The sequence below is a fragment of the Cucumis melo genome, chromosome 1, assembly GCF_025177605.1.
Source record: "Cucumis melo cultivar AY chromosome 1, USDA_Cmelo_AY_1.0, whole genome shotgun sequence".
Lineage (NCBI taxonomy): Eukaryota > Viridiplantae > Streptophyta > Magnoliopsida > Cucurbitales > Cucurbitaceae > Cucumis > Cucumis melo.
Genome location: NC_066857.1, coordinates 846,468 through 916,968, shown reverse-complemented (window position 1 = coordinate 916,968; position 70,501 = coordinate 846,468). Strand labels below are relative to the sequence as shown.

General features: G+C 31.7%; 7 protein-coding genes and 2 non-coding genes across 12 annotated transcripts in view; 4 read left to right on the top strand and 5 right to left on the bottom strand.

Moving 5' to 3' along the window:
• LOC103495308 (uncharacterized) overlaps positions 1-4,610 on the bottom strand; it is a 5,109-nt gene extending 499 nt beyond the window's left edge. Inside the window, exons 1-8 of the mRNA XM_008456814.3 lie at positions 4,291-4,610; positions 3,580-3,690; positions 3,346-3,480; positions 2,238-2,342; positions 1,050-1,219; positions 863-962; positions 395-657; positions 1-53 (exon numbers count right to left, since the gene is read on the bottom strand). The exon at positions 1-53 is cut by the window's left edge and continues 499 nt beyond it. Coding sequence (XP_008455036.2) covers positions 415-657; positions 863-962; positions 1,050-1,219; positions 2,238-2,342; positions 3,346-3,480; positions 3,580-3,690; positions 4,291-4,581 — 1,155 coding nt within the window. The 5' untranslated portion in view covers positions 4,582-4,610 and the 3' untranslated portion in view covers positions 1-53; positions 395-414. The remainder of the gene's footprint in view (positions 54-394; positions 658-862; positions 963-1,049; positions 1,220-2,237; positions 2,343-3,345; positions 3,481-3,579; positions 3,691-4,290) is intronic.
• Positions 4,611-4,751: 141 nt separating this feature from the next.
• LOC103495307 (RINT1-like protein MAG2) lies at positions 4,752-10,318 on the top strand. Of its 3 annotated transcripts, none has more exons than XM_051083527.1 (5): positions 5,208-5,247; positions 5,408-5,497; positions 6,887-7,230; positions 7,444-7,535; positions 8,260-10,318. In XM_051083527.1, the coding sequence occupies exons 4-5, from the start codon at positions 7,452-7,454 to the stop codon at positions 10,123-10,125; spliced, it is 1,950 nt and encodes a 649-aa protein (XP_050939484.1). In that variant the 5' UTR covers positions 5,208-5,247; positions 5,408-5,497; positions 6,887-7,230; positions 7,444-7,451; the 3' UTR covers positions 10,126-10,318. The 3 variants fall into 3 exon arrangements, with proteins under 3 accessions (XP_008455034.2, XP_050939484.1, XP_008455035.2); XM_008456813.3 differs by having other exon boundaries at positions 6,887-7,352; XM_008456812.3 differs by lacking the exon at positions 6,887-7,230 and having other exon boundaries at positions 4,752-5,247.
• A 2,102-nt stretch (positions 10,319-12,420) lies between these two features.
• On the top strand, positions 12,421-12,494 carry TRNAN-GUU (transfer RNA asparagine (anticodon GUU)). The gene has a single exon. It is a non-coding gene; the product is annotated as a tRNA-Asn (tRNA).
• Positions 12,495-12,678: 184 nt separating this feature from the next.
• Positions 12,679-22,071, top strand: LOC103495306 (vacuolar-sorting receptor 3-like). Of its 2 annotated transcripts, none has more exons than XM_051083534.1 (12): positions 12,679-13,345; positions 14,466-15,158; positions 15,249-15,337; positions 15,510-15,579; positions 15,650-15,733; positions 15,845-15,921; positions 16,038-16,125; positions 17,055-17,137; positions 17,233-17,299; positions 20,654-20,782; positions 21,274-21,380; positions 21,599-22,071. In XM_051083534.1, exons 1-12 carry the CDS (start codon positions 13,033-13,035, stop codon positions 21,695-21,697), a joined length of 1,899 nt encoding a protein of 632 aa, XP_050939491.1. In that variant the 5' UTR covers positions 12,679-13,032; the 3' UTR covers positions 21,698-22,071. The 2 variants fall into 2 exon arrangements, with proteins under 2 accessions (XP_050939491.1, XP_008455032.1); XM_008456810.3 differs by having other exon boundaries at positions 12,681-13,345; positions 16,038-16,119.
• Positions 22,072-26,109: 4,038 nt separating this feature from the next.
• Positions 26,110-28,302, bottom strand: LOC103495305 (uncharacterized). The gene is made up of 4 exons (XR_007820184.1): positions 28,026-28,302; positions 26,821-27,256; positions 26,647-26,712; positions 26,110-26,407 (listed from the first exon to the last, which is right to left on the bottom strand). It is a non-coding gene; the product is annotated as an uncharacterized LOC103495305 (transcript).
• A 14,597-nt stretch (positions 28,303-42,899) lies between these two features.
• LOC103495304 (uncharacterized) lies at positions 42,900-49,668 on the bottom strand. The gene is made up of 9 exons (XM_008456808.3): positions 49,363-49,668; positions 48,888-48,968; positions 48,313-48,433; positions 48,108-48,202; positions 47,816-47,887; positions 44,430-44,717; positions 44,201-44,309; positions 43,398-43,581; positions 42,900-43,270 (listed from the first exon to the last, which is right to left on the bottom strand). The coding sequence occupies exons 1-9, from the start codon at positions 49,384-49,386 to the stop codon at positions 43,168-43,170; spliced, it is 1,077 nt and encodes a 358-aa protein (XP_008455030.1). The 5' UTR covers positions 49,387-49,668; the 3' UTR covers positions 42,900-43,167.
• Positions 49,669-50,825: 1,157 nt separating this feature from the next.
• LOC103495302 (ATP-dependent Clp protease proteolytic subunit-related protein 1, chloroplastic) lies at positions 50,826-55,038 on the bottom strand. Its single transcript, XM_008456807.3, has 9 exons — positions 54,741-55,038; positions 53,763-53,878; positions 53,348-53,551; positions 53,125-53,229; positions 52,903-52,965; positions 51,826-51,937; positions 51,493-51,554; positions 51,236-51,418; positions 50,826-51,146 (listed from the first exon to the last, which is right to left on the bottom strand). Exons 1-9 carry the CDS (start codon positions 54,946-54,948, stop codon positions 51,060-51,062), a joined length of 1,140 nt encoding a protein of 379 aa, XP_008455029.1. The 5' UTR covers positions 54,949-55,038; the 3' UTR covers positions 50,826-51,059.
• A 4,254-nt stretch (positions 55,039-59,292) lies between these two features.
• LOC103504520 (zinc finger protein ZAT10-like) lies at positions 59,293-60,477 on the top strand. Its single transcript, XM_008468860.3, has one exon. The coding sequence runs from the start codon at positions 59,529-59,531 to the stop codon at positions 60,321-60,323; it is 795 nt and encodes a 264-aa protein (XP_008467082.1). The 5' UTR covers positions 59,293-59,528; the 3' UTR covers positions 60,324-60,477.
• Positions 60,478-67,124: 6,647 nt separating this feature from the next.
• Positions 67,125-70,501, bottom strand: part of LOC103495301 (QWRF motif-containing protein 2) — a 10,545-nt gene continuing 7,168 nt past the window's right edge. The window contains exons 3-6 of the mRNA XM_008456806.3: positions 68,543-68,659; positions 68,360-68,449; positions 67,747-67,854; positions 67,125-67,654 (exon numbers count right to left, since the gene is read on the bottom strand). Of these exons, the coding sequence (XP_008455028.1) occupies positions 67,574-67,654; positions 67,747-67,854; positions 68,360-68,449; positions 68,543-68,659 (396 nt within the window). The 3' untranslated portion in view covers positions 67,125-67,573. The remainder of the gene's footprint in view (positions 67,655-67,746; positions 67,855-68,359; positions 68,450-68,542; positions 68,660-70,501) is intronic.

Here is a 70,501-nt window from a genome sequence, read left to right as displayed (position 1 = left end):
TTTTCATAACAGTTGAAACAACCGCCTCCGACATTACATTACTCTCTTAGACACTGGGGGCAAAGCATAAAAGAATCAAAAGTAAAACAAATGTCATGTACATCATTAATTTGAAGTTGTTTTCCTACTAGATTTGATGAGACGTGAAAGTTAATCAAACCGGCTATATAACATAGTTAGAAAAATTAGTAAGAGGGAAAGAAATAAAAACAGTAGACTGGCATCCAATTTTGGCCTAGAAGACAATCTAGTAAACACGTGAAGAAAATGTCGACCTGAATTATATAAATGTTCTCTTACAATTATAATAATGGATTCTCAAGATATAAATTTTTTTGACAAGAATATGTACTAACATACTAATACCCACGAAGACGAGGAGCGTCTCACTTACCTGGTGGTATCTTGTGTACATCAGAGGTGAAGATCTTCAATGTCAGGTAGAACGCTAGATTGTTTACTAGAGCTTCTATTAGGCAGGCTGACCACCAGTTGACCACATGCACCACTAATATCTTGACCCATCTGCTTACGAACTGTTGTGCGTATGTTATACGTACCGCGGAGAATTTTCTGGAAGACTGAAACTTTCTCATCGCCACTGGTTTTGAATTGGCTTGAACTACCAATAGGATTGAATGGTATTAAGTTTACTATCTGCTTTGCCATGAATGAAGATATAATTTAGTCGCATCACTGTTGCTAAGCAAAGAAAGGAACTAGAATTGATATGGCGAATCGAATGAAATCTCCAAGAAACTTCCTAACACATAATATTTACTTGCAACACAATGCAACATTCAAAATTCCAATTAACGTTGGGATTTAAACAAAAGTAAAAATGATCAATTTGAGAGCTAACCACTTGGAATGTCTCTAACAATTTCCCGAGTTGGTGGGCATGTTGCTCCTCATCATTCACTCCATCAAGCATTATGTACTCAATTAATATCTTTTGCTGACTGAAATCATAGATACAGGATGCTTTTAAATTGGAGAAGGATCGAAGTATTGCAACATCTTCAGCAGAAGCAAACAAAATATTTTACCTCTTTTTTTGATATTCTTGGAGAGCATCCATAAGCTTTTGTAAAGGAAAAGCTCGAGCTGCTGGCATTATCTGACAACGAATGTCTTGCACAGGTGCATGCAAGGAAACAGCCAAGTTCAATCCTGGAAGATCACTGTGCAGTTTGTTTATAGCATGAATAATTCCAACCTACATGTTAAGAGAGAATACAAAGTTTGCCTAGTCACCTTCTTTTAACTGTTAAACAGAACTCAAAGGAAGAGAAAAAGGGTAAAAGACAATAGAAACTGACTTTCTGAACTCCCATTTCTTTAGTTTCAAACAAAGATTCGGGATCAGATTTGAGGAAAAAGAAAAATCTCAGACAAAGACTCGTCTTTACAACACTCTTCTCTGATAATAAGATCAGTGCTGTTGAAACCATTTTTTAACAAGAAACAGAATTTTTAACAATTGATGAACATTGTTCTTGCAATAAATGCATAAATTTTCCAAAAGTCTGTTGACTTTAAATAATGAAGTATATCTGGATGTTGTCAAAAAGGATGAAGAAGAAGAATCTTGGTAATTCTAAACATTCAAGCAGAAATTACTAGGTGAGTGCACACCTCAGGTTTCTTGTAAGGTCACTGACAACTATATATCTCAATTTGTAATTAATCCTTAAAGATTTGAGCACCAGACCTTGTGAAACAGAGAGGGAAAGAATTTATCACATTGTCATCTCCACTGTAGGTTTTAATTTTCACGGAGAAACTTACAAGAATTTTGTGGGTCCTCTGGCAAGACTGGTAGAGATAAGTGAACCTGAACCCCATCATAGGTCATTGCCAGGAGACACGGACAAACATAATCAAACTAAGCTAATGGAATCATGAATAATTTGATATTTCTAGTTGGGTCATTACTAACTCCCTATTCTATAATTGTTATAATTATTGCAAATCTGAATGACTTTCTATCCTACACCACTGCATCGATGGGAAGATGTAGGGTTACCAATCTCATTTTCAATCTTCTAATGGTAAATTTAATGTTCCTTTTTTTTCTTTTTCGAATCAGAAGTAAATTCAATTTTCTTGAAGGAAAAAGGAAGATCCCGTACTAAGATGAGAGCTATGGGAAAAATGTGAAAGCTTATAAATCCCTACAAAAATAAACTATAGAGTAAAGACTAAAGAGCTAGCAAAAAGATGGAAGTACATACAGTTGAGATAGTAATTCTCTTGGGTGATAGTAAGAATGGTGGGCCCATCATTGCACGGACAGCTTCCACTAAAGAAGAATAGTTATTCAATGGTTCACCCATTCCCTGTAATAAAATTAACGTGAAAAAGGTATATCCTGACTTTTGAGTACAGAATAAGAAATGTAAGAAATTATATGAAAGTGCGAGGCAAACATGGGGCCATGATCTGCTAAAGAAAATAAGAAAGTAAAAATCTTTTTAGGAAAGTTTTACATGGTCATGTGAACACTAAGGATCGGCTTTCAAGAAGAGAAGGATGGCACTGTTAGTAGGACCATTTTGTCGCATTCTCTGCCGGAAGTCAGATGAAGAAATTGATCACCTTTTGGATATGTGATTATGCATATTCTGTTTGGAATATTTTCTTCACACGACCATTTTTTCATTGTAGTGGTACTAAACTCCCCATCCTCCCTTTTGTGAGAAAGGTCATTTCTTATGGGTGGCTAGACTGTGTGCTATCGTGCGGAATGTTTGGGACAAAAGGAACAATATAGTGTTTCAAGGGTTGGAAAGGGAGTCTGGTGATGTTTGGCCTCTTATTCAGTTTCGTGTTTCTCTTCAGGCTTCAAATTCAAAGTTTTTTTACCTAAAAAATGGTCCCATTTTTTTCTAGAGGGGTCCCTCTTTTGTGGGCTTGATTTTTGTACACTCCTGTATTCTTTCATTATTTCTCAATGAGAGTAGTTCTTTTCATCTAAATTGATATGCTAAAGAAAATAAGGAGAGAGCTTGTGAAGTTTAGTGTTTGAAGTAAACCAAGATGTTTAGTTCCTATCAAGCACACTTTCTCTATAATCACTTCATATGACAATAACGTCGTAATTTTCTGGCACATAATTCAAATTTTGAAATAAACCTTACATTCTATAATTTTCGAACAAGAATGATTCACCATGTCAGCTAAGAAATGATTCTGGACAGATGCCTATAACATGCTGAGTAGAAGAAATTAACAATGTTTAGAATGAAATCTCATAAGAGTGCATCAAACAAGTCTACCTCAAAATGGAAACCTTTTCAACTACACTGACAATTCAGACCAACAAGAGGGTGGAAGAATCACCATGAAAACAATATTGCGTATTTGGGAAAAACGGGAGGCATGAACCAACTGCTCTACTATCTCCCCTGAAGTCAGATTGCTTTTAAACCCCATCGTTCCAGTTGCACAGAATCTGCATCCCATTTTGCAACCAACCTGAAAACAGATGCATAGTATGAGACTTATAATGAAATATCCATTCTAGCAAAATCAAAGGATGCTAACAAATAACAATGCGGATAAAGAAATTAAAACCTGGGAAGAAATACAAAGAGTAGACCGCAGACCACCTGGACGAGGTTTGCCGCCATATTTTCCTAGACGAGTATCATACCTCATTATGACAGCCTCCACAAAAGCTCCACTCTAGCAAAATTAAAGATATATTTTGAAGAACTACTATAACCGAAGAATACTGCAGTAATCAATAGAAACTCGCTACTTGACTTGAACTATCATTACTAAATTGTCAAAATCCCCAAACCCTTTAACAGAAAAAGAAGTTGAATTTCATCCATAAACTTAAGTCTTAAGTGGGTGAGTCGATTTTTATTTCATCTATTAAAACTTTGAACTTCAATATGTGTTTCAAATTCGAAAATTGCCAACAATCCTACCAAAAAATTATACAAAATTAATCTAACAGAAAAAAAAAGAAGAAGAAGAAGAAAAAGTTGAGCCCAAATTCTATCAAGAAAATACTTGAACTTCCACACAGTTAAGCAGATAAGAAACGCTCACCTTAGCAACAAATTGTTCAAACCCAACTAATTGAAAATACACAAACACGATAATAAAAATAACATCTAGCTGTCTGCATACATTTACATTTCCATAAATTTATGAGGGTTGAGTAATTTGATCGATGAAATTGACGTTAAAGTTGATTCATTCCGGTAAGTTTAGGGTACAAATCGAACTTTTCCCAAAAGAGAAAGAGAGGGGGAGAGAGGAAGAGAAGGGCACCTGAAGCTTAATAAGGAGTTTGGTGGTGACCTGATCGGAGGAATCAACGACAGAGTGGACGGTGGAAGTAAGAGGCTTGAATTTCAACCGGAGCAAGCAATAGGCCGCCGACGGCAGCGAAGGCACAGCTTGCTCCCATTGGAATTCGGATGCCAGATTATGGTTGAATAGGTTGTTTTGATCGTGAAGCAAATGCTTCCAAATGAAGGGGATGAAGGTGGTTTTGATGCCGGCCTTCTCGAACTCGGTTCTCAACTCTCCGGCATCGAATGCAGACCGAAACACCGCCATCGCTCCGCCGCTTTGTAAGTTATTAATTACATATATTTAAGCTTATGTTATAAAGAATACATTTTGACTATTCCCAATCTACCCCTCATTGTAGGTTACCGTCTATAGACGAATTTACTAAAATAGCCTTCAAAATGTTGATTTCTTTTATGGGCATTTTTTCCGTTTGTTCATTTCATCTACTCGTCTCTCTCGTTGGGAAGAAACGGATCACAATACAACAGAATGTGATCATCTTCTTAGTCAAATTCGATTCATCTTCATTTTCTCAATCTACGGAAGAGAAATTGATTTGTAAATCTTAGAATCCACATTGACTCATACAGAATTTGGCTCTCACAATCCTCACTCCATTGCCCTCAATCATGAGCGAGCTCAAGCTCAAAGCTCTTCCTCCTCCTTCAAATCTTTCGCCCTCAGTCCTTTCGTTCCTCGATCATCAGCTATACAACAAAGAAACCCTAGCGCAAGCCCCGACCCTCGTCATCGACCTTCAAAGTCAGTGCCACGAGTTGAGTCACTCTCTAATCGACCTCAATCGGAGTCTTAAACATACCCTTCTTTCTCAGTCTACGTTTTCGGATCGTCTTCATGGCCTCCTTGGAGATGTCAATGGAAAATTGATGGGTCTTGACTCGCTTACTCGCTCTCGGAGTTCCACGCAAGGTTTGTGCAGCTTGCTTTCTTGTCGAATTATACGCATTATTATAGTTAGTTGTATGGTGTTTATGAAATGGGAAATCATTGTGTATACTCATGCCCTGTTATGTAACTTTTTCTTTTTTTGCAATTGAGTACGAGATCTCTGCTTGTTGATCTGTTACAGGAGTGGGGATAGCTGATGGGGTGTTGGGGAAGGAGCTGTCGTCGTTGGCAAAAGAAGTGGCGAGAATGGAGACCGTGCGGATGTATGCCGGTGAGTTGCTGTTGCTATTCTCCCTCGTTTTCTTCTCGGAGTATAATTAATGTAGTCGGGGGAAGGCGTTGAAATGTTGGGTTGGGGATATGATTCGATGCCGACCATGAATGACCATTTTTGTATCTTCGATTGAAAATGTTATAATTTGAAAAGATTTTTATGGGTTTATTTGAAACTATGTGTGCTTTGTTGTGTTACCTTTTTATTATTGATCTTTTCTAGACATATCAATGAAAATTAAATTCTAGAAGAGAAACTCATTCTTAGTGCTTCCTGGGTGCATTCTCGCTCAAAGATTGCGGGAGAATGGCAACCATCTTTTCTGTTCTAGTCCCATGGTGATCGATATGTGGGATAAGTTTCTGAGGGGTTTTTAATGTGACCAAGGTTCTACGTTCTTTGCTAAAGTTGGCCTTTAAAATCCTTTTGGACTTTCATTTTAATATTCAGTATAAAAACCTTGATCAATGTTGGAAGATGCTCTTAGGGTTCGTTTGGTTGAAGTGAAGTAGAAGAATTTGTAGTGAAGAGAGGTCTTTCCCTTGCAATTAGCTTAGGAAGGATGCAATTTATCTTATGACTCTTTGAGCTCTGAAATCAAGTTTTGTCTCTTCTTATTGTTGTCATTCCTTTTTTTTTGTTTTGTTGACCAATTGGAGAGCCTTTTTTAAATGCCTTGGTGTTTATTCTTGTGAAGCCTTATTCTTCAAGAATATAATAACTAGACTTATTGTTTTACCTTATATGTGTGTGGCTAGAAGGAAATTTTATTTGACAACATAGTTCTAAAGACAACAAGAAACAAGATGTAGTGATTTGTTCTTTTAGCCTAATGTGCAACTGAATTGCACGCCCTACATATATATTTTTTTGGATAGAAAACAAGTTCATTGATTAGATGGAACAATACAAAAGAGAGATTTCCCAAGTGATTTTAGAGAGCTTGTCCAATTTCATAGGAGACTATTTAAGCTGTAATTGTTGAGAGGGACTAAAATTTTACCCTATAAAATAGCCATATATTGAGCCAACATGAGCTCAGCTCAATTGGAACCTGTTTATACCCGAGGACAAAAAGTCTCGGGTTCAAATCCCCCCACCACAAGTTGTATTACAATACCTTTTCAAAAAAAAAAAAAAAAAAAGAAAAGAGCCATAAATAGAGCTGCGTCAAGGCTTTCTTGTGGAGAGTTTTGGGTCTTGAAAGCTGTGAGGTTACCTTTTTCATATTTTCCATAAGACTGCCCTGATGATGTGATGCCAAAAAATACTACTCTTTGTCCATTTAAATGAATGATCTTTTAAAAGAAAATTAAGCCAATCCATAATCTATGGGGAGACATTGTTTCATCCAAAAAGACTTCAGCCCAAAATTTTGTTGTGTAGGGGCAGTGATGAAGATGTGCCTTTGAGATTCACCAGCTTCTTTACAAAGCACCAATTTTGGGAGATGACAGTCCCAGGGCATCTTCACTGGAACCGATTGTAAGTTAATTGTTGAGGCAAGAATGGTTGAGTTCCCATTCCCACAAAAAAGAAAAAAAAAACTTTATCTTCTTAGGATAATGCCCCTTCCAAATGTTCTTGTACTGCTCCATGGAGAGAGCATGATTTCCCATCAGTAAGATTGGAGACTAATGATTTCATAGAGAAAGTGCCCTGATGTGTCTCCAAACTCGTTGATCTTTCCCATGCAAGAGATAAACTGAGTCACTGAAGAAATAAGCTGAGTAAGGCATGCCCATTCTGAAATTCATCTTGTTTGAGATCTCCATAAATTTTGAACCTAAGAATTGTTCTCCTTGTTCCAAACATCATCAATGGCAGACCTCTATCAGTAACAGATTTATATGTATATTCCTGAATCATCAAATTACATCTCTAATTTCTCGTTTTCACTCTCTAACATATTTCAAATTTTGTTTTCCTTTCAAATATTTCAGAAACAACAATGAAGCTTGATAGCATGGTAGGAGACATCGAAGATGCTGTATCTTCTGCAATAAACAAAAACTTGAGGAAGCAGAGTTTAGAGGTGAGGACTTCCCCAAATTTTTGTGTAATAGACGGGATGGAAACCCCACTGTTGGCTGGTTTGCAAGATGCCCTCGCCAAATATTAATTTTCTTCTTTCACGACCTTTTCTTCTAATGAGCAAATTATAATTTGATCTTAAACTTTTACTATCAACCATGTAACCAAAGACTTGATTGGGAAGATGTAATTCTTTAAGGCTATTCTTTTCCTGACATTTTCAAACTGGATGGTTTCTTATAGGATCTTTTTTCAACTGTTTTTTTCTTCGCTTTTTTCCTTTTACTTTGCTGTCACCGTCTGCAAATTGTAGGCTGGGCACTTTTGTACTCTTTCTAACTTTGCAATCATTTATAAATTTTGAAAGTTTTGTTTCTAGTCTAATAGCATATAGGTTGTTTACCTTAATGAGCAGGTGTTATCCCGTATTTTGTAATATGATTGAACGAAAATCTTTTGGGTGTTGATAGGATTGGAGGAGGTTTGGGGATAGGTTTTCTCTTCAAAACTATTGTTTATAGCGTGCCAATTTTACCTGTAGCTTGGGTCCTTTAAGTATTTTTCTCTCAGTTTTGTATTTTGTTGTTCCCTAGAAGGGATGGAAACCTTCTCTGTACTACCGTGCATCCTAATGAAACATAGATTTCCCATTTACCCCTTGAATTTCTGTTCTTTTAACATCCTTATAACTGACCTTTTGAGTCATTCTTGTCTACTGCATGCAGGATGCAAGGCTGCTTGCTATAAAAACCTTTAAACTTACAGAAGACATCTTAGTATCGGTTTCAAAAACACGGCCCCAGTGGACACATCTTGTGTCAGCAGTTGACCATAGAGTTGATCGGGCATTAGCTATTTTAAGACCTCAGGCAATCGCAGATCATCGCTCTCTTCTTTCTTCCCTTGGATGGCCTCCACCTCTCTCCACTGTAACAGTTACAGGTGATGCAACAAAATCGACTGAATCCCAAAATCCTCTCTTTACAATGCAAGGAAAGCTCAAACAGCAATACTGTGAAAATTTTCTTGCCCTATGCAGCCTACAAGAGATTCAAAGACGAAGGAAATCTCGACAACTTGAAGGTTACAGTAAAGAGGTTTCTTTGCCACAGCCCCTTTGGGCAATTGAAGAGCTTGTAAATCCTATATCATTAGCAGCTCAAGAACATTTTTCAAAGTGGATTGATAAGCCAGAATTTATTTTTATTCTCACTTACAAGATTACAAGGGATTATGTCGACTCTATAGACGAAGTTTTGCAACCTCTTGTTGATGAAGCCAGGTTGGTGGGGTATAGTTGCAGAGAAGAATGGATATCATCAATGGTAACCTCCTTGTCAACTTACTTGGCAAAGGAGATATTCCCAAGTTACATCAGTCAACTCGATGAAGACTCCAACTTTGGTGTTCAATCACAGACTAGAATATCGTGGCTTCATCTAGTCGACCTGATGATATCTTTTGATAAAAGAATTAAATCACTTGTTGAGCAGTCTGGACTTTTGCTTTCTTTTGATGAAAACGGGAACTTGCAAAGACTTTCTTCATTAGCTGTCTTTTGTGATAGACCTGATTGGCTTGATTTATGGGCAGAAATGGAGCTAAGTGATGCGATGGTTAAACTACAAACTGAGGTAGATAATGAGAGGAATTGGTCTGATAAGATTCCAGCTGCAGCTCTTCCTTCTTCCTCTGAGCATTCTAAATCTCCTGCAATTTCCACCATCTTTATTAAGCACCTCTCGTCTTTGGTTTATCGCTGTCAATCACTGCCTAGTATCTCATTGAGGTCAAGATTTTTCAAGCTAGCTGGTTCTCCTATCATAGCCAATTTTTTTAACTGTGTACTGATCAGGTGCCAGGAAGCTGAAGGTTTAACTGCCTTGACAGACGATGATGCATTGGTTAAAGTTGCAAACTCGATTAATGCCGCACGATATTTTGAATCTATTCTAAAAGAATGGTGTGAAGACATGTTTTTCCTCGAGATGGGATCAGCTTCTGATGAGCTGTTAGAGAGTCCATCAACTGGTATAATTGACTCAGAGATTAGAAAGTTTGAGGAGTTTAGACGAGAATGGGTTGAGAAAATATCCATGGTTATTCTGAGGGGTTTTGACGCTCAAAGTAGAGATTACATAAAGAACAAAAAACAATGGAAGGAAAAATGTGAAGATGGCTGGACAGTGTCCAGGCTTTTAATTGGAGCTTTAGATTATTTGCAAGGAAAAATGTCTACTTTAGAAAAGAATTTGAACGGGATCGACTTCGTTTCACTCTGGAGAACATTGGCTGCCGGTGTCGATCGATTTCTTTTCAATTGCATACTGATGAGCAATGTGCAGTTTAATGATGATGGAGTAAAGAGGTTTGGTGATGATATGGAAGTTTTGTTTGGGATATTTAGGTCTTGGTGTTTGAGGCCTGAAGGTTTTTTCCCAAAAATAAGTGAGAGCATGAAATTGTTGAAGATGAAGGAAGAGCAACTAAAAAGTAGTTTGGTGGGAGAACAGAGTTGGATGAAGGAAAATGGAGTCAAACATTTGAGTACTGCTGAAGTAGACAGAATTGTGAAGAGTAGGATGCTATAGAAACAGAAAGTTCGATAATACATGTTTGGGAGTCATATTTAAAATTTTTAATGTATACTTTTCATCCCTCAAAATCAATTTTGATGAAATGAAAGTAGTGTTTTTAAGTGTAAAATCAAACAAGTTGATTTTAAATGATTTTCGATGTTTTAGAGTGAATTTGAGTATGGTAAAAGTAATTCTTATTGGTTTATCTATTCTCGTTCGAAGCATAATTCGACTATTCTCAAGAGATAAGCTATCTAGTTTTACTCTAAGTTTCAATCTACTATTCTCGACAAATGTCCATGATTGGTCCGATATTATTTTCAAATTAATCATGTATTAAGTTTATTGTTGATCATTTTCAGAAAAAGGAGAAGAAAAGTCTCATCAACATTTTCTTTATAGGATGTGAAAGTATATTAATATATTGTCTTTTGTGGTACAACTTCGATACAATCTTTTTTGAAGCACTAAATTAAAGTTTTATCGAAGGTTTAGGCTTTGGGGATTGAAATTGGTATAATTGAAATTAAATTATCTAAAATAAAGTATAATTCAAATTATACAGTGTTGAATATTGTGAAAAAAGAAAGTTGCAGTCCAATAAACCAAAAGTTTCAAATTATCCACTTACATTTTGTACAACTCTAAGGAAAAAAAATCAATATGAAATTTATTTGGTTACGTTTATCTATCTTTTTACTATTTTTGGTTTTCAATAAAAAATAGGATATGTAACATTTTGGTTTAAACTTTTTACGTATTATTCGATACAACTCATTCATATTTGCATTGAATTGAGATTTGGACATGTTTATGTGTTGATATCACGACATGTAATACATGATATCTTAATTAAGGGAAAGAAATATTGTGATGACACATGCACCTTCGTACTTGAGGGTAGTACTCAATGTTATTATTCTCAACAAAGTCCACATGGGACCTCACAGATACTTGAACAAGCTTGCAAGGTTTGCGTTTGTTGCACTTTGAATCACAATCTCCTGGAAATGATCCCTTCCTTTTATGCCTCTTTTTATACACACCTTCTTGGTGGCTTCCAACACCCTCTCCTTCCTTTTCAAAAAATTCATTACAAAAACGATACGAGAGTTATCGAAAACAGAAAACATGAGCATAGTGTAAGACTATGAACATATTTGAGAGTGATTTTAGAAATTTTTAAAATCACTTTTTTTTTTTTATAATGTAAAAAGCATAACGATATATTTACTAAAGCTATATGTTTTATTTTATTAAAAAGGATGCATACATTCGAAGGAAAACATCAAACAAACACTCCAAAATTACATATAAAAATGGTGGTGATGGAGGCATTCAGAGAGTTGTAGAGTGGAGAAGACAAGAAAAAGTAAGCAATATTATTGTAAGTATGAAAATTAGTGCAACAAGCTTTGGCTCCATCTCTCTTTTTTTTTTTTCTTTCTCTACCATTTGGGTTTATCAGATTTTCTTTCAACTTTAATTTACTTTATAAGAATTTCTATGGAGTAGAAATGAAGTTGAAGTGGTCTGAAATGTGAAGTCTTTTTGAAGGGTAGTTATGAAACTTTAGGTTATCGAAAGGTTCAAAGTTGCTCTTTTATGTATCTAATATAATGTGGCATCATCCCTTCGTAGATTTCCATCTAACTGTGGTAAGGTGATGAATTCTTCCCGGACCGACATCTTCAGATTCTCCCCTTATCTTCAATTGATATCGATAGAGCCTCTTCTTATTTTCAACCGACTACCTTCTGTTCGGTCGATTTTAGTCGATCAACTCGATTTTCGATTTATCATATGCTCACCCATAGTGAAGATTTAATTTATTGTTAAATTCGAGATAGCTTGAGTCGGTAAAAATTTGAAATACTTTACATTGACTCACTAAATCAAAACGTTGTATGGAATTGAGTTTATTTTAAACAACTCTCTCAAACTCAACTCAAAACCCAAACTAGTACACGGACTCTAATCAGGTAACAATTTAGTTCATGAATTAACTTTGACAAAAGTAACAATTTAATCATTGAATTTCAAAAGATATCGATTTAGTTCCTATACTTTATAATATTTTGTATCATTTTTATACTTGGATCCTAATAAAGCAACGATTCGACATTTATACTTTAAAATATGCAATGATTTTAGTCAATCGTAATTAGCACAGCTTTTCTTTTGGGTTAGAGTTCTGATACCTAATTCTGTAATTGTTGTACTAAAGTAAAGCTTTGTAATTCAAACTGTTCAATTTCACTTTTTTTCAAAAGTCTATACTAAAATATTTGGCATTTTTAACATGGAGCTGGAATAGCTCAGTTGGTTAGAGCGTGTGGCTGTTAACCACAAGGTCGAAGGTTCAAGCCCTTCTTCTAGCGTTTTTATACTTTTATACATTTTCTAGATAGCTTTTACTTTTTTTTTACAATTTTTTCTAAGGACACTCTAGATAGCTTACTGAGAGATGTTCCATTCCGTGGGGTTCTTATGCTAATTTTGTAATTCCGGGAGTTAGAGTTGAAAATCTTAGTTAATATTTGTGATATTAAAAGCAAGTGGGGACACCGCGTAATTAAACTCCCTTCGCTCTCTTTCTCCAAAGATCTCTCATTTCACAATAGATCATTTCTCGTTTTTCTCTTCGGTCATCGAGTCGCGAAGACTAACAAAGGCGCTGCCTTCTTTAACACGAATCCGACCTCCATTAAAGCAAACCAACAACCCCTTTTTGTCTTTTCTCATTCAGAGAAGAAGACCGGCATCGCCGACGGAGGATTTCTTTTTATAGCAATTTGTTTGATTTTGATCCCTTTTTCAAGAATTTAGTTTCGTTCTGATTTGATTGATCTTAGAAGTGGAAGACCCACTTGCGAAAATTGGTAATTTGTTAAATTTAATCATCTGGGATTGCCTTATATGGAACTTCAAAAATCGGGTTTCAGTTTGTTTTTAGGGTTTCTTCTTATTTTGCTGTCGTTGGTGCCACTGTCTGTGGCCAGGTTCGTGGTTGAAAAGAATAGCTTGAGGGTTACATCGCCCGATGGTTTGAAAGGTACCTACGATAGTGCCATTGGGAATTTTGGGATTCCTCAATATGGAGGTAGCATGTCGGGGACTGTGGTCTTTCCGAAGGAGAATCAGAAGGGTTGCAGAGAGTTCAGCGATGCTGGGATTTCGTTCCAATCGAAACCAGGAGCTCTCCCTACGTTTGTTCTGGTTGATCGGGGAGGTAAATGTCGCTTTTATATATAATTTCGTTCTTGGAAATTCATCAGTTGGTGCTTCTTTGATGCTGATTTGGCTAATTGAAGAGATTATAATCTCTTTATCAAATAAGTTTTGGATGCCGATTGAGTTTGCTCTAATGATTCATCTCCTTGGCGAGCAAATGCAGGAGTTCGAGTTTTGATATTTGAAACTTGAGAGACCATCTAGTTTTTCTTTTTTTCATTTCGTCTTAGATAGGGCACTGTTATCTGTATGTAGGAAAAGGTAGATTGAAATTAGTATGAAAGGGAGAGGTGAGAAATCGTATTAAGCTAAACTGAGCGACTACAATGTTCCAAAAGGATTACTAATTTACAGTGATGAGAAAGTGGACCAGTTTCAAGAAGTCCGAGGAAGGTGAAATAGTTACATGAGAACGCCTGGAAGAAGAAACGAAATGCACATCCATAATCTTCACAACCTCTGTATCTCTAACCTGAAAAAGTATCCTATTTTTTTAATCCGCAGATACCACAATTGAGCCTTTCCATGCATTCTACCATATGACCTTGGCCTTTTACTTGGGATGCAACCCACAAAAGACTTCAGAACATTATCATTCTGTTATATCCTGAAGAAAAATGAAGCTTTTGAAATATATTGCCCACAACTGATGCAATTGAATTCGTTAAAAACAAGTGGTAATGTCACTATAATTGGAGATCCTTTTGTAGAGGGAGCTTCCTTTTTTTGTGGGCTTTTTTTATGTTTGCCCGTATATTCTTTCATTATTTCTCCAAAAAAAAAATAAAATAAAAAAATCACTGTCTTATTTATCTATTGTGAACGGGTTGGGGGGTGTGGATTTGGAATTTCTTTTCAGATATCCTTTTTTTTAATAAGATAAATTTCAAAACAATTATTAGGCCACTTCTTAATCTCAGCACCTATAACTTTGACAAGCAGTATTTGACTTTCTGCACTAATATCGAGAAGTAGAGAATGGGTTGATCCCTCCAATTTTGTTGAAGTTTGAATTTTGGATGAACTTTGCCTTGTGGTTATATTTATCTGTAGTTTTCTTCATGAGGAACAATATTGTTTGGGGTATTGATTTTTTTGCTCTTCATGCTGGCTTCCAGATTGTTTCTTTGCCTTGAAAGTCTGGAATGCGCAGAAGGCTGGTGCTTCTGCAGTTCTTGTTGCAGACAACATAGAGGAAAGATTAATAACCATGGACTCCCCTGAAGAGGATGGTTCTACCGCAAAATATATTGAAAACATAACAATACCCTCTGCACTTATTGAAAAAAGTTTTGGTGAAAAACTGAAAAAAGAGATCAGTTCTGGTGAGATGGTCAGTGTGAGTCTTGATTGGAGGGAAGCTGTACCTCACCCTGATGATCGTGTGGAATATGAATTGTGGACTAACAGTAATGATGAATGTGGTGTTAAGTGTGACATGCTGATGGAATTCTTGAAGGATTTTAAAGGTGCAGCCCAGTTACTCGAAAAGGGTGGCTACTCGCAGTTCACACCACATTATATAACTTGGTATTGTCCACAAGCATTCATTCTAAGCAAGCAGTGCAAGTCCCAATGTATCAATCAGGGGAGGTATTGTGCTCCTGATCCTGAACAAGATTTCAGTTCTGGATATGAAGGGAAAGATGTGGTGATTGAAAACTTGAGGCAGCTATGTGTTTTCAAGGTGGCTAATGAAACTCAAAAGCCTTGGATGTGGTGGGACTATGTGACAGATTTTCAGATCAGATGTCCAATGAAGGATAAAAAGTACAACAAGGAATGTGCTGATGACGTTATTAAGTCTCTTGGTATGTTGGTTTACTATTATATATTGTATTGTGGAGGATACATGTCCAAGACAGTAATGGTTTTTATTTTTGTTTTTGACTTATGTATAGGGCTTGATGGTAAAAAGATAGAGAAGTGCATGGGGGATCCAAATGCAGATACTGAAAATCCAGTTTTGAAAGAAGAGCAAGATGCCCAAGTCTGTGTTTCCTACAGATATTCCCTCCCTTGATCTCCATATGATAAACTTTTAATTATTCCAGTGATATTCTTAATTGAAAGTATAAGAGGATTCTTATATTTATTTCATATTTGGTACATAAATATAGTTAACTATTATCTAGACTTGCCTGATGTAAATTTTTTAGTAGGTAGGGAAAGGATCCAGAGGGGATGTTACCATATTGCCTACACTTGTTGTCAATAATCGACAATATCGAGGTCTGTTGTGCTCATGTTTCATTATTACCTTTGTTCTGGACATTTCCTTTTCTTACCTAAGTGCTTGCAGGAAAATTGGAGAAGGGTGCAGTTCTGAAGGCCATATGTTCAGGTTTTGAGGAAACAACTGAACCTGCCATTTGTTTGAGTAGTGGTACGTCGTTTGTGGTTTCTCAACTGTTTATTCATCCTCACTATGGTTGTTATTTGCTTATCTACTTTACCTTGATTTGACATTAGTTGCTTTGGTTACTGATCTTGGCAGATGTTGAGACCAACGAATGCTTAGATAATAATGGTGGTTGCTGGCAAGATAAAGCAGCTAATCTAACAGCTTGCAAGGTATGAATCAAAGACTATATGGCAAACTTGGTGTCAAGTTTTAGTAAATTAAACTAAGGATAGATTACTTCAGAAGTGTGTGTTATTTTTTTTATTGACAATTTCAATTTACATAGGATACTTTTCGTGGGAGGGTGTGTGAATGCCCACTTGTTGATGGTGTGCAGTTCAAAGGAGATGGTTACACAACTTGTGCCGGTACTAGTTATTCATCTTCTTGTCTATGGGGATGCATTAATATTTAATAGAATATTGATATTGAAAAATTCTAATTTCTAATTAAATTTTAGTAGTGTACTTAAATTTGAAAGCTAGTTATGACCTTTGTGTTTAAATATTTTTGGCCTTTTGCTTTCCTATTTTAGTGTCTTATCTTTTTTCTTAATTTTTTTGCACAATATTAATCTTCAATTGGACTATTTGATGTTCTTATTTTTTGGCATCCACGTTTTGTCAGTTTTAATCTTTAATCAGAGTGCTTCAATTTCTTAATATTTCTGATGCCAGATCCCTGTACTAACCAGTAAATCAAATATATTTTTTTGCTTACTAGAGTGTGTAGATTATCTTTCAAAGAACTTCATAAGGTTCTGCTAATCAGAGAGTTTTGCAACTAACTCTTGTATCCCTCTGCAAATTCCATGGAACAATTTGTACTTTTTAGTAGCATTTTGCATTAGGAAACTCCTTTAATATAAACATGCAGATTATTTAGTGGTTATTTGAAATGGTCTCAAAATAATCATCATAATGGCATGGCAAGCTAACTTTTTAAATTTTAAATTTTTAGTTATTTGAGAATTAATGAATCAAGGCTTAGTCTTAGATGTGGAACTTCCTCTAGTTCAAGGTTTTCTCTCCCTTTTTTGTGTATTTCATCAAATCAGTGAAATATCTTTCTCCCATTAAAAAAAGGAATAAAAAGCTTAGTCTCAAATGCAAGTTAACTTGCCAAATTAAATAGCCTTGGGCCCTTGTTGAAGATCCTATGGTTCCTCTCAAGACAAAGAACTTCATTTTCATTTGAGAAGGCACCTTCAAAAGTGCCTTTTCTGATGAAGCTTGACCCATTTGGTCATCTAATATTTTGATGTTGAGCTACACTAAAAAATATTGATTATTTTTGCTTTCAGCCAGCGGGGCTGCAAGGTGCAAAATTAATAATGGAGGATGTTGGCATGAGACCCGGAATGGACATACATTCTCTGCTTGTACGGTTAGTGGTTTTCACATTTCTCTCTAAATATCCTCATTCCATTCCTTTAGTAGTTGATTCAGGGTTTCGGATTTTGACTTATCATTTTTAAGCAGGACGACGGCAATGTGAAATGCTCATGTCCTCCCGGGTTTAAAGGTGATGGTGTCAAAAGCTGCGAAGGTAAGGACATCGAGATTTTCATCATTCTTTGGTTTTACACATTTAAATTTAAGATATGGGGAAATGAAAAATCTTACATGCACGAGCTCAATTGTTTACTATTGTTAATCAAGAACCCCTATGAACACACATTTTATTAAAACTACCATTTTTGTAGAGTACTTATTTCTTCTAGGTGAATATTTAATCGAATTATATGAGAGAAGTTTGGCTATGCATAAATTTCTTAGGGTGCTTATTACTGCAATACAACCAATAAGACAATTGTGGATCCATCTTGACAAATTATTATTATTATTATTATTATTATTATTATTATTATTATTATTATTATTTTATAAGAAACTCTAGGGTGTTTCAAGATCAGTTTGTTGGGGATTCTTCATCTTAAAAGTATGTTAACAGAAAAGGGAAGGGAATAAAAATGTGTAGCGTGTAGCTATAGTGCATTGCATATGTTAATTGGTTGAGTAAAAGATTCAAGATGAAACAACTTCAAGCTAGCAGCCTAGAGATGTACCACTTTTTAACCAGACCAGAATGAATTGCTGAAGTTTTTTTTGGGAATACCGCCATTATAGAAGTTATTTGTTTTGAGTGTAATGGTGACCTTTTTCTCTGTAGGTTTCTTTTACCTTTTTTTTTTTTTTGGGGGGGGGGGGGATTGAAGTATCCTGCTATTTATTATTATTTTTTTCATTTTTATTTTTAAGTATCCTGCTATCGAGATAACTGTTATAAAGAATACAAGTGTTGCTTTTTATTGGCATAAAATTGAAGCTTCTAGAGCTAAAACTGGTGTGGAAACATTGGCCGGATTTGGTTGAGAGAATTTGTTGATGTGGACGATACTCGAAAGATAGTGCCGAAAAGTTGAACCCTTTGTTAACTTTTGAACAAGATGCTTCATGCGGTAAATAGAAATGATTTTTTTTCAAGGAATATGAAGTCCTCCTAAATAGAGTGTGAGAGGGAAAAGAAAAGAAAAGAGAGAAAAAAAAAAAAGAACCGCTGGGGGAATATCATTAATCAAGTTGGAAATATAATATAGATGGAACAATAGAGGAGCTAAAGAAAAAACCGTCCTTGAATTAATCAAACCTGACAAGACCTCAAAAGTCCAAGGATTCAAGGATCTTTGACTTCAAATTCAGCATCAAGAAGGCATGACATTGAGTTTCAGGAGAATTCTAACACGACCACATACTTCTTCTCGCAATCAACTTAAAGCTATTGCCTTTAGAAAGAGCTACCAAACAAAGGACCAAATCCAACCACATCAAACCAGTGTATGATAATTTCGAAGGAGACTGCTAAAAGCATGACATAGATCTCATTGCTGAACCAGACGAGGAAAATGGAAATCAAATGAAAAGACATCACTTCAAAACTCCCTGGAAGCATTCCATAACCACGCTATAAAAGGGACTCCCAATGAGTTCAGAAGATTACGACATTAAAAATTTAACTTCCTTGGACTTCGAAGAGGCATGTGAAATCCAGACTCATTCACCCTTATCGTTGGAATTTCTATTATTTATGAATATTTTTCATGTCCATTATGAAAAATATTTCTAATCAGCGACTAGAGAAGTGAGATTGTAGCTTCTAAAAATGGGAGAGAATTTACACCAAGAGAGCACTATAAAAGGTGAGTGATCAAAGAAAGACTCATAACTCATTGCCTTATCTTCAAAGATATGATGATTCCTCACACTAAGGGAACACTCGGGTGAGATTTAAACAAACAATTTCCTTTTCCTTACCAAAAGGATGACCAAGGACATCTTTCAAACACAATTTTCCTTAATGAGGAAAGTCTTGTTTCTTCTCTTTGTTGTTGTATTTGTCCTTAATGGTTATAACTGCTATATTTTCCTTCATTTTGTTTCATTGTATATTGAACTCTACTGCCTTTTCATTTAATCAATGAAAAGTCTTGTTTCTTTTTTTTTTTTTAAATAAACAACATAGAACCAAGCACAAAACCTGGACGTTGACATTTTTTGCACTCTTCTCACTTGGAAACATTCTAAGCACGCATTCCACACAAAGCTTTTTACTTTTTTGGCATACAAACCTTTCCACCTTGCTTTATGCATGTTCTTCTCCAAAACACCATTTGAATCTGTCAAATGCTTAACTAAGTTTGGAAAAAAACTGGCCAGAAGAATGCAGCAACCTATCTCTTCTATCCACCTCATTTTTATGGCAAGCTGGGTGTGTGTATTTTATTTGGGGATTACGGGAGAAAAGAACAATAGAATCTTTAAAGTGGAGAGGGACCCATGGGATGTTTGGTTCCTCGTTAGTTCAATGTTTTCCTTCGGAAGTTGGTTACCAAATTATTTTGTAATTATTTTTTAGTTCTTTTATTACTTAATTGGAGTCCATTTCTTCAATGGGACTTTCTTTTGTGGTTTTCTTTTGATAGAAGCAATAACTTCATTGAGAAAAAAATGAAGGAATACAAGGGCATACAAAAAAAAAAAAGCCCAAGAAATAGAGCCCCACTAAAGGAAGGAGAATTTTTGTGACCCTTTCTTAGTGAGAAGCAATAACTTTATTGAGAAAAAAATGAAAGAATACAGGGACATAAAAGAAAAAAAAGGCCCAACAAAATAGAGCCCCACTAAAGGAAGGAGAACTTTTGTGACCCTTTTTTAATGTACCTTTGTAGCACTATTTCATTTTTTCTCAACAAAAGGTTGGGTTCTCATTTTTTTTTTAGAAAAAAAGACATCAATCCTTTCTTGTTGTAGACATGCAAGTATTATAACTACTGTTCACTCATGCCTAGATGGTGTATGTTAAGCAACTATTTCTTTTAATTCCTTTTTCCCCCGGATATTGACAAACAGAAGATGTATCGACATTGTAGACTATTATTATTGTCACTGTTAACTTCGTACTTTGTAAATATTTTTTTAGTGGGCTTTTCACCGTTTCAGTCTCTATTAATGAACCATGAACATTTTTTCTTCTTTATTTTCCTTTCCGGATAACAAAATTGATTGTATGAAATTATAGAATACATAAGAAGGGAGTTCCCCCAAAAGACAAGAGTTACAAAAGGTCTCTCCAATTACGCACATAGGACTGGTTTCATTTATTTCAAGAGAGGCTTTCTTGTTTCCAATAAAAAAGCACATCATGTTTATTAGAGCTTAAGTAGACGATTGTTTATGGAATGAGAATCTACTGACCCACTGCTATACTAAATTTGTGACTGACTGAAGTAGCCAGTTACTTTGGATGGAAAATGTTGTCAAAGTTACACAAGGAGGCATCTCCTCTTAACTCGTATGTAAGATAGATGTGTAATTTGTACTTGTTTGATTTTGTGTCATACAGATATAGATGAGTGCCAAGAGAAGAAGGCCTGTCAGTGCCCTGAATGTAGCTGCAAAAATACCTGGGGTAGCTACGACTGCAGTTGCAGTGGTGATCTTTTATATATCAGAGACCATGATACTTGTATAAGTAAGCAAAAGCATCTTCATTCGTACAATTACCTATGTGCTAATATTTCAATTTTAAAAATAATAAAAGTACAATTTTACTGATGAGAGATCAAATAATTGAAAAAATCCCCTAGTTTTTCAGATGTGAACCCCTCTCCTATTGCATACAATTGAAGTAGGGGATTAAGTACCAAAAGATCTGGAACTAGTGCTATTAGAAGGACAAGATTTACAAGGATCCCGCGAAGCATCCATATTCCTCTCAACATTTATAAAAACTTGTTTCCTTTCAAACATGATTTCAAAAAAGACTAGCTCGCACTACATTAAACCACAAAGCATAGCACCTGTTCTTGAGCCTAAGACACCCGAAAGGTCCATATAATGAAGTCATGAGTCCTGCTGGGAAAGAGAACTTTAAAGATCTCAAAAGAGAAACCAAATTGGACCAAGAGTTTGAGAAAGGGGAGGGTGGTTTGGCTTTCACTAACGTTCCATCTCCATTTGCAGGTAAGGCGTCTAGCGGAAGATCTGCCTGGACTGCTGTTTGGGTTATTTTGATAGGCTTGGTTATGGCTGCTGGTGGAGCATACCTTGTGTACAAATACAGATTGAGGGTAAGCTTATCCATACTATTTAACTGACGTTTGTTCTTAATGATTCAGGAGCCTTCAAATCCTGGTGGTAGCATTTTACAATCCATGTTGTACCTGTATCATAACTTTTTCCAGAAGTGAAATGGGGACATGCTTTCATTTTTAAGTAGACATAAGCCAGTACCTTTGTTTATGCCATTTTATAGATCAATAATCCTTGGGATTTTGTTGCCTTGCAGTCATACATGGATTCAGAAATCAGAGCTATTATGGCTCAGTACATGCCTCTTGACAGCCAAGCCGAAGTTCCGAACTATGTCAATGAGAATCGTGCTTAAGAAGGAAGAGGATATATTAGGAATCTGTAGATGATTGCACACAATGGAGTGGAGTGGTCTATCACGTCAAATACAGTCGTAATCCAGGAGTTTCGAACATAGATGTTTGCATTCTTGTAATATATGACAATAAACGATAAGGGTTTTGAATTTGACATGTTATTGTTAGACTATAACATGCTGAGGAGTTCTCTGTTGGATTTTTATTTGGGCAGTTGCAGAGGACTCGTGTGATTTAACTTATGATGTCTTTTGGATGGGCGAAGCATCATGTCACCACTGTAGTTTGTCGTTGAGGAAGTCAAATGGTTATGTAATTTAGTTGCACTATAAATGTCAAAGGTTTAAATTGTAAACTTTTCATGTTTGTTTTATCTTACGTGTGTATTGTATTGTTCATAAGAGATGGAGATAGCTGAAATGAACGGTAGTTAATTTGAATCACTTCGGGTGTGTTGGGATTGATTAGAGAATAAAATTGTTATTTTTGAAAAGTTCTTTCTGTTTTAAAAATTATTTTGAGCAGTTGAACATTCGGATTTTTTTAAAAATAATTTGATTTTAAAATTTGATACTCAGGAAAAATTCAAAATATGTTGGTTCTTATAAGTATCAAGAGCTTTCATAAATGGTCTTTTGCACTAATTCAATAAAAACATATAGAAATGTAGCTAAAGTTAGTAACTTACTACTACTGTTGGGAAAAGCGAACGCACTTTTCTTATATAAGATGTACTTTTCTTTTTGGTGATTCAATCATATGAATTTTAAAATTAAATGTACTTAATTTGTAAGAATTAGAGGTGAAATGTACTTAGTTTGTAAGAATTCTAGGGTGACCTCTAAGAATTTTTTTAGGATATATGGGAGGAAGGTCGGAGCATATTAAAAAGACATGTGTTGGTTTGTAAGAGCAACTTTCACTAGGTCGTAGAGGACGTCGAAGCTATTAGTTGTTGAATCCTAGTTTGAATCCTTGACCCGCAACATTATATATCAAACCTAAAATTTGTCATTCATTCCAACCTTCTTTCTAATTTCATTAGATTTAAATTACTAATTGCTATGGAAGAAAGTCACAATAATGATGTTTCTAATCATTGAAAACCAATATTGATGATGTGAATGTAAAATTAAATATTACATCTAAATCCAACAAAAATAATTTTAAAAACTTAAAAATCACTTCCAAATATTTTTTTTTACAGAGGTACTAAACATGCACTTAATAGTACATTTCAAACATCTAACTCTCTCCTAATTAACCTTCCTATATCTCTAATGAGATATGCTCTACATAAATTTAAGTTCTTATTTATTATACAAACAACAATAGACAGAAAATGCATAAAGGTTCGTAAATTATTTTTCTAAATGGTTTTGTTTTATTTAATTTTCATAAAGTTGACATTATTTTTTTTTTCTCCCAAAATGGGTTTTAGATATTAGTGGGTTTTTTTTTTCTAAAGTTATGGGCTTGATTATATTCTTCTATTTGTTTTATTTTTTGTTATCATAAAAAAATAGCCACTGTCTTAAATGATCGAGTAAAATTAAAATTTTAAAATTTTTAAAAAAGAACCAAGTGGAAAAATAGAAAAAAAAAGTCAAATCAAATTAAAGTTTTAATTGGACTTATTTTGCAATTTTTAGAGGTGATGTCTTAGTTAGATCTATGCTAATAAAATAGGGTTTATTCATAGATTGAGGAATAATCTATCTTCATTGGAGGACTAAAGTTGACATGAATTTTAACAATATAATGACTTATAAATGTACTTCTAATTGGAAACAAATATTAAAAATTGAAGATATATATATATTTGGAGATATTGACATTTTAGAATATCAAATAGTAGAAAAGAAAGATCTTGCTTGATTGGTTTAAATTTATACATAATCAAGAGTCAACCAATTTAGAAAATTAGGATCAGAACTTTAGAAAAGAAAAGAAAAAAAAAATCTTAAAGTTTGACATTATTGCATTTCAATTCATATAATATATACTTAAAACTCAATATTGACATTTTGTTGTTGTTTGACATTAAAAAGTTTAGATGTGGTTAAAGGAATTTCCTCCATAATGCAAAATTAAATAAAGTTTCTATGTGAGAGTCAATGGGAAAACACATGTTTTAAGTATAAATTATATGAAATTGAAATAATTTCTTTATTTTATTTTATTTAAGTATTATAAAAGATGGAGTTATTTTAGTAGAAAAATAAAATAAAATAAAAAAACAAAGAGAGAAAATAAATAAAATAAAGGGATGATGATGAAGATAATGAATTAAAGTTGTTGAAGTGAGAATTTGGCATTTATCAATTTGTCTAATTCACATTATACCTAACAAAGGGATGAAAATTTTGATATTGGGAATTTGTAAGATTTCATTCTTTTTAACTTGAATTTTTGAGTTTTTATTTTATGTTGGGAAAATTGGAGTAAGAATTATTAGATAAATGATAAATGATATATATTATTGATGAAAGAATGATGAAATATTTATGCAAGTGTACTTCAAATTATTGGTACTTTTTCGACTCAAGATAACTTTGAAGAAATAATTGGTTAGATATCGAAAATTTCTTAATGTTTTGCCATGTTTAGCTGGTTCCTGTTTATTTAAAGTCTCGATATTTAAGAAAAGAAAGAGGAAAAAGAAAAAAAAGAGGAGAAATAAGTTAAATTTAGGGAGTGCGTAGAACGCTCCCCAAGACAGACAGAAGCTCGAATGCAATCAATAAACCTTATAAACATATAACAAATAGTCCAATTTGCAAGACGTATGTGAGGTGCTATTGATGGAATATGGTAAGGCCTATCTTTCTCCATATGAAGTAATTGAGAAATGAAAGAAAGGGATTAAAAAGAGTATTGAAGAAATGAGGAGAGAATAAGACTGAAAAATTAGAAAAAATGTGATCTTGGGGTATAGAGATTGAAGAAAATGAGAAACAAATACATTTTTCTATTAAAGAAAATTCTTAATAGTTATTGATATTAATGAATGTAACTTCTCATATTTAGTTTTCATCTATATTTCTAAATATATTTTTCTTTTCAAATAATTATTTTTTGAAAGTTCAAGTACAATTTAAAAATTTAAAGGTAATTTTCGAAGAAAAGTACCGATAATTTTTTTCCTTAGAACCAATCGTAGGAATATTATTTTTGAATATTTCCCTTTTAAGGGTTTATATTAATGAAACATTTGAAATTGTTCGAGAATATTTTTGAAATTACAAGCAAAGTACTTCCAGAGCATTATTCTACACTAAACTCTCTCTTAAATGTATTGAGATTGCAGATTTCTAAGTGTCGTTTACTCATTTTTTAAAGCTAAAAAATAACATACCTACATTTCGTAGTTGATAAAATACCTGCTGACAACGGTGATTTTTTACTTTTTTTTTTTTTTTTTTTGTTGTTAAATTTACTTGAATATGGAGTGTGTTTTGGTATATTTTAGCTTTATATTGGAACATATTTAGCGAATATATAAATACAAAATATAATTTATAATTTAAAATAATTGTTTAAGATAGATTAAAACAAAATTTTAATTTTAATTGATCACCTAACCCTAACCCTAACCCTAGAGTGAGTAAAATTCAAATTCCAAACCTTAATATTTTCTTTTCATTTCAACCAAATTAACTAACTTTTATTTTTGTTTTAAGTTTAGAAACAAAGTTATTGTTGGAGTACATATCTACAGAATGAAGGATGTTTGGATAGCTTTTGACTTCTCAACGTCTTCAAAGACCAAAAATATGAAGCACTCAATGATCAGCTGAATTAGGGTACAAGATCAGTTGGTTTAATTATTACCTGAGACCGTTTGAATGATATCTCCATATGTTTTAGTTTTCTTTAATTGATTACTTATCAGACACATGGTTTCTTAATTATAACACAGGTTTTTGCTACATTTGCGATTACTAAGCCCTGTTTGAGAAAGTATTTCTCAGCCATGATTGATGTTTAAATGTTTCCTTTAAACTTGTCTCACACACTGGGTGCTCTCCCCTTTCAAATGTTTTCTTTTTCTCTTTAGGTTGCGAGAGAGAGTTCCCAGGATCTAGCTTCTTCATCAGCCTATTTGACACAGCTAGCTCCAAAACATATCCACTAGTACAACACCGTAGTTACGTTTTTGTATGTATATAGGTGTATTGGTCTAACATGTGTGCATATGTAGCGGGGACAGAGAAGTGGTCTTGTATATATATTATGAAAGTTTAAAAACAATGTGTGTGTAAACTTGTCTGTGGTTAATGGGAGGTTATGTATAGTCTTATTAGCCACTAAGATTGTATATGAGTGCTTGATTGTAAGGTATATATATATTTGCATTATCTTTAAATTAGGCCTTTACAATACAGTTTAATCTCAAAAGGTTCGAAAACTCGAAAACTCCTTGAATTGAATTCGCTCTACCAAACTCTCATATGACCCTCTTGTTCATCACCAACTTGATGAAAAAGAAAAATCTATCAAGAAGTTTTACAAAAGACACATTATTAGATTCCCCAAAAGATTAAACCTTTTCTTCTCAACATATTAATTATACATCACACCCTATCTTCTCCTCCGTTTCATAATTCTTTCTCTTTTGCTGTTTTTGGGGTTGTCGGATTAAGTCCGATATCCATTCCGTTGTAAGCAATCGGAGCATACATCCATAAATCATCAGAGCTTAGTAGCTGCAAAAACAATCATTTATGCTGAAGATGTCAAATCTTGCTGCTAAAAGTGACTAGTTTTCAGAAATGTAAAATGTTCGATATCCATTTCGTGTTGCAAATTATTTTTATTAAACTCTTTTGATTAAAATGGTTTAAAATAAACTTTAAAATAACACTTGAAAAGTTAAACCAAACACATCCAAACGTTAAAAAAAAAAAAGTCTTGTTTAGGCAATAATGCATTATTTGTAAATGACCTTGATTTGGAGTTGTAGAAACTTCACATATTGAACAGCTTCCTCAAGCATTGTGCTGATATCAACCTACACACATCCCAAAATAGGCAATAACATAAATATTCAATGCCTTTTTTCCAACAAAAAACATAAATTTTTAAGGTAATTTTCATGTTTTTTTCTTCGTTTGCTTACCTTTGTTCCATTTGGGACAAGATTCTGTAAGATTCTCAACCTCTCATTGATTCTTTCTCTTCTTTTCTGTAACAAATTTGAACATTAATAATTATTACAAACAATGAATAATATGGATTTTTCATTTTTCCAAATGTTTCTTTTTCCTTAGCTTTCTCAAAGTTTGTTCATTATTATTGTCTCTTACTCTTGCATAAAGGCTCTGAGGATCTGTGGCTGAACCTCTGCTGGCTCGGGATTTGTTCGGCCCATTCAGACTTGACCCCGAGTTATAATTAGCTCCACCGTTTCGATCGAGAGAGGCGTTGGATTCGTCTTCCGAGCAGTAGGTGCTTGTGCTTTGCCTGCTAAGGCCACCATTGCCATCTTCTTCAGTGTTGGTGCTTGAGGTAAGCTTTTGAGTTTTCTTTCCCCTCTCGTTCCTTCCCTTTTGTACCTACCATTTATTTGTAGAACAATAAATCAACCCAAATGTTTTTAACCTTTTAAATAGAATAATATTAAAAAAATTATAAATTCGAGAACGAGTGATGATTAGGTGGAATCTGATTAATCTCACACATCTCATCTTTCTTACATAAAAAAAAAATCACATAACATATTTTTATTGGTAAAAAGAATAATATTACTAATGTAAAGATTTTGAACGAGTTAAATATCTCATAAGATGTCATATCATTATTAGACCAGAAAAAAAAAAAAAAAAAGAAAAATCAAAATTTACCTTAAACTTTTGATCATCAAATTACACACAAAACTTAAAATGTATCGCATTTTTATCTATCAAAAAGTTTTCCTCTGAATGAGCATCGATAAAAATATATTATGATCATATATTTGAACTAATTAAGTTAACAGATTTTCAAAGAAAACCTATTAGAACTTTCTTTTTTGGTTAAAATTTGGGAATCTATGATAATCAAAAATTAATTTATAGCTTAATCAAACTTAAATTATCGATGAGTTTGAATCTAATCTTTTTCAATATATTTTTAAAACTACAAATACTCCCTCTCACATGTGGGTTTTATAACACCACGACACGTAACACATCAAACTACTGATAATATATATATATATATATAATCACATTTTTCTATACTTTATCCCGTATCAGATTACGACTAAACTCGAAAGCTTAGACAATGCATTTTAAAATTATATGAGTTAATGAATAGAAAAATATATCACATATATATACTTACATGATGATCCCCAAATTCTCCTCTTGATCTTTTCTTGCAATTAATCTCAGTTTGATAATGAGCAGCTTCTTCTTCAGGTAATTTTATCAACTGATCAGTTTCTTCAAAACAAGGCTGCAAACTATTATTCTCACTCACCTCTACATTCATGGAGTCCTCAGGAACTTGAAGATGGAAATTGCTCCCATTATTGTTATTGTAATAATTCCCAAGCTCTCCCAATGAAAAATAATTACTACTGTTATCATTATTATTATTCATTGGATTGCAATAATAATAATGATGATGATGATGATTATTATTTTCATTAGTGGGGAATAATAATTCATCACTACTCTCTTGTGAAAGGCTATAAAAGGTTGAAGAAGAAGGTGTTTGATCATAAGAAAGGGTAGCCATGAAAGGGTCAGGTGGGGAATTAGCTTTGGTGTTGAAGAGTAATTGAGCCATGAAAGTTGCTTCTTCTTCTTCTTCATGATCTTCTTCTTCATGATTAGCTATGAAACTTCCATTGAGTTGCTCCATTAAATATTCCTTAATTTTGATGATTATTGTTTGGAGATTAATTTTAATGGAAGAGTTGAGGGGTTTTTTTGTTTGTATTTATAGGGAGTTTTTGTGAGATGGAGTTGACTTTGGATGATTTAAGAATATTTGAGAGATTTTTTATCCAATTATTACTTTGTTGAAAAGGACTCATTTTTATATTTATTACTAATGTTTTTTAATGGGAACCAATACAATTGAGAAGTTTTTGCTTTAATATTGAAAACCGATTAAAGGGTTTAGCCAGCGAAGATTTGATAATCATTTGGTTTTTAGTTTATATACGTTTATAAACATTGCTTTCGTGCTTATAAGTTATTATTTGTTTCATTATCTACATTTATATTTTTTTGGAAAAAATATACTGTTTTCTTTGTTTTATTATCTATATTTTGACATTGTTTTTTAGATGTCTACCAAAATTTGAAATTATCTGAAGAAAATGCAGGTAAACTTCGAAGTATGTTCAATTATAATATACCTGTTAATTTTGAGTAGGAATTCAAACATGTAATCTTTGAATGAGAGATTGTTTCGTGGGTACGAAGATAGGGGCGACGACATTTGAATATTATCGTGTTTTTGTAAATTTTTTTCAAGAGGATAGAATATAGGCATCTCGAGATGTTTAATCTTTGAATAATGTCCACAAAGGAGACAGGTTTTTAATGTCCTCTTAAAATATGGATTTTTGAGATTTCTAGCTACGTTGATTAGGGTATATTCCTTCCCTTTTTAGGCATATTCTTCTATATAAATATATAGCTTACTTTATTTTCGATCCAAAAATGGAAGAAACATAAGAATGAAGCAAACAAAACATATTAATAATGTGAATATAAGTGCAAATTATAAGCATATTTAACTTATTAAAAAAGTATAATTAGAGTATTTAATTTTTTGTTTGTATAATTTTAGAAATATTCATCCACTTTCAACATTTTATCCATACTTTGTTCAACATTTTAAACCTCTTACCTATCACCAATATAATTATCTTCTTTAATTTTAAAATTATAGTTCAAAGTATTTCAAGTTAAACTTGAAATTAATATTTAATACTAAATCTTTTATAATAAGTTCAAAATAATATAAATTAACTTGTTTTACAAAAATAACACGTAAAATTAAAATATAATCTAAACTCACAATCATAAATATTAAATTATTAAAAACACACACATATGAATATTTAAAGAATCGGTGAAATATAACCAATATAGTAAAATTTTGGAGTCTATTCAACTTAATTTTTTTTATATATTTATAAATATTTTATGAGTATAAAATTCTTCTAAATCAACTATAAAATATTTTATAATTTAGATTGAAAATTAAATTAAGATGTAGCTTCAACTTTGGTGAAGAAAAATTAACAAAATTTAAATTCAACCTTAAAGTCTAAACTAATGTATTTTAGTTAGCTGGATTTTTGAAAAATGGCTGTTTTTTTATATAAAAAAAAAAATTTATTAAAGAATTATAAAAACGATCAATTATCAAATATATGATTAAAATAAATAAAATAACACCATGCTTCATGTTTTATTTTTATTCTTATATTATTTTTCTTTTGACAAAGTTATTTGCTTGCCCTACATTATATAAATTAGGGTCACAAAAATCTTGGTGAGATAGAATGAATTTTAATATTATAATTGATAAATAATTTAATCAAATAATATTTTGAAATTGTAACCTAATAATTGTATTAATTATAATTAATTACTATAGCCAAATATGAAATAATTAAAAAAAAATGCTTTGCACATTTAGCTAATTATAATAAGAATCTTACCCTAATTTTAAAAACTACATATTGTAAACATTCCTCCCTCAATTATATTTTTGATGGTTCTCTTATACTCTTTTTTTTTTTCATTATCTATATATTTTTTATGTCTTAGGGTTTTGTCTTTTTGTACTTTTCTAAAATATAGTTTTTTTTTTGTTTTTTCTCTAGAAGAAGACATTCCGACATAGATTCCCCTCGTGTGTGTTGTTTGTCCCCTTTTTAAGTTCAAAGCAAATGTGAAAAATCAACTAAACAATGACTCACAAATATGAAAAAAGGAAGATATAAATGGGGGTGATTATGATTAAGATTTTAATTTAATTTCGGTATCGAGATTGTAACACTAATCAATCGATGATATGTAATATAAACATACTTTCAGACGAAATGAAAAACATATAAATAAAATAATACGTTACGACCCAAATGAATCAGAGTTTTATACGGTTCTTAATGAACATATGACAATGCAACTATTACGATTATTCGAAGATAAGAAAATTACATTTTTAGTCTTTTGACTTTTAGAAGAATTTGTATTTTGTATTTTTTTAGTAATTTTATCAAAATGTATCTTTCTCATTTTATGTCCTAATTCAATGATAGTTCCATCTCTTAAGCTTTAAGTTCGAAGAGCGTTTTTTTTAGTTCTATTTTCAACTAAACATTAATTAATTTCATAAACCACTAATTTTTAAATTAAATATATCATAACTAATATAAAGTTATAATATAAATTTAGTTATTTATATATATATATATATATATATTTTTGAAAGAAAGTTAAAATTTAATCTTAGAATTTGACCAACTTCGTAAATAATCTCTATAATTTGATATAATAATTATTTGTAGAAACTTTATCAAACCATGTAGAAACCAAATCCTTATAATCATAAATCATAAAACTAAATTGTAACTTTTTCTTCAAACTATAATAACCCATATACCAACAGATAAAAAGTAAACCATGTCTTCTTTTATGTATTGCATACACTATTTCTATCAATGAATTAAACACACATCACAAAGGAATCAAATGACAGTGACGACCAAACTTACTTATAGAAGTAAAAGCAAAATCATTTGTAAACATTTTGTTCAACAAAATAAGAAGGTTAATATATATATATATATATATATATATATATATATATATATATATATATATATATATATATATATATATATATATATATATATATATATATATATATATATATATATATAATAAACATGCACGTAGCTGGAGGAAAAGTCCAACTCTAAACCTTTGATTACGGCGAGCTTTACTCTCCAACCAAACACAGAGAGAGAGAGAGAGAGAGAGAGGGAGATATTTGTTTTTAAAAGAAAAATGTTTTTATATATGAAAACTTTTTTTCATTGGTAGCATCTGGGGAAGAAAAAAAGAAGAAAAAAAAAAGAAGAAAGAAAAAGAAGCAAATTATTATATATTAATTTAGGGTGTTAGTACATAAATATGAACTCTTTATATTTGATTGTACTACACAAACTGTAAATATATAATATGTCACCACTCCTATATTTATCATTGTATTATACAAAATGGTAATAAATATGTTGTCATATATGATTAACTTATAAACTAATTCCCCTTAAAGATTCATATATATGGATGAATATGATTTTCCTACGCCCAACAATGATTATTTTATTTATATTATTAAATCTAAATCATAAATAACAAAAATCACTTTTTACCAATACTCCAATTTTTTCAAATCTACTTATTTTTCAAATTTAAACCCTCCTAACATACCCTAGATTGTTACAAAATCAAAGTTGGGGAAAGTAAATTGTAACATATGCTAAAGTTATTCATGGGTTATTATTTTTACGATTCAATCATTACACAGCCAAAGTTGGGGGAAGTAAATGGTTAGTTTTACACAAAAGTAATTAGAAACAAAAATATTGTTAAACTATATATATAATAAGCATGCAGAAGCTATACAAACAGACAAAACCATGAACCATATATATACATACATTTTTCTTCACTTAAAGATCATGTTGGAGAGAGATATAAGCAACAATGGGTATAATTTGATTGGTTCAAAGGAGATGAGGCAGCTAGGGATTGATAATAAAACAAATTTTATAATAATGAGTATTAAAAATAAAAAAGAAAAAGAAAAGGAGAGATGGAATAAAATCTTGATAGACCAAAATGAAAATATAAAATAATAATTGAACATTCCATTTGCAATTAGTGTGGATTTGATTCTCTCTCTCTGTCTATTTTTTTTTCATGAGAAATTACTAAACAATTCAAGAACTCTATTATTGTCCTGCCTCCTTCCTCCCCACGACTTGTTGATACATATCCATTTGTTTCTAATCATGATCTATCGAACTTTTTCATTTGTTCATGTTATAGATGAAAAGAACATCAATATCATTTCATTTTTTTAGATAAAATCTTAGGTTTCTCTAATGTATTAAAAGATATCGAAGATTTTTCATATAAATGTACGTATTTTTCTAAAATGTTGTCGTGTATAATGTTTTTTTTTACGACGAATAATTAGAAGAAATATAAAATAATTTGAAACAAAAATCGTAGAACAATTTTAAATAATTTTGTTATAATTTTTAATTTATACAAAAAAATTAGATATCAACATGCAAAATTATTTAATTAATGTCGAGTTAAGTAGTTAATTAAGTATTGTATTATGTATGGAGGTATTAATAGAAATAATCCTAAACAAGTGATCATCCAAATTACCTTCTTAATGCCAAATTTCGGCTAAAAAAATATATATTTGACCATTGATAATAACGATCAAATTTATAATTTTGAGAAGGATGTACAATGCGCAAGATGGAAAAAGTCTGCATACCAGGTGTAGTGTTTGACACACGACCTTTGATGCTTAAGTCAGAAAACGAATGTGTAGCAAATGGACCTGTATTTTCCCTTCTTCTTAATTAGGGTTTTAGCGTATGTAATAGCTGTTTTGATGTCGTAGACCTGGTCCTACTCAAGGTCAATACCTAAAATCCTTCCTCAAGTTTAAAATGACTTGACTGAACCCCATAATGCATGCACAAGTTAATGGGTTTGGCATCGAAAACTGCTCTAACCCCACCTTCTTGTCTATCTTTAGTCTCGTCTACCATGACGTTTTTTCTGTTATGTCGCTTTTATCGGCCTTGATTCTTGAATCCACTCGTATATAACACCTCCCAACTATAATTTGCAAACAAAACGTACATGGAGGTATAAATTAAAGTGTAGTCAAATCATTATTTCTTTAGTTCTTTTTCCATACTATCAATCTTGATTCTTGACCCTATCTTTATTGGCTTCCTATGATTTTAAAGATTTGTAATACTTTTAAGATAAACATAAAGTCTTCTATATGTATTCTATGGGGTATTTTGATTAGTTGTTAATTATTAATTAAAAATCTCTAAAATCGCTTTTCTTATTTTAATTTTTTTTTATCCCTCTTGCCAGCCCAAATTAATTTGTAATTAAAAGAACAAGTTTTCTCTCTTTATTTATCTTTTTTATAAAAAAGATGAATTTTGAAAATATGATTTATTTTACCTATGATCTGAATGGGCAATAATTTAATCACTAGTTTATCTTATGTTAATCAGGTTTCAAATTTTTCTATTTTTGTAATTATTTTGAGATTGGATCTACTGATTCTTTAATTTCAACACTTTAATAGTGTCATGTTTCCTGAATCTTTTAATTTTTCTTTTAATCTTTATAATTTCAAATTAAAAATTCATTCTTTTAATTTACATAAATATCTATTTTCATTCTTTTAAATTTAATTTAATAGATGGCATAAATAGCAAATTTAATTAATAGAAAATATGAAATTTGTAGACATTAAAAATTAAGGTGCCAATTTTATATATTGTTTTAATTTTTTTTAAAAAAATTAAATTTATTTATTTATAGCAAATTAGATTAATTTTAAAAACTCTATTCAAGAAATACTTGAGAAAGGATTATTTAGTTAATTGATCAAAACATATTAATCTAATTATTATAATATATTATAAATCTTTAATACTAATAACTTTAATTAGTTTTTATAATATGATTAATTTGTCATCTCATATATTATCAAAATCAGTTCATCAAATTACGTAATTATAAAGAGATTTGTGTATTTATTTTTTAGGCATTTTTGGTATCAATTAAGTCTATTTTGATATTACTATGAAAGATGAAAGCAACTACTAAAGTGACAATTTTACAATTAATCTCTTAAGTGTTATTATCAAATTTTTGAAAGCTATAATATTAATTATTAATATTGAAAGAAAATTAAAATTGATTTTTAAGAATTCTAATTTAATATTTGTAAGAATCTTATATGGTTGGAGGTTGACATGAACAATATACTTTGTAAAATCTATGGAGTGTGGTTTATATAATTTAATTTGCAATCATATTGGATAGTTTAATACAACAATTTCGTAACTTTAGACTATATAATTTCTACCAACTCTTATATAGTTTTATAGATGAAGTTATTTATTTATTTATTTATTATTATTATTTAAAAATTTAAAGTTAAAAAAATAATAGAATTCAAAAAAAAAATCCAAGTATTTATTTTTAAGTTAAAGTCTATTACAAAACTCTTGGACTTGGTAAGATTTCAAATATTTTTTTTAATTTACTCAAATTAAGATATAAAATAGGGGTATTTTCAAAAACAGCAAAATATTAAAATTATTTCCAACTTTCTATATCCCATTTAGTTTTTTTTGTTATGTTTTATAAATATTTTTTTTCTATAGTAACAATTTTTCATATAAGAAATGTTTTTTTTTTTCCATTCAAACCAAATGAAACATTAAAAAAAATCATTTTATAAAGAGAAGGGGAATTGAAACTATTTACAAAATATATCAAAAGAAAAAAAAAGTGCTAAGTAGAATTTGATAGATTTTGCTAGGTTTTTGTAAATAGTTTTGATTTTTTGCTATATTTTAAAATGCCTCTAAAAAATTAAAGAAAATGAAAAATAAACATTTGATTTCATTAAATTATTTTTAGATTCTACTAGTTGTACTATTTTATGAAACAAGAATCTTATACGTTTGAAATCGTAAATATATAGAATTATAGATGTTCGACATATTTAGATTACCATGTTTGTTTTGTAGGAATATTTTTGTAAATATAATATAGGAATATTTTGATTATTGTATTTGTCCAGAAGGATTTCTATTAAAAAATACCCTAATTTTTTCCAGAATGACCTTACGACTGTTTATCAATTTATAATTAATTTAATATAATTTGAACTCATATAACATATTTGTTTCCATCGATTTGATTTTTTTTAAAAAAATTAATACATTATTTTATGGGTAATTTTTTCTCGCCAAAATAATATATCATATTTTAAAATTTTTATATAAAATAAATCAATTTAAATTTAAAATATAAATATCTTCTCGAAAGTAATAAGAATTGCGATATAACAATAAAAAATAAAAGGACACAATTGTAAAATGAAGATGCCAAAAATCTAAAGTTCCATGTTGTAGGAGGGCCTAAAACTCTTTCGATGTCTTCCGTCTGGAAATCTCTAGATATTAAGATATCTTATGATACTTCAAAACAAATACAGTAGTCCAAATATCCGTTCTATAAAAATTTAAGATGTGCGTAGGAGAAACGAATTTTAATAATTTTTTATTCAAATAGATAATTCCTAACTTCCAATTCAAACTAAATGTTTTTTTTCTATATTGCAATTAATGAAGGCCAACTATATATTCCATTAACTCTCTCATTATTAATGTTATTAGAATTATTTTTCTTCTTTCTTTTTAAGGGGAAAAATTAAAGTAAACATTAATCATTATGACACTATGTGCTTATTTATGTCAAAATGTCAAACTATTATTATGAGTGATTCAACATTGGGTTTTGAACTCAAAAGCTTTCTTTATTAATTATTTACTAATTTTCAATTAAAGAAAAAAAGAAAAAAGACAAGTTCTTTATTCACTATGGTGAGTTCAATAGATCCCTAAATTCTATGAAGAAATGGGAAAACCCTAAAAAAAATTATTTATTCAATAACCTAAGAATGTAATTAACAATTTTGTGCCCTTAAAATTACGAGAAAAGACTTAAATTGTCTTTTGAATTTGTGTTTACTCGTTATCGATCAAAGGTAAGTAGAATTTAAATCGTATCTACTGGTGTTAAATTTAAAGATATTATTGAAAAATGAGTTGAAGACTATGAATCATATATTTATTTATTTATTTATTTATTCGGGTTAAAGTGAAAATTTTTAAAAGAAACAAAAAATACCCTTCAATAATAATTCAATTATTAAGAAAAATACTAACTTCTTTTTTAAAAAAGAAAAAAAAAAGCTATATCGATGCCAAGTTGAGTAGTTATAGAATATTCCAATATTATAATTTACCAAAATAATATTTATAAGTTCTTGAAAGATGATATTTTTTTTCCTAAAAAAATTTAAAGTCGCAGCATTATCTATCACGTCATAAAATTTAAAGTATAGGTATAAAAATGCAAATTGATTAGACATTAAAAAAGAAATTTACGATCTGATATGCATTACACGTTCAGGGTACAAATGATTTTCTCTATAATATCAATCATATAATTAAATTTATTTAGTATCTAAATGAAGTTGGCAAGAAGCTAGAAATAAAGTATAAACTATATGCACATAACAAAAAATGGATAAAAATGTTAATCTACATTATAAAATTAGGCATTTCTTTCCCATGATCCATCTTGTTCTTGATATTCTATTAGTTTTTGGTGATAGGTGTTCAAATGATTATTTTACATCATTTAGTATATTAACTATAAAACTCAACCCTTCGATCCATTTTATAACTATTTGGTTTTTTTAAAAAAATTAAATGTATAAATTTCACCCTCATTTAAAAATTTATTTTTTTATTTTTGGATTAATTTGGATTAAAACTTCACTCTAAAAAAGATGTAAATCATAGGTAAGAAATTGTAAGAAAATAGCACGAATTTTTTTTTAAAAAAAGAAAAATTTGAAGTTGTTAACAAACAATATTAAATCAAATTTGAAATTATATCACTATGCACAAATGATTGAACAATGCAATTGAGATTGAAAAATAAGTACACATTTTCTTCTTATATATATAAACAACCATTTTGTTTTTCCATTTTTCATTCTTTGCAACCCTATATTATATCTACAAAATAATGCCCATAGAGTTGTTTGTCTAGTGATCTCAAGTGGCAAACCTTTTAATTACATCTAGTTATGAGGATTTATAAACACTACAAGTATATATGAATTTTCTTTTCTTAAAGACTACACGTATGAATGGAGAATTTTGAACGGCAAATCTCTTGGTTGTTAATGCTTGTTAACACATATTGATGTATATGTTAGTTGAGTTTATGCTCGTTTTAATTGGAAAAAAAAAAGTTGATTGCTAATTTATTTAGCATACATATTATTATATTAACTGTTTGTCTTGCTGGTTATCATAGATTTATTCTAGTTTCTTTTTTGGCTAATTCAAATTTGACTTTAAAGGAAATATCAAAAGAGTTTTGTTGATATTGAAAAGGAGAATACGTAGAGGAGATGCTAAAGGAAAGTCTTTGAGTCGAGGGATGGTTGAAGCATTATAATTACAAAACAACTTGTGATGATGCATGATGCGCCCCTCCTAAAATAATTAACTTCTCTCCATGACATTACTTCCAAAACCATGGTTAACTCTTTTTTTTTTTTTTTTGAAAGAGAAAAAGATAAGAAGATGAGATAATTTATAAATAACGGTACCAAGGTATAAGTGGTTAGAATTAAAGAAGTTCACAGAGAGTGTTTGGGTTAAGGAGTTGGAAAGTGTGAAGTTGTGGGTCTCGTTCATTGTTTGGTCCAAGGAATTTGTCGATCCCATGACTAAGAAAATGTCAATATATTAATGTCTTATTTAGCTTCTTACATTGACTTAAATTCCTAATGAAGTAACCAAAAAAAATTTATTCATTTTTACCTAAATAGTAAAGAAAAATAAAAGATGAAAAATTCCTCGCAATGAAAATTGCTATTATACCCACTTGATTTAAAACATCTCTCTCAAATATTGAGTTAATTTCTATCCTTAGTCATTACACACATCTAATCATTATATAATAACTCTTTTAAGATAAATATCTTCATCCAAGTTTTGATTTATATTATTATACAATTATTTGTTTGGAGTTTAAATTAACCGAGCCATCTTATCTACGAATACATATATGTGTCAATTGAGCTGAACTTATGTTGGCTATTGATTTAAATATATTGATTGAAATGGAAGCATGAGCATAACAATCACAACATTTAAAGAATAAAAGTGTAACAAAAAAAAAAAAAGACTACATTAGTAATTGAAAACAACGATAAATTAAATATTGAACTTTCAAAAGTATATGATGATATTCATAAACTTGTAAAATGAATTAAAATTTAGTGTTTTGTGTCAAAGATACTCCTTAACTTGATTTTCGAAAATAACTTTCAACTTAAAAGAATCGATTAAAAATATCCTTCGGCATAAGTATACGAATAGAAATAGGTTAATACCCATCTCTTTCTCTATTATCCCTCTTTTTCTCTCTTTTTCTTGTTTTACATTTGTTGAAGTTTCATAACGCCATCAGTTACGTCAATTTAATCTAAAATAAAACAAGAATTAGGACCGATTTGAATCATGTTTCAATTTAAATAAATATTAAACTCAAATCTCGATAACCAAAACAGTATTTTATTATACTTTAAACTCAAAGTTATATGAAAATGCTAACAAGAGAATAACATAGTTTACATCAACTTTTACGATCAAGTATCTTTTCTTTTTTCCTTTTAATTTAAGGTTCGATCGGACAACTCACGTAATGTAGTGGCAGTATGTTTATTGTTGTTTGAAATTAATATATATATATATTAATTTCTAAAACTTTGTATTAAAATGAAAAATTGATATTAATTTTGAGACAATTTGATTTAAATATTATTGTTTTAAATTTGCGGATACAATTCGTCTCGTCCCATCAAATAATCAACTTTTCTAATCATCAGAAGCTTTATTGTCTCACGAAGAGACCACAATCCAATATGACAATTTCTATGATATGTTTTAATTATTTAGAAAATCAATACTTTACTCTAAATCATTTAAAGATTTGTTTAAAATTAAAAATAAAATAAATACATTCCTCGATTAACTACGTAACTACACTTAATATTTTTGGATTTTTTGGCCTAATTATTTTAGGATTTGTTTAAAATAACTTTCAATTATTATTATTATTATTAAATAATAATAATAATAATAATAATAATAAGATACTATGTCTAAAATCTTTATTTAGTAAACAATAATAAAGGAGTTGTTTTACATTATTAAGTTTATATTAATTTTAAGATCATAAAATAATAACACAAAATATTTTTGCATGTATTATTTAATGGATTAATTTTGCTAGCTGTGTGTAAGGTTTGAAATCAAAAGTACAAAACACACATAGATAATTTTTAATAGTTCTTCATAATAATTTAACATAACACGATGTGTTTTTATATTCACACATACTTAAAAGATCCATCGATCTTGCTTTATTATATTAAAAAGAAATGATTGCATTTATTCTCTTGTTCATCGATCTATATTAATTTGTTGATGAGATCATTTTGTTTTTATAGATTCTTAATTTGCCTTCTCAAAATATATTTATTCTTCCATTTTAATTTTATATTTAGGACTAACCACACGCTCAAAACATAATTAAATTAATTAAAACATGGCTTACGTATTGCTTTTTAACTCAAGATTTCTTTTACGGGTTCTTTAGTATATATATATATATGTATGTATATGTAATATGGTGTGCTCTCCACTTTGTTAGTGAATATATTTAAAAAATTAAAAAATTTCAAGTATCATTGTCTCAAGAAAATATATATTTCGTTACGATATGACAAGTAAGGTATATGTTAATCTTTGGAGAAGAAGTATATGTCAACTTATACTCGTTTTGGCCCCGAAAGTGTATTATATATTTAATTGATTTCTTAGAGGTTTGTTTTAGAAGATAACTAATATTGTTTTTGATTAAAACTATTTTTAGGAGTTGATTGTTTCGTAGGGAATCTATATATGATTCCTTGTAATAGAGACATTTAGAATAATACCTCTGTTTGTTTGTGTAGAAATGTAGGATATGATCTTAGGGTATTTGGAGATGTTGTGTATCATAAAATGCCCTTACAAAAGCCCCTTATGAGATAGATCAATAATGTAAATTGTCGTATTTAATTAACCATGTTTGTATTTAGTGAGCCGGTATTGATGTAGCTTAAAATATACGTGCATAACGGTGATGCATCATGGTGGTATATAAGCAAAAACAAATATTTTCACAATAATACGATATTGTCTACTTTTAGTGTAAAAGATCTCGAGATATAGTTATTATTTGCACCCTACCTACGATCATCCTCTTATCTAAAACCAACGGGGAACTTTAGTCGCATTTCCAACAATCTTCATTGAATATAAGGCTTTTTGAAATGAAATCGAAAGCAAAGTTATGAAAATTTATGTAAAAGCAGACAATATCATGTCATCATGGAGATTTTTGAAGGTCGTTCTTTCCGGTAACAATATTTCTCATACACAAATTTTATAAAACAACCATGATTCTTTGAATTACTCTCTTGATTTAATATATATAACGAAGTCATCATGCATGTTATTTATGAATATATACTCTTCTCTACCTTTTACTATAAGAGTGGAATATAAATGATATACATAACGTGATGTGTTACTCTATTTGGATATCATGACAATGTTCATTTTGCTTTTGGGCCTAGCACTTCAGCCTCCAAGAAACTTTACACTGATCATATTGAAACTATTTCTGGTGCAGATCAAATAGGACATATAAAGCATAAACAGCAGTACTGATATATGCATTTTATACATTATATATCAACAAAACAGAACTAATTCTTGTAACATTACAGCTATTTTATTCTCAAATGTACACAAAATAGAAATTACATATAGGTAGCTAGAATATGTAGGTCATATTGAGGATATGCATTACATAATATAGAAGAACAGTCATATACCCAATGGAGGTATATACCCAGACATAATATATAGAATAATCACAATGGTTTTTATTTTACTAAGAAAAGAAATTGAAAATATATATACTACAACCTTAAGTTTGAAGTGCACGAACATCTATAAATAGAAGTGTACCAAATCAATATATACTGTAGAACCTAAGATTAAACATGAAACCCTAAAATATTCCCATGAAACATATAAAATCTACCAAAGGCATGAGAATTTTGTTCTCAAATATACACAATAAGTTGTTCAAAAAACCTTACCGATTGAAGAAGCTTCTCGTCGATGATGTTTTAGTTTTTCGACAATTCTTACTTTCATAATCCTCACTAATCAATGAATGTGTGAATTCATTTCAAATAAGGGGTATTTTGTTTTGTGTTTTGATTTCGAAAACGAAACGGTTTTGGAAATAACCATTTTAGATTCATTGATAGGTTTTTTTTTTCCCACATGTCTTCTCATAATTTTCTTTTAATATATCTTTCTTTCGAAATGTCTTAATTTCGTGGATTATAGATGTATCAGAAGTTTTAGACATTTGTGCAATTGACCGTATTTAATTACGCTACATGGGTAGAAAGCCCATGGTTAATGTCTTTTCACTACCCCAATCGTAATAAAAAAAAAAAAAGGTATAATCGTAATAAAAAAAATGGTATAATCTTAATAAGATTTCATTGATTGAATAAGTCGTAATGGGTACGATTTTATCATAAAAAACCAACGTAACTCAATTAACAAAATGTGTCTTAAGACAGATAAGAATGAAAAGTGTTTATGAAAAGTGTTTAATGCATACAAAATTAAAGGGAAAATTTCAAAAGAATAAAACAAGATTGAAAAAAACCATACAACTTTAGTTTTGTATCAAAACCCTAAACATTTTAAGTGTATCAATTTACCGCCCTTTTAGATTTTTTTTATCTAGCCGAAGGTGTATTTGAGTGAATCAATTTAAACCTTCGTTTAGATTATTTTTTAAAGTTCACAAGGAATCAATTCTTACCCAGGAAGTCTTCTTCAAATGTCAGATCAACCTTCCAAAGTCATAAACAAAATGAACACTAAGCATTGATGTGAGAATAACTTTCAAGAGAACAAAGCCTTTATCAGCCTCATGATCAAGAGTATACATCTAAACCTGTTGGTCTAAGTTTTTAAATATAGTTCATGCACATCTCCGAGAAATCAAATTGACCACCCAGACTGAGACCACGTACACCCCAAGTTTCTTCCACGAGGAAGCAGCATACTATAATCTAGAATTACCGCATCTCAAAAAAATCATTTTGAAAAAAATCCTATCATGTAAGATTATTGAGTGAATTGAGTAATTACAAAATAAATTAGTTCCAATGAAAGATATTTTCTTTAACCTAAATCTGATGATCCACAATCCATACAAGTGAAGGAACAGAAGAGTAGAGTTTGTAAGATGACAAAAAGGCTCACATAAAAAGTACTTTCACCTCACTGTTGCAGAAAAGCTCAAAGATACTTACAGTGCTAGTAATGATGAAATTTGGTAAAAGGTCCGATTTCAAGGAGCCAAAGAAATTCTAACAGCACCACAAATTCTTCAAATATGGTTTTCATTTTTTTCTTTTTTTTTTTTCATTGTGCTGCTTGCAGTTGCTGCTCGTCATCCACAAATTCTTCTCCCATGTCTCTTTGTACAAGTCTGTAGTACAAAATACCCATTGTTGCCAGGCAGGCCCTACACACATGATTATGAAGATTCTAATGTTAGGAAAACCAAAGAGAATGAATATCATCTCTTCACGACTTTAAGCAAACAATAAACCATATGAAGCTGAATGAAAGAACAGATCCAGGGGAAGTACATGATTGCTATGATAAGAAGAATTTTTCTTGGATCCATTCTGGAGGGTCTTTGGTGCCGGACACGACCTTCATTGACATCATTGGCATTCGCATCTTTACGAGGAGGTGCAGTCACAGGTAGAGTTGGCAATGCAGTTGACCAGAAAGGAAGTAGTGCCCTAAGAAACTTGTGCTTAAAAGGACCTGCAGGCGACAAAAAGAAAAAGGAATGATGACAATGTTTTCACAATCGATGTTATAATTGACCAGGAAGGAAATTAAGAAGTCAAAACCATGACAGAAGCAAAGAGCTCGGAGATCTATTTTGTGAAACCAAAAAACAGAAGGAGCTGAAAATTGAAGTCTCTAAAATACGTGCTGCGTAAGGAAATGGTGGGGACATGAGCTTACTCATTAAGGAATGCTATAAGATTCAAATTGATGGGATTTTTTTTTTCTTCCGGATTAGAAACAATTTCATTGATTGAATGAAAAATATTCAAAGGTACAAAAGGACCCCATTCAGAAGGTGTACAAGCAAATAAACCCATTCATAGGTGAAGGTGTTTCCAATTTGCAACTAGGAAAGAAAAACTATGACGGTGTATAGTCTGTAAGTCTTTGCACCAAAAAAAGAAAAGCATTTTGAATTATTGAATCAATAATGTCCTTTGTTGTCTTGCTCTTATCCTGAAAGATTCTAGAATTTGTTTAGAATAAAAGTGACTCTTTGAAGCAAGGAACAGGATATGGAATCCAGAGGGAAACAAATGGACAATAAGATCATAGATGATATGTTATATCAAAAGAGCATGTAACTTACCTCTTCGAACATACTTCTTACGATTTCCGTCTTCATCATCAGCATAATATGAAATTTCAGAATTTTGCCTGTCATAATTGATTGCACCTTTTCTTGTGGTAGCAACAGGCTGGAATGCAATTGAAAAAAGAAAACGAAAAGGTATGAGAATAAACTGAAAGAAATGAATCATATGTAGACTAATCATCTTTCAATAAAAAAATAAAAATAAAAGAGGAGATGTTCTTACGCCTGAAGGACTTGAGCCTTTCACAAAATTTCCTTCTGAACCAGGCATTTCAATCTCTACAATATCTGCAATATTATTTTTGGAAGACCCCGTTCCAGTTGTGGCGGAGAACCCTTCACCCAGATTTGACTCGATGTTTGCTACTGAATTTAATGAACTCTTATTGTTATGTGTATCTGCTGAAGTTGAAACCAAGGGATCCGAGGCAAAGGCAGGGGGAGGACTGTGGGATTCTGTTGGTGAAAATCCAACTGGATAATTTCCAAACAAATTCTTCTCCAGACCAGTCTGAAGAACAAAAAGAAACAAAACCAATGAGATAATAAAATGCTACAATCTGCAACATAGCTCTAGAACCAGGAATTTCATGGTACCAAAAGAGTCCCACACGATTCTCATAATAAAGTTCCCAAGTACAACGGTCCACTGAAGATCCTCTAGGATAATCAAAACAATGTCCCAGTATAGATTTTGTAAATAGATAAATAAATAATGTTCAAATTTAGCTAAATAGCTCAACCTTTTGTGTTTAGTTTACATTTATTACTATAGAACTTCCTCCCCCATTTCAATACTAATAACGCACATGTTGGACATCATTAATTGAAGAGATATTCTGAGCCTACAGACAAAAAAGCGTGCAGAAAATTATTTGAGCCCAAAAAAAATAAAGTTTTAAACAAACACCAAGCAATAGCACCATGTATAGGTCAACGTAAAAGTTTCTTAAAGGGGTGATTGGCATTTGCACTGTTTTTTCCAGAAAATGCACCAACTAGATGAGAGACATGTGTCAAGCTCTAGATGCTTTCACATAATGCCACAACTTGATGAGGGGGCTTTACAACGCCCCACGCCTAAGATTTAGGATCCAGTTTCAGCATCTAGTTGCCCCAACATTCCCTTAATTCCCTGCAACCTGGCTACCTCATCCTTGCTTGTTTTGAAGAGCTTTTAAGAGTGAAAACTACCTCTAAGAAGCACCGACACTCCTAAAATGGCTCCAACACATGTCCTACACCGACACTGGTCCAAAACGCCAGCTGACGTATCAATTGTTATACTATTAAATTTTTTATTTCAGATACAGCGGGATACGGCCCGACACATCTGGACACGGCTGGAAGTGGAGACACCTCTAGGACACGGCAACCTGCAAATTCTTTCTAAAAAGAACTAAAATATGAGGTATTAAGCTCAAAACCCAGCCCATCGGTTTTAAAACCTATTTTGTAAGGTTTTTTTAGGTTGGTGCTTATTCTTTTTCTTGCGGCTGCTGAGCTCCCACACCCCACAGTGGAGTTTCTCTACCTTCCTCAAACGCAGCCACTTGAAGACCCATTGACCCTGTGATTTGATTTCTTTTTCCATTTTTCCTGTTTTTTCTTATGTTAGTTTTCAATTTTTTTCTTTTATCATCAATTTTTTTTATTTATTTTCTTTCTCGTTGTTTATTTCCCTTTATTAAATCTATTTTTGTATTTATTTTTTTAATTCTCTTCTATTATTTTTCGTTTTTTAAATCTTTCTTTTTTTCTTTACCATTATTTTATTTAAAATTTGGATCAACTATTAGTCAGACAGAAATAATTTTATGGTTGTTATTTTGATGTTTCAAAAGTATTATTTCACAATATATGCATCATAAATATTTATATTTGTAAAAGAAATATACGTATCCCCAATATTTCGTGTCCTACTTTTTTTTAAAATCGCAATATCGGTATCGTGTCGTATCTGTGTCACATGTTAGTGTCTATCTCTCTCATTCGGATATGATCTTGGTTCATTCATGTTCTCCTTCTAAACTCAGAGCGTTATAGACTTTGTAAATACTCCTAAATTTCGTTACTCATCCTCTTTCTATGGGAGCATTATAGTGAGCTTCAGAAGAAGACACTCACTTTTTAGGAAGTTTAGCATTGCAGATAGGAAAGATTTTTCATATAACAAGAAACTGAGAAATACCCTCTGGGCATTGTTAGATGATCATTAAGATCTTAGTGGTGTTTGGTCCCTCATTAAATCTTATGTTTTCCTATGGGCGTCAAAGACCTTTTGTAATTATCCTACGGCACTATCTTCTATAGTTGTAGTGCCTTGCTCTAGTTGTGATAATGGGCACCCTTCTTTTGTGGGCTTAGTTTTCTATATGTCCTAGTATTCTTTAGTTTTTAATTTTTTATTTTTTACAATGAAAGTTATTTTCGTTAGGAGGAAAAAGAAGTTTTTGTGGGCTGAAAATACCGTCTAACTAATGCTACCTCTCCTAAGGTTGGTAAGTTAATAGACATTCATGTCCCTTAGTTGGAAGTGATTTAAAGGAAAATGTCTAAAGGTCATTTCCTTCCCCAAGATGCATTGCATGCTCCTTCAGTTTCTAATGATCCAATGCACGTACAAGAAGTGCCTTTTGAGGCTACAACCAAGATTCATTTTGGTAAATCGATTCAAATTCTTGAATTACCAAAGCCCTTAGGTATAAATGAGGTGAAGAAGTGTTTTATTGCAGCCTATCCTCTGTACTACACTAGAAGAAAAAAGCCTCCTTTTTTTATTCTCCTCAAGTATTTTTCCTTGAAGTTGCGGTTTTAAAAACGAGATATCAACATGTTGCTTGAATTCCCACTGATTACGCTGTCTTTCTTTAAAGTCTCTGATTAACTTTAGGTTGATTGTCAAGAGATAGGATAGATGATAGCAGTCTCTTGCAACTCCTTTCTACCTTCTCTTCGAGATGGTTCAATAGGGCTCTTAACCAGAACCTTCATAATCCTACTTAAAAGTCCGAAGTTCCAAGAGAGAAAGGGAGAGGAAAAATGAAAAGAAAAAAGGAAAAGAAGAAGAAAAGCAGTTTCTGTTTTCATCGGCTTTATTTTGAAAGGAGAAGAATGAAGATTGGTAAAAAAACTCAAACAAGGCTGTAGTAGTACATCTTAGGTACCGCACTTCTGCAATGTGAGGCAGCAGAATAAAAGGTTGACAATGATTCTGATCATTGTTTTGAGATGGGCGATCCTTCAAGCAGAGTGTTTCTTACTACCCTAAATCTATGAATCGTACACAGATCAAACTCAAGAAGAAAGCACATTCTAAATTACGCTATCTTACAGATAATTTGTAATCAAAGAAAATAACTTTTCAGGAGAGTGATGGGAGTTAGAGGGATATCGATATCATTCATCAAATTATCGTTTTGTCATATCTAATCTATTAATAAGTATCAAACAATTTTCCAATTCACCTCTAGTTTCTTAACTAGAGCATTGCACATCCCCAAGGGTTGTATAGGCACTAGAAGCGAGAAAAAGACGAAGATAACATAGAAATATAGTTATAAATCGATCATCACTTCAAAAACTATACCATCACGAATATGAACTAACCTGCAAGATAGCTTCCTTTAGCTTTGCATGTAGACGAGATCCTGAATCTTTAAAGTTCTTCGGAGGCCATATCTGCACCACAAATGTAAATATACCTTAAAGTAATCGAACATCTGAGACAATAGCATACTTTCCATTATTGAGACTATATTTGCACCAATCAAAGGAACTCGATAAGATTGATCATGCAGAAGAAACACAACAATAGCATAGAATCGTCAAAGCCATATGTGCCAGGATCGTTTATGAATGTGACTTTAAATAATAAAAAGCATGCATATATACATCATACCGAAACAGAACAAGCAGGACAGTCATATCCAGCAGGGGCAGTGGATGGAGGAAAGCTCTTGATATGCGAGACCAGGCAATCCGTATGTATGACATCTAACATGAGAACAATGAATTACACAACTATTTAAACATTTCATTAAAAATCCACTCTATTCTTAAAGTTTGCATGAAAAGAAGGTAAATAAAAATGCAAAGTCACATACGCAAACATCCCAATCGAGTGGTTTGAGGACCAACTCCTTCCACGAGTGTAGCATGACACAGGCAGCAATTTGGAGGCCAATCATATTCTCCATTCAATACCCACTCTGAATAGGTACGAACCTTAAATAAAGAAATGGAGCATTAGCATTGCAAAAATCTGAAAGGAAAGCGTAACAAAAAGAATTGCTAATGTTCTAAATCATTCTATTGCAGCAGCTGAACAAAAAATTTCTATGCTTAAGTGATAAGTCTAAGAGACATCAATATGATTTCACCTAATCCATCACTCTCTATACCCACACATATCAGGTGAACCCTTTTGCGCGCTGTACACAAAAAGTGGAAAATATAATAGTTCTACATAGTAGCTGATTATCCAAACATTTGTCAGCTATCCGTACTGTAAACCGCAAACGATTACCACCATGACATATGAGAAACTAGAGAGAGAGAATGAACAAACTGAAGAATGGTAATACAGCTTGATTAAAAAAAAAAAAAAACTCATGCGATAAGAAACTGAAATAAAAACAGAACCTTTCCCACATAGGGGAAAACAGATACATGATCTTACCACGCATATTTGGTGTTCCGGGAAACAAATGCATTCTCCACATACAGGAACCTTATGAACAAAACAATACAACTTCGTGGCCTGAAGCACCAAAAACACAAAACAAAAGTATTCTGTAAGTTCATGGATTTTAACAAAGCCAGAAAATTAATTACAACAACAAAAACAAAGCGGAATTCAATTAAACAGAAAAATTAAGTCAGACATTTCCTCGATCTTCTAAAATTCGTGAAAATCCAGAAAAAATTAAAAATACCCACGTAGCAATGAGCTTATAAATCCTCATACAACCAATTCAGCAAGCATTCAGATCGCTTCTAATTCCAAAATCTCAAATGCGGATCGGATCCCAAATCCGAAATCCGGATGAAATAGATATCAATCAAATTGGAATCAGAAATGACCCAAATTGCTGTGAAATACTAGAGCATAGTAAAAGAAGAGGTATAAGAGGAGGAAGGAGAGTTGGAAGTACCTTGCGGCATTTGCAGACCACCATTGCAGTAACCGGCGAGGAGAGGGGTCCAATGAAATGAATAGAATGGGAAAACTAAGAATTGAAGGACATGGATGATAGATGGATCTTGAAAGGCAGAAATTAAAATGATGAATTACGCTTGGAAGTATCTGTCTATGCGGAGGAGACAACAAACATCCCCCACCGTACTCTCTAAATTGCCAAGTCTTTGCTTCGCCGATCTCTTCCCTTCCCTTCCCTACAGCTTTCTTTTTCTTTTTCTTTCTCTTTCTCTCCCTTTTTCTTATTTTTTTTTATTTCGGTAAAATACAATTTCTTTTATCGAATTTGGTATTTATAGAATATTAATTACGATATAATTTCAAATATAAATATAGCAACATTTTAAAAAATTACAAATATAATAAAATTCGTCAAAGTCAATCAAGAATCAGTAAAATCTCTCACAAATAGATTTTATTATATTTACATTTTTTTATTAGAATATTACTATACATTTTATTATGGGAATTTTGCAAGAATAGCAAAAAAATTTATGAAAATAAAGTCCCTGTAACTACATTTTTTTAATTGCAAAAATAGCAAATTTAAAAACAGATAATCATCTAATAGTCTTCTGATAAGTATCTGATATGAGCTGATTTATCTAAATCTTTTTGTCAACTTATGCAATTTTCCTTTTATTATTATCCCCTAAAATTACTATTATTATCCCCTAAAATTACTACCGAAAAGGAGATTTCAGCTGATCGCCTAAACTTAATAGTAGATTGTACTTTTTGATCTTATCTTCGACGTAATAACCAAAATAAACTTTTAATCAACTTTTTTTAGTTTAGAATTGAAAATTATTATTTACCGTGATAAAATTTGTTTGTTATAGATTAATTTTTAAATATATTTAACCAGGTGAAAAATAGATAAAAGTATATAAAACAAAAAATAAGGTATCGACCTCATTTATTCATATCATTTTTTTGCTCACGACCCTTTTATGTCATTTTTCTAAACAACTATATTATCTTTAGAATTAACCATAAAATATAAAATTGTTTAAATGTAAAATAATCTGATTCTTTTGTCGATTAATCCCATGTTATTTCTATTATTTATAGAGAACTAGACATACATACCTTTCAACATAACAAAACCCATTGCAAAGTCATACTTATGTGTTATTGTAACAAACAAAAATAAAAAAGTAAAATTGAAAACTGAGAGTAAATTAAAACTTCTCTAGCGAAAACGCCAATCTTAAAGAATAAAATAGACTAAAATAAACATGCATGTTTATGTTATAACATTACGGGAATGCAGTGATGAACGTTCAAGCTCCAAGAGAAAGGAATGTCATGTTAATTACGGTTAAACTAAACTCATCTTAACAAAACACAAACTATAGCCTTTTAGATAAGCAGTAGGCCGGAGGGATGAATTATCATATAGGTAGGCAAGAGGAATGCTTAGAAAACATCACATTAATTCATAATGCCTTAATGAGAGAATCTTTTATACAATGGCCTATAAAGATCATATTGGTGGTGCTTGGTTATCAAGTGCTTCAGAAGTAAACCAGAACCCCGAGAACACGAAAAAGAGAGGACATAAATAATTATAAAGCTTATCTGAGGTTGTAGCTAGCTAATAGTGGGGATATGGAACCTTCTATTTGTACACTTATAGACTATCTCTAATTATCTGAACCCAGTTGGCGCCGCTTGTGGATTGCCTCCTGCTCCTCTCCTCGCAGCTTTTGACTGTGCAAGCATCTCGTCGTAATTCTGATTGTAAAAGTGGAGTGTTAGAACTGTGTTATGGAATTCAAAACATCTTAAAAGAAAACAAGAGAGAGATGGTATGTGCTAATGACCCTTTTTTCAAAGGCGGAATCTTGAGAGGTGATAATCTTGTCTGCAATGCCGTAGTCAATAGCTTCTTGTGCTTGGAAGTATTTGGATCGTTGGATATCTTTAGTAATCTCTTCCTTGGGCTTACCAATTCCTTTAGCTAGTAGCTCGAGATAGTACTCGGTGTTGGCATCGAGTTCTTTAGCCTAAGACAAGGTTATTTTTCAGAACAATGAAAGGGAGAGTGGCTAAAGCTCAACAAAAAGATGGAAGTGTTTACCTTAATCCACATATCTATAACCGTCCCACTTGATCTATTTACTTTAGGCAGATATAGTTTAGCTGCAGTTATGAAAGATAATGGTCAAAAAGAAAGGAATTGATCCTCGTAAGCCAGGAAGCAAGAAAGTTATAAATTATAATGCTGTAAACCGTGCATGTTGGTCTAATTCAACTAGCATCCTGATTGGTTTTCATTTTCAACATCAAATCCCCCAAAAAATATAAATTAATTCAACTAAGGAGCACGGTCTCCTGGATGGCTGATGAACATGTAGAATTAAGCCAAATGAATAAAGAATAATCTCTCATCTTTAATATATCAGGAACGTACTGGAAGAGTTAGGCTGGAGAGCACGGTAACCCTTGGTTCCAAGTGACAAAAGCATTGCCGCTTGACCGAATGCCATCCCAACGTTAACGGTATAAACATCCGATTTGCAGTACTACACAGATACAAAAGGAATTAAACTGAAAGCATTTGATGGCTAAATAAAAAAAACAACAACGTAACTAAACTGAACCATCAGTGGTATTTTATTTCACTGAAATCCTTACTTATCATAAAATAATTTACCAGCCAATTTTGACAGATTAACAAGCTATCACTGAGTAGGAGAAAATATCTCTGGAGTTCTTCACTATTAACATGAATTTATGAGAGCTTTAAGTAAATACGTTTTTTCTTGCAAGTCATTTGGGTTTCTTTTTCCATAGGGGAGACTTAACTTTAACCCACCATCAACTGCTTCTAGTTTAGGACCACGTTGGTTCTTGCCAGAGCAATAAAAAAAACCACATTCTTTAGCATCATTCTTTTTCAGATAATTTTCAGATAAGGTTCTTGCAGATGACTGTAAATTGTACGTCCATGTTGGATGAGATCCTTTCATGTCGCCTGTTTCAGGAGGAAGGAAGGCTGTCACATCAGGCTGGTCTTTTTCTATCTTATGGAACATTCAATAAGAAGGAGCTCAAGCACTTTCAAGAAAGGAATGGTTTGAGAAAAGAAGATATGGCTATGCTCACTTCAATGTCTCCTTTGAATTCCTGTCCTCAATTCTTTTAGAAACTTCCCTTTGATATAAGAACTCAAAAGACAAACTTGTCCAACCTATAGAATAGATCGCTTATTTTCCTTTGCTTGATTTTTATTTTTTTACCTGCAAATGGAGCTCTCAAGTAATCTTGTTCTGTTTCTGTTCCTTCTGGGTTGCCCCTATGATGGCCATTGCCTTTTTTGTTTTCGGATTTAAATTTTAAAGCCTCCCATTTTTCTTGATGATCAGTTTCTTATTTTTTATTTAAAAAATAAACGGATTTTACCAAATACCAAAGACCAGCTAGTAGTTGTTCAACGTGAATTCTTAGACAAAAAGGAATTAACGGAGTTCAGGAAGGAACTACTTACAGACATCATATCTCCAAGAGCATATGCTTCAGTTTCAGATCCAACCGTCTCCATCTTCTCATTCTAAATTATCAACGAACACCAAATTAATAAAATCTAGGTCTTGAATATTAAAGTAACAAGATAGTCAAGACAATCAAAACTACAACAATACGAAACAACCATTGCTAACATGAGGAAGCATGATACATGAGGGATTAAGAAAATGTCAACTAATATAACCTGAGTCCCAGGAGAGTTTATGTAGAGATATATGGGCTTCGAAGGGTTGTCATAATCAAGCCACATAAACTGAGCAACAAGAAGCTCAGTCACTGCCGGTACAATCTGCATTGATTTGAAACGAAATACAGAGAAGTAAAATATAAGAAATCTAAAGGTTCCCTGAGATAAACTATCTTGCATAGCAGCAATGAGTAAAGGAAAAATGATTATAGTGGCTCACAGGCATGCCCAAATAGACTATACGAGCATCTAAGAGCAAAGAGGGCAAATCAGGAGGAGCATTTCGAGGTCGTCCAGCTGCTCTTCCTCCCCCACGATACATGCTAACGCTCATACTATATTTCGCGGGACCCTTCCCATCCATGCCAGTTAGACTCCACATTCCTCCATGATTCAAGTAGTTGTAGGAAGATGATATGTTTTGCTGCCAGAGAAACAATCAATTGTTGTGGTTACAAAATCACAGCAGTAAAGTTTGGTTTGAACAAAAAACGATCTTCAAGCAAAAAGTAAATGACCGTTTTCCTTTTTCTTTACAGTTTAGTAAGGATTTGAAAATGTAATGAAATTGTTGAACCTCACAGTCCCAGACTAAGAGCTAATGTGTATGAAAGCTCAAGTATTGAAAGACAAACCTCAGTAACTAATTCTGACTGTCGCCGCACAGGATTATCTTCTGTCATGAACATGTCCATTTGTGAAGGTGTAAGGCCATAAAGATATTTAGGAGCATTCTTGTAGTTCTCAATCACTATAAAACCGAAGATATGAAGATTTAAGCAACAACATTATTTATTTTCTTTAGAATTTAACTCATTAGAAGCTACAAGTATAATTGGTGAACAACCAATTAAGTCATCGAAGCATAAAGATCGCGCTTATCTTGTCTAAAAGAATATGACTGTGAAATGTTCAAGATGCACTTTCAATTCCAATGCACGTCAACTGAACCATAGATGAACTAGAATTATAAGTTTAAAAAGGGTTGTTCTGAAGACTAACGATCCCAATGAGAAACTGATAGAGCAAACTTGGAAGCAGCCCATGCAGAGAGCAACATATCATATTTGAAAACTTTAATGCAGGAGGTTAAAGTAGCAAGCATAGTGTTTCAATGAAAAATGCAAACCCAATTTCATTTTACAGTCACTCCGTTGCTTTGAGCAATCAGTTTCTTGTGTTCATGAGAAGAAAGCCTCAGTTTAACATTTAACATCTCAAGTTTCACAACCATTCAGAAGTCCCCCTCTATGTGTAACTTTCACATTTGATGGATAAGCTTCAACAAAAGAACGTTAGACCTATCTATACTTTTTACTGTTCTTTATTTGCAAATAATATCAGTTCAAAAATATCTCCCCATCCCCAAAATCATAGCTAAATGCGCACACGAGTTAAAATTCGTCCTCTAGCATCTCAAGCAGCCAAAATTCCAATTAAAAAGCCATCTTCATATCCAGAAACTCCTTACCCACCAAAAATCATCAAGAACCCACGAAACAAAAAGGCCAAACACAAAGAAATTTTCAAAGTTGCCAATCAATCAATAAACCACATCCAAAAGAAAACGAAAGGAATCAAATAAACCACTTCAGCTATTATTGAAAACTTACATCCATCTTTGAGATTTTCTCCTCTAAACTGCTTAGGAATGTGGTCCATGGATTGTTGGGCGGAGGGAGATAGGACATATCTGCGACATGAAGTTCTCAAACGAGAGGAAGGTAAAGGCAGCTGAGTACCACAGAGGAAAGACGACTTTGAGCTGTCGATGGCTAACGACGGTGGAGCAGAAAGATGGAAGAGTGAAGAAGTCGCCATGGAGAGAAGCTTGGACGGATTCTCCCTATAGATTTTAGAGGTCCGAGTTCTTCTCCGGTCGAGATCACTCGCCGTTCTGCTAAAAACAAAACAAAGAGAAAAGGAAACATAGCTAAGATTAGACGCAATTACGAAATTGGACCCAAGCCCAAGGGCCAAAGGCCCACGCCATTTTTAGGGCTCTTCATCCAAGAGAAAATTGTACCAATAGCCCATCGTAAGGCCCAAATGGACTCTTAATCAAGTAAACAAAATTGAAAATGTGACCTAAAATGAGAAGAAAAAAAAATTCAGATATTTATACCTAAATTACATAAGTTTCACACTTAAAATATAATACTCGACTTTAAAAATAATTAAAAATAACTTCTATATCAATGTTACGAGTCACTTTCTCAAATTAACGATCACAAATGAAAAAACAAATAACAGAAGAGAACGAGTCTTATTCGATATCGATTATTCTATTATGTAAGAAGAAGAACGGAGATAATTCAACTAAAACATGTCATTTTATTTTAAAGATAATCAAATTAAAACATGTTACTGCAAATTACTCCGATTCGTATCAATGTTACGTGATCATCAAATAACAAAGAATGACCCAACTTCTAGAGATTCTTTTCTAATGTTATGTGAGACTACACACTCTTTTAGATGTTGTTCCTATTAAGTATTTGACATATAATTTGATGATTTAAATTTGTTCGATTCCAAATAGACGGGTTAGTTACCATATACAAGAATTCATATTCCAACTTCTACTAGAGGTGTTCACGGTTCAGTTCAATTAGAAACTAAAATTGCACCGAACCAAAAAAATGCAAAAAATCTCATTTGAAATTGAACCGAACCGCTCATATGTATCAGATCGAATCAAAACCGAACCTCTTATGCATAAATATTAGAATCAAAATTCTCTATGAATATTATACATAAATAAAAGTCTTACAAATAAGTATATATTAAATTATTTTGTACAGTAATTAAGTACGAGACATAAAAGTTTCAAAGATTGAAGTTTGAAAGTTCATGAAAATAATTCCTACAAAGTTACACTTATACTCTACCCTAAGTTATACTTATATATTTAATTAATATTATTATTATAATAATATTATTATTTTTTTTTTAAATAAAACCGTTCGATTTGGTTTTAAAATCAGTTTAATGTTTTAAACCGAAACAAACTGTATAAGAATCAGTTTCAATTTAATACAGAATCGTATATCTTCGATTCTAATTTGATTTGTTAATCGATTCGATTTTCTAACTATTTTCTGAACAACCCTAACTACTACTAACAAAAAAGATACATAGGATGACAACCTTTTGGCAATAATGATATGCCAAAGTAGCGGCAAGTGCTAGAGAATTTGATATCATTCTCAACTTTTTTAGTACAAAGAAAAGTAAGAATAAACAATACGTTGAGAAAAGAAAAGAGTGAGGGAGAGAGGAAATTTGGACTTGGGGGTGATTAGGTGGCAGGTAGTGGATGACAAAAGAGGGCCACGTGGAGAGAATTCAGTTGGAAGGACAAATTAGAGAAGGACACGTGGTGAGTATGATGTGAAAAGTCCCAGAGAGAAACAAACACGCGTCAGCGTGTCGATAGAGAAGCGCGTAGTGATGACGTAGGCTTGACGGTCGCTGCCACGTAGACATAGGGCGGTGACTTGACTCCACAAGTACTTTCAAATTCTGTAATCACTTTGGATCTCTGTGTGTCCATGGAGGAAGTGGTTTTGGTAGAGGAAAAATTGAATGAAAAAGGGGGAAGAAAGAGTGTACTTTTGGAGTTGGGGTTGGGTGGATGATGGGAGTTAGCCAATAGAAAGTGGGCAGTTGTCGTTTAGGTTGGTTCCACCTTCTTCAACCAAAAAAAATGAGTTTATATGTAACACACACACACACATATATATTATATATACATGTAGAGTGTGAGCTGGAACTATGTAAAAATGGGATAAGAACACACGTGGCCGACAACGGAAGTTTCTCCGGAAGTTTTGCTCTCTTCTCTTTCCACTTCGCCACAACACTTTCACACTAATTTTCCCTTTTTAATTCATTTTGTTATTACATCTAATCATAATCTAAATATGATTAACCATTAATTTACTGTTTTAAAAAAAAGGATAACGATAAGTTCAATTTACATTTCTAAATGTTATATTTAAAAAGCTAGGTAAATCGTAAAAAAAAAAACGTTTGACAAAATATTTACATTTTATAAAATAATTACGTGTAGAAAATAGTTTGTCAATTTTTTAAAAAAAAATTAATTTTTAAGGTTTTCAGTTTAATACACAAATCTCAATACGTATCACTTTTATCTTTTAGACTATAACTTGTTTCGATGTGTTGATTCCCTAAATTCTAGGTCTTATGATTTTAATTTCGATATTATTTTATTGAATATTGATCGTTTTCAATTATCAACGTTATTTTTATTAATTAATTTTTAAAATAATTAATCTCGGTTAAGGTAATATTTGTATAATTAATATTAAAAGTTAAAGATAATTATGAAGTGAATTTTAAATTTAGTTTTAAAAACAATGAATAACTGTGATATTTGATTTTAATTTTTTAACGCATTCCATCCTATAAGTAAAACTAACGTAATTCATGATTTAAGAACTAAAAAATATCATTTTACCTAAATGATATTTTTTCTTCTTTTAATTTTTTCAACGTATTATCAAACTCAAAGTTTTTGGTGTGGCTGTACAAACCAATTTTAAATTATATTTTCTATCGTTTTTTTTAGTTATGAATAAGATGCTAATTACCATTTTGAATTTAAATAGTTCAACGTAGTGTCGTTTAAGTGAATAAATTTATTAAGAATATTATTTGATTAAGAAAAAAAGACCATTCATTTGGGTAGTCTTCCCCAAATAAATTATAAAATTAAGCTTATAATTTGGTGGTAGATTAATGTGAACAATGAACCCAACAATATTATTTACTACCCAATTTTAAAATTTCAAAGCTTTAGGATTAGCTATGGACAGCCACCAATGGATATATTATATAGATATTAGCTCTTCTAAATTATGCTAACCAAATTTTATAATATAAGTTCTGACATTTTGGGGTCAAGTTTAAATACTTTTTATAAAGTCAACTTAAATTTATGTCTCAATATATAAGGGTAAAAAAGATTTAACAAGGTATGATTTCAAAGATATTAACTTTTAACTTTGTGTTTATTTGATTATGTTCGTCTTTGTTGCATAACTTTTAACTTTCTCACCACTTTATAACTTTATTAATCGTGTCTTCATCTTTGTTTATTTGGCATATATCGGAAGAAAAAAAACATCTCTTTCTCTCTCATCCCTCTCTTTATTTTCGTTCTCTCTATTTAATTTCATGCTTTCTACATTCTGAAAGGTGTTGGGTCAACTCCAAATGAGTTAGCTGTTTTATCTTAGAAACGATGCAAAAATTACAAATTGTTTACATTTCTGGCAGAATTGCAAAACTTCTTAAAGAGGGCATGATCAGTCTTATATTAACAAGTTTTCCGTCTTGCACCTTTCTTGGTTGCGTACTTTAGGCGTCCAAATCCTAGGCAATGAGAACTATGTGACGAAATCTAGACATTCAAGTCTCAGACATCCATCTATAGGCGTCCAAGTCTCAAATGTGCATCACTAGGCTGAGTCATTGTACTCTAGGCATCCATTGCCTACACCAACAATTTCTTCAAAAAGGAAAAAAAAACATTTAATCCCTAGGTTTTAGGTCTAGTTTTCACTCGATACCTAGATTTGATAATGTAACTCATTCAGTTATTATGTTTTGTAAGTTTGATTTTTGAATTTAATTTATATGCTCCAAAAGGTTACAATTTTACCGTAAATATTTGATTTTTTGTTTCAATTTGATCATTAGTTTCAAAATTTACACATCTATTCTCAAACTTTCATATTAAAAGTAATTTATAGACAATAACATCAAAAACTAAAACTAAGTACTTAACAAAAAGAAAAAAAAAAAACTAAAAAATCAGACTAACACAAAATTCAAATTTCAATATTAAAAAACCGTCGTAATATTTTGAATCACGTAAAAATTAAACCCAAAAAATAATAAATAATAGAAAGTTAAAACAATTGGTAATTTAAAAGTTGACTAACAATATGATATAGTATTGTTAATATGGTGGAAGTTGGGTGACCCAAATTGAAGCGTAAGGAACACTCCACATTCCTCCATGGACACCAAAACTTCTCCCCTCCACTAGTACACTCTAGTTCTTCCCATTTTCCTTTAAAGATAAAAATAAAGGCATTTGGTTTTGACTTGGAAAGAGTCCCCATACAAATTAAACTAAAAACCTTTTCTTTTAGTTTTAGCCACACCGCCAATAGACTCCCTCAGTTGACCGACTTCACTTCCTCTCCCTCTCCCTCTCCCTCTCCCTCTCACCCACCAAACAACCATAACACCAAACTCACTATTAAAACTTTCCCATCTTTTCTTTTTTATATAAAACCCATTTCCCCTTCTCCTTTCTCTCTTCACAATCACTCCTAAAAAAAAAAGAAACCTAAACACACACTATGGCCTTACAAGCTCTCAATTCCCCTTCTTCCACCTTCCCCCTCACCGATCCTTCCGCCCTTGATCATCATCATCATCATCATCATGACCCTTGGATCAAACCATCCAAGCCTCGTTCCAAACGTCCCCGCTTCGACTCCGACGACGAATACCTCGCCTTTTGCCTCCTCATGCTCGCCCGTGGCAGAATCTCCCGTTCTGATCATCATTCCACCAGTACAGGAGATCACAGCTCATATTCCCCGTCCTCCTCTCCTCCGCCTCCACCTCTTTTGAAATTGGCTTATAATTGTAATGTTTGTAATAAGTCTTTTTCTTCCTACCAAGCCCTTGGTGGTCATAAAGCTAGTCATCGCAAATCCGACGCCGGAGAGAATAATAACGTCCCCCCCGTGGTTTCTACCACTCTTTCTAATTCTACTGTTGGCAGCGGTGGTAGCAGGACCCACCAATGTTCCATTTGTTTTAAATGCTTTCCTACAGGTCAAGCTCTTGGTGGCCATAAGCGGCGGCACTACGACGGCGGCAGTGGTAATAACACCAATAGCTCCCCCGCCGCCGCCGCCGCTGCTGGTTCCGACGGTAACGGTTCTACTCTCACGCAGACCCATCATCGGAACTTTGACCTGAACATCCCTGCCTTGCCAGATTTGTGGCCGGGATTTACCGCCGGCAACCGACAGAAAAAAAGTCAAAGTCAAAGTCAAAGTTACCAAATTCAGGACTCTACTGATCAGGAAGTGGAGAGCCCTCATCCGTTGAAAAAACCGAGGCTTTTACTTCCGATGGAATGATTCCTGCCGATTCCGGCGACCCCAATTTCCCCTTTCCCAATTTCCGGCGATTTAATTTGATACTGTAGCTGTACATAGATCAGATTGCAGTAATTTCCTTTTTCGGTGTATTCTTAAATATTAAATTACTAAAGAGATAAGATTATTTGATTTATTTCCAAATTGATTAAACCCAATCATCTTCTTCCTCTAAAAGCTGAAAATTGTGGGTGAATTCAAAATTATGTATTTGGTGGTTGATGAAGCAGAGGTGTTAAAAGTTGACCTTACTCTAAACTAATTGTTGCAACAATTTGACTTATTCTTTAATTTTGTTACGAAGAAGAACTGTTTAATTTAAATCCATTTAAATTTTAGTTATGGCTTTAAAATTTGTAAGAATTTAATCATTACAATTAACAACTTTTTTAATACTTTATTTATGTAACATTTAGTTCTTAATGAGTCTATTTGTCTACTCAATTTTTACAAGTAAGAGTAAGGACTGTATTAGTATAAAGTAAAAGAATAAATTGTTATTTTTACCAAAAATCAAAGAATAAAAGCTTTTTAAATATATATATATATATTTTACTTTTATATCCTTGGATTCTTTTAATATATATATATATATATATATATAAAAGGGACCAACTGATGAACATTTCTAGTTAATATTAAAGATAAAGATAATTAGTTCATAAATGTTATATGAAAGTTTTTCCATTTAAATACATTTTTTTGGGCCTAAAATTACACTTTTTACTTAGGATAGAACTAATTAGATTTTTGGTTATTACCAAGTTTCTAATTTGTATTTAATATATCCTTGAAATTTAAAAGGATATATGCTAATTAATGTTCTAAAATTTTAAATTAATAACTTTTTATTTAAAATTTATTCAAATAGATCATTAATCATTCAACATTTTCTAAAATTTGTGAACTTTTAAAACACAATATAAAAGGGAAGGAAACACAAATAATAAAGACTGTTTTTTCTTTCTTTTTCTTTTTTTAAAAAAGACTATATATATATATATATATATATATATATATACATATAAATAGAGGAATGTTGAATTATGAGATCTAGAAAAAAACAGGGCATAGTTACTTAGAATGGGTATGATTCCTTAACAACTCATAGACAGCAAAAAAGCAGCATGCACATACCATAGGTTTAATTTCACATTCTCTTTATTTAAAATTGAAATCTCCATTTTCTAAAAGGAAAACTTTCGATTTCTTTTTATAATTCCTTGTATAAACTACTTTGGTATAGTGTAATTTCAACGTAATTGACATATACTCATTTTCTCTTTAAAGTTCATAGTTTATATCGAGAAATAAAACATAAAAAAAAATGAATAATTACCTCCCTCCGAAACACTTAAGAAAACGATGAAATAAAGTTTACATTTTATTGATTGGACCGATTAATAGTAGGGTCATATTTTGTTGATGTCAAACTCTGAATAGGGAAAAAAAACCTACCTATACACCATAAGTAAGTACTTTGATGTTTAAGTCGGAGAGTGAGAGAACGTGGAAGCTAGAGAGTTCGAGAGTATGGTTCACACTATCTTATATGAAGTTATAATGATATATATTATTGACGTATTGGCTTTAAGTTGTTCGATTTGTTAAGGTTCTAGAGTTATCTATGAGAATTATATAAACATAGCCCTTTTGATCTTGGGGTTATTTTGGATTCTATATTGCCACTTTCTAGTTTCTAACCACAAAGCCATCTTTGTTCTTCCTATTAAGTTTGTTCATCATAATACATGAAGTATGTAATTTAATATATTTGATGTGATCAGCATAGCACACAAAATATTTCATGTTGATCCATTCATTCACATGTTTGTATGTTCAAATAATTTAACTATTAATCACCCTTTCTTAGTATAATATATAAATGTAGATTAAGAAGATTAAATCTCAAACAACGTTAATTACAACTAAGCTAAATTAATTAGAAACGTGTTATAGTTTATTTGAAATAATAATCACATTCTTTTAGTAGAAAATTCCAGAAAAAGACTCCTAATATAATTATAACTTCAAATAAAAATTAAGATGAATGTTAAAATTGGAATCGTTACAATGAATTTATGGATTTGTATAAAATTATTTAGAACCCATTTAAAATCTTGGGGTCTTTTAATATAAATTAATTTGATAAATATTCTAATATATATTTTCTCATTTATTTAAATTTATCTCATTCTTTGGGTGTAGATAGAGGAAATGCCATTTTTTTTTCTTCTTTAAATGATATAATAATGTGATATTAATAAACGTGTAATCAACTGTTAATTTGGTGGAAATTACACATTTTTCAAGATTAATTTGGAGCTTAATTTAATCTTTAATTTGTTTTTCCTTTTTTTACATAATGATCTTGTTGGAATAAATTCTTTTAAGGAAAAAATGTTGTATATACATTATTCACGAATCAATTTTCACTCCGTTTATTTTTATCTAAGGAAATATCTAAAAGACACATTATTATAAAGTTGAAGTATATTAATAATTTCATCGAGTTAAAAATAGTTAACCTAAATTAGTGATGAACTTACCACAATGCAATACTACGAACACAATTAAATTTAGGTTGATCATTTGTTGCGTTTAGGTTAATTGTTGGCGGTAATTTATTCAAATTTTTCGATTGTCAAAAATTATATTTTGAAAAAAATGAAAAGAAGTGTTATGCTATATATTGAAACATAGAAAATGAAAAAAAAAAAAAAAAAACAAAAACATGTGATACAATACACGACTTCCGTTCATATACTAATTAATAATCGAAATTTTTTATTTTTTTAAAAGGATGAGGGTTATCGATACAATTTTTGAACATTTCACGATATTTCTATAAACTTTTCAACTTTAACGTTAAATATTGATTCAAAGAAGATTTTGACATTATAATTTTTTTTACCTAACTTTTAACAATATTAGCTATGTCGACATTTTTTACATAATTACTTATGAAGAAAAATTATTTTGTGCATTAACAAGATACAGTAAACAATATAAGTCTAAATGAATATAAATAGATACGAACAACGACAAGATATATATATTAAATGGATAAATAGATAAGAATTTTGTTTTGTACAACATAAATTATTATATGGAAATACGTGGTCAATTGTCGACTACAGTTGAGCTATGTTTACTCTGACGAACAAAGTCCAGTTCAATAATAAGAATACTAACAAATGATGGTTTAAACCTAATTGAATGAATCCATAAATCTCATACTATAACTAGTAAATATAAGATAATGAAAGTAAATGAAGTTTTGACCCGTAGAAATGCCTTAATTTCTACTTCTAACACAAAAAGCGATTGACCACAACTAAAAGTAGACTTTTCTATTGTCTGATCGAGCTCGATCGTTCTTTAGTCATAATCTATAAGAATAAAATGGAAAAATAGTCCATAGAAATTAAACAATTGGGGTTCCTCCAAAATCAAAACTTGTTTTAAAAATGTTTGGTAGTTTTTGTTAGGGTACACTTTGGTTGACTAATAAGAGAGACATTCCAATTTGGTAGGCTAACTATATAATGACCAACAAGACTTAGAAAAAGAAAAAAAAAAAAAAATTAGGGTTTTGGAAGCTTCCTTTGTGTATTTTGATTGGGAAATTTAATTGATTAATTCAAGTGGTAGAAGGCCAATTAATTAAACCATCATTTAATACCAATTTTCACCCTTCAACTTTTGGACATTGACATTACCATTTCTATCAATAATTTTGTAAGACCCTTTACTAATGACTTTTCTAACCCTATTTTGTATTGATGACATAACCAAATTACTATTTCTTATCCAATTGATGACATAACCATTGTCTAAGAGATCATCACATAGTTCATTTTTTTTTTAAAAAAGTTGATTTTAATTTAAAACATATAAAAAAAAGTGTATTAAATTAATTAATTAATTAATTAATGGTTACATTAGTTAGTTTTAAACTTAATGGATATTAAAAAATATTGGGATATTTGCAAATATATCGATTAGATTTAAAATATTAGTATATATAATAATAATTTTTTTATAAAAAAAAATACAAATATAGTAAAATCTGTTAAAGTCTAGCAAAACCACAGTGATAAAAAGTCTATCACTGGTAGACTTTGTTATATTTACAATTTTTTCTAAAACGTTGCTACATTTTCAAATATAGTAAAATAAAAGAAAATATTTACAATATACAACAAAGTTTTAAGTTCTATCAATGATAGACATGGACAGACTTTTATTATCGTTTATCAATAAGAATGATAGAAGCATATAAGTGTCTATTAATATTTATTTTGATAGAATCTGAAATTTTCGTAAATATTGGTTCCACCGTTTTGCATAAAATATCCGAATAACTAATCACAAACATAACTTCTAACCTTTTCTTTTCTTTTTCTCTCTCTTAATCTAACAAATGTGAAGATGGAGACATGGATTTTTTTCAAAAATTCAAATGTATTGAGATTGCAAGAAAAGGAAGAAACCCAAAGTGGGGGAAAACACACACTGTCACAACTCACGAAAATGTGTTCCAAACATTCTCAAATTTTACTTAAAATAACAAAGAGAAAACCAACTGAGATGAGTGTAAAGCAGTCTCATAGATAACGAAAGTTACACTCTCTAAATTTAATAGATAAAAAAAGCACATCAGACTATCTACCCTCACCTTTAACCATAAAAGAATTTGAACTTTTTCGTTGGAGCAAATTAAATACATTAACATAAGCTCCATATACTTTAACCAATGTATCAATTCCTTCTCCATTCTTTGTTCCTTTAGCAAAGGATCGATTCCTTCCTTTACTAATTAAAATGAGAATATATATATATATATATCCTTTTTCAAACCTAATGAATTTCTGTAGTTTCATCGGAAAGAGGAAAAGAAACAAAACAAAGAAGAGAGCTCATAACTTAATACAGGAAGAAGAGATAGGCCTGAAACTTCTCATGGATCAAGTCCGGCCCAGTTGGGATTGGGCCATGTGCAAGCCCCATGAAAGCTGTGCCCTTCCACATACATTAATATATTAATATATATAGACAATTGGGTGAAAGCGTTTGAAAAATCGACTCTCTTACTTCTAAAATGGAAAAACATGTCAATTTCCGTATCGAATATATCAAGTAAAATGTTGAATTATACGTTTAGTTTAGGTTTCACGTTTTTATTAAATATACGTAAAAGATTTCTTTAGAACGTTTCGAGTGTTTATTGAATAGATCTAAAACTTTTTTTTCAAACGTTTCAACGTTAAAAAGAACCATTGATATGTCTCTAGAGACAAGAATATCAATTTTGCACCTTGTTCTTAGACTTTACTATATATATATATATAAAATAATATCTTGTTATCATATTTACGTATGAAATATGGTAATTTTTTTCACAAAAAAATTGTGCAAAAAAATTCAAGGAAAAAGGGAAAAGCAAACAAGTTCTTTAAGCAAAGGTAAGCAAATGGCAGAAACCCATGCTGGATCTGTCAATAAATATTTGCCATTATTCTCCCTCTTTATTGAAAACTTCAAAATAAAAAATGAAAAGAACAGTATATTTTGTCAAAAGACTGTCAAAGATTCATTGAAAGAAAAGGGGAAAAAAAGAGAGAGAAGGAATAATTACAAATCATATTTCAACAATTAACCCAAGCATAAGGCAAAGGTTTCATCTTCCTTTTTCGATGGCTCAATTGTCAGAACTTAATAGCTAAGTGTGCTAAGTTTGGAGCAATTCTATATTGATTAATCTCTTGAAAATTTTCATGGAAAGCATTTGAATGAGGACAAAGCATCATGAAAAATGACATAGATTGGTTTGTGGGAACGACTTTCATTCTTAAAACCCTTCGAGACAAATAAAAATAATATAATCAAGTCGCAGTTGTTGAATTTTCAAATACTAAACCTAGGGCGTTACAAGTACTTCCCTTAATATTAAATCAAAATTGTCTAGACCCGAACAAAGACAATGTTCACATACCTCATTTGTGGTATTAGTTGGTCTAAGGGAGATATGACTTTGAATCCCTTGGCATCCAATATTTCTCTTTGACTGGTACATGATCCTTGTTGGCTTAGTACAAATATGTTTTGTATTCATAACTTGTATAAGCTTTCTAAAATTCTTTCTAAAATTCTTTCTAAAATATATGATTTACATATACCATTATAACTCAAGGTGCAATTTACATCTGATATGTAAATAGTTAACTAAATATTGGCAACAATGCATCTCTTCAATTTTTTTTTAGTTTGCATAGCTCTTCTATTGCATTTGTTAATTGATAGACCTTTTTGAAAAGGATAAGTTGACATAAATTAGTCAACAAACCATCCTCCCATCAATCATCATCCTACTGTTAGGCCAACAGAGTGACCAAACACACTTTTAAGTAAATTATACCATTTCTTGGAGTTGAAAAGAACTAATCAAAACTAAATTGAAGCTTTTAAAAGTAAACATAATTATATTATATTATATTGATAAAAAGTGCCCAAATTTTATTATGACCTTTAAACTCATTTTGTACCAATACTACAAATGTTAAATGAGACATTCTGAAAGTAATGATATAATAAAAGTTGACAAATATCAGTCTTCAAAGTTCAAACCAATCTTTCTAATATTTGCTCGAACCTTTGATTGATGGTAAATGTTTTGGCTGTGGTGGTAATAAAAACTTCAGAGAAGTGAAGATTGTAAAGATATATTGTTTGGATTTTACTGTTGGTTAAAGTTTTGGGCAGTAATTTCTGAGGCAACAGTGGAAAGGAAAAAGGAGACTATTTCACCAATGAGTCACAAGAATTCACAAACTACAAGAATCATCAATGATGAGAACATTACATATATACACATTCAACATTGGCATTTACTTGTGGGCTAAAGAGATAGAGAATTGCAGCACTTTTACACAAACTAATCAAAGGGATGGAAAGCCATTCCCAACAATCTTTCTTTCTTTCTTTCCTTTTTTTTTCTCTTCTTTTTTTTTTTTTTTTTTCCAGATACAAAGAGATACATTTAACATAGAGAAGAAATATAAGAGCCACCAAGAAGGTTTCAAAACCCGGATCCTAAAAATCACCAATCGGTTTCTTGTTACTTCAGTCTCTGCCTCCATCGGGTCGAAAAAACGAAAAGGGGGTCCGTGTAATGTTAGTAGAATAACGGGTGAGGAGTGAGTCATCATATCATCAGGATCATATCAGTTCTACATGTATTTGTTAGGTTGTTGTCTCGTTGGAAATCGATTGAGTTGCAATATGTGCGTTCGCAAGCTACAATCTTTAACCTAATCATAACAATCAAATGGTAAAATAAGATGAAACGCAATGTGCAGACTGTTCACTTTACGATTATCAAAACTAGATGACTATAACTTACCTGCATGGCTGCTAAAGTGGACAAAAAATCTTCACATTGTTGAAGTAAAATACGTTCCTTTGCCGTCACCTTAACCAGTTCAGCCACCACAGAGTTTGTTTCTTCTACCTGTGAACGACACAACCATGTCTAAGATATAAGCTATGCCAAAGGAATGCAAGTCAAAGATCCTATTATCTTTTAACTCTCAAGAGGAAAACTACAGAAAAGGGGCAAAGTTCTTCATCAATCAATATCTATCCTCCTTGTTTATAGTCCCAGATTATAACTTAGATCCCCCTAAAACTACCATAAGGATAGAACACCTCATAGCAATTGATTTTAGTCCTTTGCCAATAAAAGGTTCACAAGAATACGTGGCAGTTTCTTTTTTCCTCAATTTAAGGATTTGAATGGGGAAATCTGAATGAGCACAAACTAAAAGTGCTCAAAAATAAAAATTAGTTCCAGGAAGAACACCACGTGATGTCAAACCAGCATGCCAAAATTCCTCAACAGGAAAACAGGAAAAGCCCTAAATTGAATCTATAGAAGTACATTGTTTTGTTTCTGTCTAATGCAGAAAAATGATAAAACTTTCTCAGACAGGTAAAAGTTCTAGGTAAAGCAGCACCTTAGATGAGAGAGAGCATATTGAAGATGCCATTGCCTGCATAACATCAACAGCTGAACCCACAGCATCTTTCAGGTTCTGAATATCAGCCTGATTAAATAAAAATTATTTATTTTCTTCACATGAGAAGCTTGATTGGTAACCGCTTTTTGATGGAAATAGAAATTGGTGCAGGGTACATACTATTGCTTTCCCAACAACTGGGAGCCGGAGAGTACTGGCCTTCAAAGCCTCAGTTGCTCCAAGCATGGAGCTCGAGTGATCTCTGTCTAAAAGAGCCCATTCTTCCAAATAACTTATCTACAATCACATCAATTAAGATAGAATGGCCTACGTTAGAATTTGGAGAATAAAATAAACATAAAATCAATCATTCACAAGGGCACAAAGTTACCACCAAAATAGAAGAAATCAAGGCCATTTTGTCAGTATGACATTATTCAAAGAACTTTAATGAAGAATGCCACTGCCAAACAATATTATGCTATTATATTTAATCCATTATGGTAAAAGACGTGGTGTTGAAGAGCAGAGAGACTACAATGTTGATAGACCCTCCAGAAGTTAATATACATTGTAGTATGTGGCAAAAATGGTGTGAGTTGAGCATTGGAGTTGGTCTATTCAGAGTTAAGGGGCCAGGTGGTTAGTCATGACGTATGAGCACGATATTCTAGAGTTTGAGTATATAGACTGATGGTCTCATCAGGAAAGGTATTCTTTTGCTAATAATTTAATTACAGTAAAGAAATAAACCTTGAGCTGGGACAGAACCAAGATTAACCACTCGATCAGGGGAGGGCCTTGCAAGAATTCAACCCTGTGGACATCTTTTACCATCCCTAATTTGGAAAGAAAAGGTACATGTAAAAAAATGAATACTAATGATTAATTTGGGTGGTCCTTTGCTTTACAAAGCTTTATGGAAGTCTAAGAGCCAGTCAATATCCTTGTAATGATTTTTGGATACTTGACTTGTTCCTCGGTTATGCAAAGAAAACTTCCTTAGCATTATCTCCCACCAAGTGTCCTCTTTGTTTGGGCAAAAATGAAGAATTATTGCACATTCTTTGATTTTTGTAGTTATATCAAAGTAAGTTGGTGAAGGTTGTTTTCTATCTTTAATATTGCTTGGGTGTTTGGCAGTAATTTCTGAGATATTGTTATGGGAATTATCCTAGGCCCGAAGTTGACGGCTAGCCCCAAAATGATTTGGGCTAATGTGATTAAAGCTTTGCTAGCTGAAGTTTGGTTGGAAAGAAATCAAAGATTCTTCCATGATAAGTCTTTTGCCTGGATGAATGCTTCTTCTTCTTGGTGCTACCGGTCTAAACTATTTTGAGGATTACTTTGTTTATTATTTTTATAGGTTATTTTTAGATATAATAAGGATACTATGAGAGTGTCAACGTACTTGAAATGTCTAGATGCATCTACTAACCCCTTGTGTTTGTGTTTGTGTTGGAACTAGTTGAGGAGCACGTTAGGAGGATTTGTTATGTAATTTATAAATAATGAGTGGGAAAGGATGAAGGAGACAATTGTTTAGTAGGAGTGTGCAAGTAACTCAAACTACTTGGGAATTATTGTAGTACTTCCATCCTTAATTTTTCAATATATTCTAGACTAACAGTTATTTGGTTTCTATTAGAGACGACCTTTTTTGGAATGACATTTGCTTGGAATACTTCTTTCCTGAAGATTGCCAAGGTTTTAAGTGGTGCTGTAAAACCATAAAGCATAGAGGTAGTTACTAGATGCTTGAGAGGAAGAAACAAAATCTTGAAGATTCAATTACCTATAGAAGGTCCTTACATACACAGGTCGCAAAACTTCGATAAGCTTTGTTCATGGAGAGACAAACTGTTGACTCTTATCCCATTGTTAATGATCTCGTTGGTGAATGGAAAGGGGAAAAAATTAATAAGGAGTGATCATCAAAATTCATGAGGCTTTTGATAAGGTTGATTGGAGACATCCTTGTTGGAGGTTGGATAAAACTTGGACTGAAACCATAACTCGGTTCCACTTCCACCCTTGACTAAATTGGAGGTGCGTTAAATTGAGGAAGGTTTAGGGCTTAGGAGTTTGGTTCAAGTTCTTCAAGGTTACTGTTTTTAGTTCTGGAGTTCAGTGTAGTTT

What these genes read in the sequence shown, in the direction of transcription:
- LOC103495304 (XM_008456808.3), bottom strand. Translation starts at nt 49,386, where the DNA reads ATGGTGGTCTGCAAATGCCGCAAG. An exon ending in GTCCTGCTTGTTCTGTTTCG is followed by an intron (nt 47,888 to 48,107) that starts GTATGATGTATA and finishes TTTGTGGTGCAG; the next exon opens with ATATGGCCTCCGAAGAACTT. An exon ending in CTTCTTATCATAGCAATCAT is followed by an intron (nt 43,271 to 43,397) that starts GTACTTCCCCTG and finishes TCATGTGTGTAG; the next exon opens with GGCCTGCCTGGCAACAATGG.
- LOC103504520 (XM_008468860.3), top strand. Translation starts at nt 59,529, where the DNA reads ATGGCCTTACAAGCTCTCAATTCCCCTTCTTCCACCTTCCCCCTCACC.
- LOC103495302 (XM_008456807.3), bottom strand. Translation starts at nt 54,948, where the DNA reads ATGGCGACTTCTTCACTCTTCCATCTTTCTGCTCCACCGTCGTTAGCC. An exon ending in AGTCAGAATTAGTTACTGAG is followed by an intron (nt 53,552 to 53,762) that starts GTTTGTCTTTCA and finishes TTTCTCTGGCAG; the next exon opens with CAAAACATATCATCTTCCTA. An exon ending in CTCTTGGAGATATGATGTCT is followed by an intron (nt 51,938 to 52,902) that starts GTAAGTAGTTCC and finishes GTATCTGTGTAG; the next exon opens with TACTGCAAATCGGATGTTTA.
- LOC103495306 (XM_051083534.1), top strand. Translation starts at nt 13,033, where the DNA reads ATGGAACTTCAAAAATCGGGTTTCAGTTTGTTTTTAGGGTTTCTTCTT. An exon ending in CTAATCTAACAGCTTGCAAG is followed by an intron (nt 15,922 to 16,037) that starts GTATGAATCAAA and finishes CAATTTACATAG; the next exon opens with GATACTTTTCGTGGGAGGGT. An exon ending in ATACATTCTCTGCTTGTACG is followed by an intron (nt 17,138 to 17,232) that starts GTTAGTGGTTTT and finishes ATTTTTAAGCAG; the next exon opens with GACGACGGCAATGTGAAATG.
- LOC103495307 (XM_008456812.3), top strand. Translation starts at nt 4,947, where the DNA reads ATGAGCGAGCTCAAGCTCAAAGCTCTTCCTCCTCCTTCAAATCTTTCG. An exon ending in GACCGTGCGGATGTATGCCG is followed by an intron (nt 5,498 to 7,443) that starts GTGAGTTGCTGT and finishes CAAATATTTCAG; the next exon opens with AAACAACAATGAAGCTTGAT. An exon ending in TGAGGAAGCAGAGTTTAGAG is followed by an intron (nt 7,536 to 8,259) that starts GTGAGGACTTCC and finishes TACTGCATGCAG; the next exon opens with GATGCAAGGCTGCTTGCTAT.